This window comes from Triturus cristatus, chromosome 7 (genome assembly GCF_964204655.1).
Source record: "Triturus cristatus chromosome 7, aTriCri1.1, whole genome shotgun sequence".
Classification (NCBI taxonomy): Eukaryota; Metazoa; Chordata; class Amphibia; order Caudata; family Salamandridae; genus Triturus; species Triturus cristatus.
Window position 1 is genome coordinate 505422810 of NC_140590.1, and position 72089 is coordinate 505494898.

Genomic DNA, 72089 nt, shown 5'->3' on the forward strand with positions numbered 1-72089 from the left:
ACCCTACTCACATTAGAGGGCGGAGGAAAACATCAGCAAGTTTGGACAGGGGCTCTAATATAGAGCCTATGCCATAGACTATCGTGCGGCCTGGTGGTTGTACCAGGTTCTTGTGTATCTTGGGGATGGTGTAGAAATACGGGGTCCTAGGTGATTTTTGGATCAAAAACTCGGCCTCCTTGTTAGACACCCAGTTGTGTGTCAGAGCTACTTCCACCATCCCCGTGATCTGGATCCATAAGGATTCCGTTGGGTCTTCCTGTAAGATTTCATAATTGTTCCTGTCTCCCAATAATCTCCTGCATTCGTTGTCATACACCGTTGATGTCTGAATCACTATTGCCCCACCTTTGTCGGCTGGTTTGATGGTGATCTCTTTGTTGTTTGATAATTGTTGTATGGCTTCCTTCTCCATTCTGGTGGTGTTCTGAAAAGAAGTCTGGCCGTCTGCGGTCATTTGTCCTAGGTCTTCCATCACTGCCTTCACAAACGTCAGTAGTTCGACGGGTAGTGTGGAGTCCGGTGGGGTGAAGGTTGATTTTAGCCGTAAGCCAGTGTCAGATGGTTCAGTTGTGGTGGTATCCTTCTCTGTGAAGAAAGCCCGTAGCTTCAGTTTCCTTATGAATTCTTGCATTTCTGCATGGATCTTAAATTTGTCCAACCTGTTTGTAGGTACAAAACGCAAACCTTTTTCTAGGACCTTTCTCTGAATTTCTGTGAGCTCGTATTCTGTTATATTTACCACTAGTTGCCCCTCTTGCTGGTGGACGCCTGGTTGTTAAGTGAGCCCGTCATGCTCCTCATCGAGACACGTGGGTCTTCTTCTTCTTCCATTGTCCAGTGCACATTGTTGTCTTTCCTGTTCCTGCCCCGTCGGGGTCCTGGGCATGATCCTAAAAAAGTACCTCCCATCGGTGGTGGTCCGTATGGGTATTGTTGGTAAACAGGGGGGCCTTGGTAGTTGCCCCATCCTCTCCCTCTAGGATTATACGGTCTTTGGTATTGTTGACCTCCTCACCGGTTCCTGTAAGAATTTCTCTTGCTTGAACTGGAACCGTTGGAACTCATGTCTATGGTATCGCTGTCTAGGTCACTGTTGAAGTCCTTCGGTACATAGTCATTCCTTGTGTACGGGTAGGCTCTCTCATGGCTGAAGCATTCCTTATCCTTCTTAAGTTTATTAAACTTACTTTGTTTGAGAGTGATCTCAAACTCTGTCATTTGTTGATTCAGTTCTTCCAGGCTTTTCTTCAACACGGCATGAGATAGATAGGTCTTGAGTTGTACCTCCAATTTTTGGATGTCTATTTTCAGTTCTTGCGCTATACGAGTAGCGTTCTTTATAATTAAAACTAACCAGTCTCTGTTACAGTGCCACGATATAAGCGACCAGTCTTTTTGAATGTCTTGTCGTTCTGAAAAATGAAAGATTCATTGTGGACAATCAGGCCCTGAGGTGCCGCATTTGCCCTCAAGTACTCTGTCATAAAAAGGCCATGCAGCGCTGTTTTGATTTGGGTTCTTCTCAGGTTGGTTACCTCCCGGCTTCACACTAACCACAGAGCCGCGAAGGGAACGATCAAGCGAGGTAGTATCCTGACTTACGTAAGTACGGCAAAGCCGCTTCTGCGAGGCCACTCCTGCTCTCACCGAGTGAGACTCCATACGCATTCCTAATGTGGCAATTTTCCCTACAGAGTGCAAATAGCACAGGGTCCCCACCGTTTTCAAGGCTCATGCCGCCATTGGCTTCTGGACAGCAAGTATGCAATCGGTTTCTTTTGTTGACTACCTTTTCTCTTTTGAATGAACCCCACAGTCACAACTAAGAAACTGACCCCTCTAGAGTGTGTGTTTTATGTTACATGTTTGTGTGTCTTGTATTTGTTCTTTTTTTACAGAACACTGCACCAACACCTATTCTAAAGGCTATCAAAAGACACTGGATATATCAGTTTTGCAGGTCACGAATTTCGCGTACGGAGAAATTCTGCTTACCTGATGTTTTTTTCTGTACATTTGTGTTTCTTTTTCAGATTGATATAAAGGAATTACCTTTTCGCAGTACATATTTGACCATAATGGCCTATTTTGCAACATTTATTCATTAAATCTACACATAGTATTTCTTGTGTACAGACGGTATCATACTGTCCATGTGAGTAGGGTAGAAATCTGTGTACCGGTCCTGAAGAAGAAGCAGCATGCTTCGAAACATGTTGACACACACAGGATGTTTTGTACATTAATACAACACACCTCCACCTCACCTTTTTAACAATATCGACACCGAGGCCAATTAAAATTCTTTTTACTCCTCAGGTGCTAGTTATTTTTTAACACTCACTCATTATCCACTCCTGACCCTACCAATCACCCCCTCTCACACTACACATAGTGGTAACATCAGTGCTCCCGCTGGTTAGTATCACACCGCGTTCCGTAGAGGGGTGCGAAGACCCCTATGATGAAGCATGACACCAAGGGCCCTTTTGGTGTGTGAGGGGTAATTAAGAAACACAATGTGCTTCCCACCCATGTAGGAAACACATCTGACCCATGACCATCCTTCATTCATCACCAATCTCGTGTGGGTGGATTCCTTTTGTTTATTAATAATTGTTAGGGGAGGTCGAAGTCACTTCAGGTGTTCGTTAGGACACTCCCTCTCCACTCCTTCCTTTGGTATTTGTAATATAATACAGCATGTCACAAATGCTTTGAATTAGAGTAATGACATATTGGTCTTTGAAGCCACATGAAAAGATTATGATAAAGCTCATACATAAGTGTGTCAATTACTTGCTGATGCCAGTCTAGCCTTGAATGCAGAGAAGCATGATTTCTTCAAAACAAAACTTAAATAATTCTTGAGTCATATTTACTGTAATGGGGAAATTACTACTGATCTGGCTAAAGTACAGGCTTTGTCAGCCACCCTTTCCCCACAGGACGTTGCCATGGTACATTCTTTTCAGGACATGGTCATTTACTGTTCTAGGTACATACGTGACTTTGCCACAGTAAGTGCTCCCTTAAGAGACTTAACTAAACAAAATGCTTCATTTCACTGGTCACATGAATGTGAACAAAGCTTCAAGAAAATCGAACACACGCAATTGAGAACGCTACTGAAGTGGCCTACTTTGATCAGAAGCTTCACACAGCGGCTGTTGATGATGCAAGCTCAGCCCAGTTGGGCGTGATCCTAGCCCAACACAATGTACACCCAAATGTATATTGTGGCAAATGCTAGCCAAAGTTTATCACAAACTGAACGTACCTATTTACAACCTGAAAAAGAAAGGTTAGCAGTGGAGGGGGTTTGTGAAAATTTCCACTTATTTTTATATGGAAATCATTTCACTTTTGTCACAGATCATCAAGCATTGCTTACCACCTTTGGCAATCTTAAAGTCAAGATGTCTCCTCATATTGAACGTTCAGGTTTATGACTACAGGAATATGACTACACCGCTGTGCACTGACCAAGGAAAGATCAAAACCCTGCTAACCATTTTTCACAAGGGCCAGTACAGTGTCATGGTACCAGTTCCAAAGCAGCTGAAGCATACATTAACTCAATTATAAAGTCCAGTACAACTGCTGCTATTTCATTGGAACAAATCATTACTGTAACTAACACAAACAATGACATGCTGATACTTTAAGACATTATTGCACATCAATCCTGGAAACATCACACTCGACCTCTTACGAATGACAGTGAATATCAGAAATTCTAAAATATGAAAGACGAACTGTCTATTAATCAGGAAGGTATTGTCCTACGAGGTTTGAGAATTGTCATACTGGAGAGTCTACGACAACATGTAATTGAAGTGGCACATGAAGGACATTATGGAATTGTCGTCACTAAACAAGCTCTGCGAGTCCAAGACTAGTTTCCTCATCTTCACAAAAGAGTTGAAAGTGAATTAAAGCCCTGTCATTTGTGCAAATGCTTATCTCCCAAAACAACCCAGCATCCATTGAACATGTCCGATATTCCATAGCATGGAGGATCACTGTTGACTTCTTTGGAGCCCTTGACAATGGACATAACCTGATGGTGGTCATTATTGATTTCTCTTCTTTTCCTTTGGTAGAAGACCTCTCATCGATCACTCAGGAAAGGGTTATTGAGAAATAGATGGCATTTTTGCAAACTGGGGTGTTCCTACAATTCTAAAGTCTGACAATGGCCTATTTTTCAACAATCGAAAATTCTGAGACTTTCTTAATCATTTCAATGTTAAGCATCAGAAAAGCACAGCTTTTTGGCCACAAGCAAATAGCATTGTTGAACGTTTTATGAGCGCACTCAAGAAGACCTTTCAGCGTGCTGCACTGGAGAAACTTGATCTTAAGTCAGCTCTTCATTCTGCTCATTGTGCCTAAAAGTCAACTCCTCATTCAATGACAGGTGACATTCCTGCCACCCTGATATTTGTGTGAGCCATGATGACCACGTTGTCACAATGGACCAATGAAAGATCAACAAGTGATGGTGACCATCATCAAACAGATTTGTGTAACAAGCACAAGGTCAAAATCTACTCAGACAAATGCTGATGTGCTGAGAACACTGTGTTTACAGAAGGGGAATGAGTCCAAGAAAGACAAAAGGGAAAACACAAGTCTGATACTCCATTTTATGCTGAGCCATTTAAAGTTGTGACTAGTAAAGGACACATGGTGACCGCCACCATCCTAGAAAGTCCATTACGCAAAATTCTTCGCATTTGAAGCATCTGCCTCATCATTCACTAACTCCAGATGTCAGACATGAGACTGTTTCTGTTGAAACTTCTGAGAGCCCATTGACTGCACCTGTCTTTGTATCACCAGTGCCAGTTATGTACACTTCTTCTATCTCTTTGCAGCCTGAAAGGACATGATCTGAGCGTTTGATTTGAGCTCCACAATGACCTATGGAAGAGATGTGATGTATATATGTAATAGTTGTACTTTTTATTTAGCAAAGGGGGAGATATAGTGTCTAGTGAGTTAGAGATGATGTGACCCTTTTGGTTCATGACGGACTGCGTAGAACTGCGACTTAAATGTTTAGGTGTGGTAAATAGAATTCATGGTTTATAATGTTAAGTTCCCAATTTTACTCTGAGAAATAAAGACTAAGCTCCATGAGTGGTGTAATCATTTACATGCACAGGGCTGTAGATGACGCTACACTACTCAGAGACCTAAGTGTAGGTGGCAGCTGTATTCAATAAAACCCTGTGGAATGGAGAATCCTCTGTGGTTTTACGACTGGCAAAATAGGCCCCATACAGCAATTCCCCATTCCATGAGGTTTTACTCGTAATTGTATGTTACCGTTGCAAAATTTACTGCACTATACCATTTCCCCAAGCATCCTGCAACTTATAATAAGCACTTAAGCCAGTTTATAGCTTTAGTTACTGCAATACTTCCGAGGAGAAGGTGCATTCCCTCTGCTGCACCATCACCTGCTGAACTGCCCTCAGGCTGATGCATGGGGACAATATTGTTTGCTCTTCTGTATCTTAGTCAAGCCTCTCAGAGGCTTTGTAACTGTGTGTTCGAGCCTCGTTCATCATACTTCGCCGGGAGACACCTTCAGTGAAAAATGCAATCCAAATATAAATAAAAGTCAATAGATCAGTAGATGAGAGAGGGGCTGGGAATTCAATCTGAGTCATTGGAAACAGATTCTAAAAAGAAAACTGGCACATCAGCATCAAGCCGAAGCTATAACAAAGGACAGCTCTCAGGGGGAAAGAGGATTTTCAAACAGAAGTGACTGAAAAACCTGTTCCAGTGAATTTTTACAGAACAGTATAAAGGAATAAAATGGCACAGCGCAATGTGGTGTCCTAGCCAACTCTGCTGAGGTAGCGCTTTCATTGTTATACTGTCTCCATTTAATTAGGCGCCTGTGTCGATATAGGTATGCTTTGAGCTGATGAAACTGTGAAAAAGACTTTGTGCTTCACTATCTTAAAAAGACAATGCAGGCCGAAGCTCTGGAATGAAAAACTATTTGAAGGCATGCTAGCGGATTTGTATAGCACACTTTCCTCCATTGCTATGAAGGTTTTCGGGTCTGAATCAGCTAGTCATGATCCTGCCAGGGAATATGTCGTTGCTCTGGCATACGACTTTATCAGAATCAGTGACCTCAATCTTTGTGTCTCATTGAAGGTTTTGCCAAGCTGCACACATATCTCCTACAATAGTAGACATGTCCATTTTGCCATGCACACGGACAAATGTGAAACCATTGTCAAACTATCAATTGTCAAACTATGAGCCTGAGCTGCAAAGTTGGATTTTTGTGGCCACAAAATCTGTGATTTGCAAAATCTACTCTTTGTAACTGCAAACGCCAGTCTCAAATTAAAAATTGCCATTTTGCAGTTTTTTAAGTTCAGAAAGTTTTTATTGGGATTAAAATCAGGGTGTCAGCACAAAATATATACTGTAAACCGTAAAACATCATGTTCCATGGATAATACATAGAGAGAAAATAAAAAGAGAAAACAAGAATTGGACTAAGAATGCAAAGTAAGATACAACATAAAAGAAAAGACAAAGTAAATGAAACGCATATGTATAAAGGTACCTAAAGAAACTTGTGGAATTATTAGGGAAGTCAGGGAGGTTTGGGAACTTCCTGTTGAGAGGCCTTTGGTAAAGAATATCGTCTATCGCTGACATCAATAAAAAGGGTAACAGGTGACCACAAATCCGCACGCTTAATAGCCATATGAGGGGGAAATACAAAAGCATTGTCTAATCTGTGATTACGGCAAACAGTATACCAGCAAGTCTTGTATGAAATTTTTGAAAAATCCTTCCAATTAACAGTAATTTGTTGAAAGGCGACTGCCAATAATAAATCAATAATCTTGACATTGAGTGAGGTCTCATCCCAGACAGAAGAAAGACTGCCCATAAATATATGAATGTAAGAGAAAGGAAAATTGGTGCCGTTAATGAGGTTAATTTGAAACCATACTTGTTTCCAAAAGCTAAGCACCTGTAGACAGGTGAACAACATGTGGAATAAGTTCGCATTGGGGGAGGGACAGGACCAGCATGTATCCGGAACGCTTGAAAAATGTTTACTTAAAGTGGCTGGCGTAAATAAGAGTCTGTTATAAACAAAAAATAAAGTTTGCGTGGTATTTGCTGCTCTAGAAACTTTACGTAGTTTGGACCAAATACTCTTCCAGAATGATATTGACCAACATACTGCAAAATCTTGCTCCCATGCCTCTTCCGTTTTTGTTTTCTGTCGATCAAGATCATTGTCTTGCAGGTGACTATAAATAATAGAAGCCTTGGGCGTGGTCAATAACAAAGCACAAAGTCGTGAAGAGGGAGTTAGGCTATTGGGAGTGTCGGTTATGGTGTGGAAGTGAGAATAAGTTTCCAGCACTGCGCTTTTGAGTAAGTTATATTTATGAATAAAGGAGGTCGGTAGATTGAACGTCCGCATGAGTGTATCAAAACATTCTAGGTTTCTTATTGTTCCACAAGAATGTGGATAAAATTAAATTAACTTTTTTAAATAATTTGGAAGAGATGGGGACCGGAATATTTGAAATAGTATATAAAACTATGGGAGATACCATAATTATTATGGTATATAGACGGGCCCACCAAGACAAGTAAAGAGGATGCCATTTAGAGGTTAAATCCGTAATCTTCTGAAGATATTTACTCATACATAGTGTTACCGTATCTGAAATTAAAGGGGTAAAATGCAGACCCAAATATTTAATGTGATTTGGGATCCATTTGAAGTGAGAAGCCTGGAACAGTGAGCTGAAAGTATATTTTGTTAAAGGTAAAATTTCGCATTTATCATTATTTAGTTTATAACCTGAAATGAGAGAGTAAGATTTTACCTCTGCTAGAAAACCCGGAATTGATTTGTCTGGTTTGGACATAAAAAGTAAAATATCATCCCCATAGGCTGCAAGTTTGATGTGGATGTTTGGTATTTGAAACCCATATATACTAGAGTTTTGTTGTATTTGGATAAAAAAGGTTCTAAAGCTAGGTTAAAAAGAAAAGGAGAGAGAGGAAAACCTTGAAGCACTCCTCTGCCCAAGTCAAAAAATGGGGAAATTAAGCCGTTAGCACAAACTGCAGCACGCGGATTGGAGTAAAGGAGAGATAATACATTTATAAAATTGGGACCAAATCCAAACCATTTGAGGGTTTAAAATAGATATCCCCACTCAACCCTGTCAAAAGCCTTTTCGGCATCCAATGCAATTGCTGCTAGAGGATGGTTGAGATGTGAAGATTTGGATAAGACATCGAAAAAGAGTCTAGCATTATCCGCGACGACTCGCCCTTTGACAAAGCCAGATTGTTCTTTTCCTAATAAGTTTGGTAAGTAAGAATCAAGACGTATAGCTAAAGCTTTAGAAAAAAATGTATAATCAATATTAACCAGTGAGATAGGTCTATAGATGTTACAGTACTTAGAGTCTTTGCCTTCTTTCGGAATAAGGCAAATATGAGCGTCAGAGAAAGGAGAAAGGTCCAAAGGATCATGTTGGGGCCTATGAATATCCGAAAAGAATTACGATGGTAAATGGTCCGTAGGTTGGGTCTCTGACGAATATAATGATTTATAAAAGAGAGAAAATTCATTTAAAATCTCAGTATCTTTGAATTTTAGAACTGAGTGTTCGTCAAATATAGAGTCAATGTTTAACTTATTTTTGCGGATCTTCAAGTAATTAGCCAGAATTTTTCCTTCTTTATTTTTACCTCCATAAAATGTTGCACTGGATTTTAATAGATAAAATGAGGCATCTTCTGTTGAGTGTTTATTAAATTTCAGTTTAGCATTGATGAGAGTTCTGAGAAAATCCTCTGAGTGGGATGTGTAGTATAAGTGTTCCAGTGTTTTAATGTCTTGAAGGAGGTCCTTCGTAACCTTACGTGCCGAACTTCGCTTCTTAGCTACAAAGCCTAGTATAAAACCCCTTGCTGATGCCTTAAAGGTATCCCAGACGGTTGCGGGAGAAAGATGATCCGTGTGATTTCTCTCAAAGTAGTCCATAGAAAAAACAGTAAAGGCAGCAGTGAATTTGGGATCCAAGAGGAGTGCATTGTTAAAACGCCATCTTCTGGGAGCAGTATTTTTAGGCAGTATGTCAAAGCCTATAGAGACAGGCGCATGATCCGAAAGGAGCATAGGGCCAATTTCTGCATGGGTGAGAGACTGCGAGATGTTATGTGAGACAAAAACATAGTCAATTCTGGATTGGGTGTGATGGGTTGGGGAATAGAAAGAATATTCTCTAGAGGTTGGGTTGCAAAGGCGCCAGGCATCAAGCAATTTATGTTGATGGATAGCATAAGTGAAAGATTTATGCATCTTATTAAGGGTAAATGGCACCTTAGAATTTCTGTCCAAAAACAGGTCACACACCTGGTTACAATCCCCAGCCAAAATAAAATTGTCCTCAATACAGAGGGATATGTGCCTGGCTAAAGCTGGCCAAAAGGAGGTATCACTACCCGTGGGAGCATAAACATTAAGAAGTGAAACTGGGACCCCCTTTAGTGACAATTTGACAATGAGCCATCTCCCATCGACATCTGATTCTTGTGACAACAACGTAATTGGTAGAGACTTAAGGCACGATATCGCAACTCCATTTCGCTTACCATCCCCTGCGGAGAAATAAACCTCACCCAACCAACCTCTTTTCAATTTGAGAGATTCAGTATCCGTAAGATGAGTTTCCTGTAAAAAAACAATATCAGCATTTAACTTGAACAGGTGTGACAAAACCCTCTGTCTTTTGATAGGGGAGTTTAGACCCCTAATATTCCAGGAAACTAATTTAAGTGGCATGAAACATTAAAATAAGTTAAAAAAAACAATAGATGTTAACAATCTTTTCAATAAGATGAAGATCATACAAATAAAATAACCTAAGCATAAAAAACAAAGTCCATTTCATTGCAAAAACAATGTAGAGCAACAAAAAAGATAGAAGAGGTAGGAAAAAAGAAGAAGAATTCAGAACATGGAAGAAGATAAGAAGTATAAAGGCAAAAACAGGAGCAACAAGGAAAGATATAGAAAATAAATAAGTAAAAATGAGAGGGGAGTGAGAAAATAGTCTGATGAAAAAAAAATTGTGCAAAATAGCGATAATAAGGAAAAGAAGTAAAGGAAAACATTACAAAGCACGGACCAGAGGATAGAAAGAGTAACAAACCTATAGGGATAGTATGTAGAGAAGAAGAAACCAAAAAAATAAAACTATGAAATAAAGATTCAGTACTTTAAGGGTATAAAAGATTATAAGAGAGGAAAAAAGATAAGAGTAGGAGATCGAGCAAAGAAGGAAGAGAAAAACACATGGTCGAAGCCAGAGATATAATCCATACAAAAAGTTACAAATATAGCTAAAAAAAATACAAGAGTAATGAAAAGGCAGGGAGGTAGTAAAATTTAGAAATGCAGTGTAGGAAAAAAGGATGAACATGAGAATACAGGAGGAAAAGAAAATATTAGAGACACCAGGAAAACAAAACAACAGGGAATGCAGGAGAAACAAAATGACAAAGGGTAAAACACAAAACATACCTACAAAAAGGGATGTAGAGGTAGGGGTAGGCGGAGCCAAAAGGAACAAGCGAACATCTGGGGATAACCGGACCGGACCAGGGGGAATCACATCACAACGAAGATGTAGCTGTGGAAGCGAGGGAGAACATAATTAATCATGAATAAGAAAATGAGCGAAAACAGCGAAACGATGAAACCCAATAACATCAAACTATCATTAACACTAATAACCATGGTAATGTAGACCTGTGAATAAGGAATAAGCAGTACAAAGAGAAAATAGTAAAACATCTCGCAGTCTATAAGCTCAAAAAATTAGAGACAATGTAAATGTAAAATAAAGAAAAGTCAGGGAGCACTGGAGGACGAGGGACCCGAGACCACCATACTATCCATATCATGCGAGTTGATGAAGCTTTGCAAGCGGATTGGATCTTCGTACGATGTTGTTCTGTTGTTGTAGGTAACCTTGAAAAGACATGGGTGGAATAAGCCATATCTAGCCTGCATGGAACGAAGAACTGGTCTCATGTCCAAGAAGGCTTTCCGTCTAGCTGCAATGGCTTTAGAGTAGAACCAGACCAGGAGATCCGATTTATGACCTTAGCAGCCGCTAAAACTCTCAGCAGATCTGTGTATTCTAGAAAATAAAGGATAACACCTCGTGGCCTTTGTGATGTTGAAGAATTTGTAGGAACGCGGCCCAATCTGTGGGCGCATTGTATGTTCAACAGAGTGTCCTCTGGCATATGAAGAATCTTGGACAAGAAGGATTTGAAAAATGCAAGCGTGTCTGATCCTTCGGCCCCTTCAACCAGACCGTAAATGCGTAAATTGTTCCTTCTGTTGCGGTTTTCGAGGTCTTCGACCTGCTTTTGAAGTGTTGAAACCTGAGACTGCAAAGAACTAACACTTTTGGTAGCATCCTATAAGGAAGAAATATTTTGCTCAACCACTGTAAGTCTTGTATCCAGTTGAAGCCAATTGTCCGAAAGAACTTGCAGTTTGGAATTGGTCTCCTCAACAAAAGGTCTAAGGGCCCTAATTTCCTGTAATAGTAACTCCATTGAAATCGATTTGATTTAGGTGGTGAAAGGGGATCCTTTTTCAAACGTTTCACGTTGAATTTCCCCGGTAGCACTGGAGCGGGATCCATTATCGTATCTGTATTTTCCGGTGCGATTAAGCTGGGGTCTTCCAGCTTGGAAAATTCCCAAAAAAGTTTTGAGTTCTTGACGAAGGAGCGCCTTGGTTTGAATGTAACAAGGAAGGAACCTTTTGTTCTACCCATTAAGTTGTAGAATGAGTGGAAGAGGGTTCGTATGCACTACCTTGCGGAGCGCAAGAGGCATGTGCACTAGAAGAGAAACAATTCTGGCCAAGAGGTAACAGTTATGTCATCAGGGTGAGAATTCGAACCAAAAATGCTGTATAAACCAGTTGAGGAGCATAAGTAGCAAAAAAATAAAATAATTCACTAACAGCAGCAACATTGATGACAAGGAGCTTCCCAATACACCACACCGCTCACAATGGCTGCAGAGCATCTAATTAGGGAAAAGTACCAGAACGTAGTAGAGAATTATGCACAAAGACTGCACAGGACGATATACAGAATCATGTCTGTGAACCCAGCATGAGCAACAATAAGGCTGGAAGAAGATTACACAAAATGGCGGCCTCAGCTCCTCTCTCTCATAAGGTGTGGAAAAAGAAAAAGAAAAACAGGCTTCCATGCTATGCAGAGTCATTGTGAAGCATAACCAGCAGGGTTTCATGTGTTAAATAGGGTTAGGCATTTGAGAAATTAAGGCATGTTCGCCACCGTGAGGAAAAAAACGAACGCAACGCACTTCCGAAATCCAAAATGGCGGCCGCGATATTGCGGCCGCGAATGCGGGCAAATACCTTGTAATTATGGCCCAAATGCGCAAATTAGTGTCCTTTTGAAGATTTCTTCCTGACTAGCAGCATTTCAGACAAGCTCGCCACCAAACAGCTTCAGTTGGGAAGTCCGCCAAACGCGATTCCGCCGCGTCAATCCGGAGAGCCCTACATAGACGCTGCCGTATCCACTGGGCGCCAAGCCCCTCCCATTTTGCAGTTTTTAAATGCAGAGTTGGATGCCTGCTGCATTCCCAGACCGTTCAGTGGGATTTACAAACTGAATCCTGCCTCATAAATATACATGGGGATAGGTTCCTTGCAACCTACTGTAGTCTAATTTTTTGTAGTTAATGAATCTGTACATCCATCACAGTTCAAAATACGTCTTGGGTCAAAACCAAGTTGCTGTCCAAAAGCAACAAGCAATTTAAGACCTTAGGCTTTGCACATTATACCGTCCATGGCATTTCTATGCAGTCTTAGGGGTGTGTGTGTGTGTGCGATGGTTGTGTCAGATTTGTGCAGTTAAATAACCTGCATTGGACTGTGCCACCATCTTGTTGGATTTATTTTGTGAGCACAGTGATGTCCAAATATACAGGATTGTATGGTGGCATTTATATAACGCTTACTACCCCTCTGTGGGGTAGTAAAGTGCATGCCTACATGAGTAGTATGTTACACCTTGTAGGGTGTGTGTTTGGAAGGAAGGTATTTTATTTTGGTGAGAAGTGTTCTGTTACATGCCTGACGATCACCGAGGTGGAGTTATCATTTTATGGGACTCAGCGAGTAGCAGAGGGTTGGATAATGAAGTATATTAGACCGACACGCAGTTTTATGATTTACAGCATGCAGGTAGTTTTGAAACAGCTCTGCATGTTCCTTTGTGGTATTTCAGTTGCTAGAGTGTGTTTATCTGGTTACTGCATTGGGTGCCCAATCTGAGTTTTTGTGTACAGTTGTGCTCCTGAGCTGGAATGCATGGGGGAGACAGAATTGGAGAGAGCTGTTGGGATGGACATTTTTATTATCATCCCATATCTGAGAATCTACGACAGATGTGTATAAGCGGTCAATTTGTGTACCAATCAATCAATCAATCAATCAATCTTCATTTTAAAATAGATTATAGTTAAAAATCATACAAGTATATATGTAAAGAAACACTGTGTCAAATAAACATACACAAGTTCAAATACAGCAGTTATTAATTTGAATTTACAAACAGACAGGAGCACTTAGAATTATCAATTACCAAACAGGTCAATAAATAAAATAACCATAGTAAGATAACTAATACCTAAAAACACATTATTAGCCTCTTGCATAAAGAACGCCAGACAGAAGACAGGAAACAAAAAATCACAGCGTAGGGGCAGCTAAAAGTTGTAGGTAGAGGTATGCAGGTCTGGCCTGTCTAAAAAGCATAACTGCTTTAGTAAGGCAGTATTCTCCTATTCGGCTGCCGCCATCTGGGAGAAAGCTTGCTTGACCCAAGCAAGATCCTTTTTCACTATGCCCCTGGGGTTGATAAATAAACCTGGTCTCCCTAATTCATTGAAGGAGTTCCTAATGCATTGGAGCCACAGTATCTGTGCTACATTGTCTAATGACAATCAGCCTTGCCGTTTTAGTCTATTTAAATGTAAATCCTGTTTATACCATACAGAACACCACATAATATAGATAAGATATGTAATAAAAGACATGCCCAATTCTTCATGACTAATTTAACCAGGAATTCCATGTCACATTGCCAGTAAACTCCTCAAAACTTGTTTTCGGTCACCTGCACATGATCGATAGGTGCATATCCCCAAATCTCACAGATAAAGGTGGCAATCAGAATACATTAGGCATTATATATATCTAGCATTAGTTTTGGGGGCTTATGCCCAATATGGCTGGTAAAGTCATGTAGCCCAGAAATGATCCTTTGTAGAACCGCCACATCCTTCTTAATTAAAGGTTTCCAGCTAAGATCCAAGTTAAATCCCAAGGAAGAAAAAATGTCCACTTTCATTAAAACCGGTCCCTGGGCAAACAGACTACAGAATTTTGTGTTCTTAGGGCCTATCACCATAAAATATGATTTTGTTTAAATTTTAGATAAATCTAGACTATTCATAAAAGCAAAAAATGAGTCAGGAGGCCGGTCAGGGCGGATATTTGATAACACCCTCTCAAATCAATGTACATACATAATAAATAAAAAGGCACAAGAATACAACCCTGTCAAATGCCTCTTTGTAAATCAAACAGCTAAGTACATTTACTGTTGGGTCTGTATCTGACCACCCCTTTCAGGCCATTGTGGAGGTCTCTCATGAAAGTGATAAGTGTCTGATCCAGTCCCATCAGCTTCTATAGATATCTGAGGCATGCATTGAATGGACTATATTAAAATCCTCTAAAAATGTCTAGTAATGTGTTACAGATCTCTTCAGTTATTCCATCCTTTCATTTGGTGATGTTTGGCTGTGCAGTGCTGGTGATGGACAACCCTCATAGCAGATATGTCTTATGTGAATTTAATAGCTATAAGTTGTAATTTGTTGCTGACCAAGGCATATTGTCGTTTTAGTATTATTTGGTTTCTCATTTATATGGGAGTACATAACTATATAATACCACGGAGAATCATAGGTCAGCCCTTTTTTGGCTTACTTGCTTACTAAAGCAGTTTGCTTATTGAGCTGTTTGCAATTTGTGTGTTGTAAGCTGAGAGTTGTGCTTGATGGTGTGACTGTTTTCCGGACTGTGTTACCGCTAGGGGTGGAACTTGTGGAATTTGACTTAGCGGAATTCTACAGAGTTGCAAAAAAACTCCATGGAGTTCAGCCAATGGGCAGAAATCGGTATGTTGCACTGCTTGCACTGTCAATTTAGCATGAATGGCAACCTGTGACATGCCAGGGGGCACTGCTACTCTAGTTGATTTTGCTGCCCCTCGAGTAAATTTTCGAATCGAGCATCAGCCTTCTGACCACGAATGGTTGCGACCGTCCACTTTGGAAAAATCTCACCAGATGTCCTTCTAGCAAGCAAAAATCTTGCTAAGGTAAGCCAAATCTCACTTGTGATCACCAACTTACCATTTGGTGCACGCATGAGAAAAGTCACTACGTGACAATTGGCAGAATTTGACCAGAACTAGTCTTGTAACGAGGAGTCGCCAAAATTCCACAAATTTTGTGGGCGGGACAGAATATTTTGCCCACCCCTAGTTATGAGGATATTGGTGGTGAAATAATCTAGGAAATAGCCATATTTTTAACTGTTTTCAGAAGTGTATATCATCTTGGGCACTTTGAAAACTTGATGGTAGTGAGTTCCAGTGCTTCTTATGGATTTCCTATTATAAGGTGGTATGATACGATGTGCAAGTCTGGAGCGCAGTGTTCTGTCTGGTTTGTATTGCTTTAATTTACTTTGTAGGTATGGCATTTCTCTTCTTTGGTAGGCTCTGTGGACAATGCAGAGTGCCTTGAACATTGATCTTCTAGCTGTAGGTAGCCATTGGAGTGTTTGCAGGACTGGACTTGTACACTTGCTTGGATGAGGTTAGAGAAGCTGCTTTGCAGGGACATTTTGAATGAGCTGTATTGTGCATATAATGGATGTGGTAGACCAAGTTATAGGCGGGTGGCATAGTCTAGCTTGGAGATTATGAGCATGAAGATGGCTTACAGTATATGCTGGTATGGGGAGATGTGAAGTAGTGTTTACATTGTGAAGAGGCACACTTTATGACATTGTCAGCATGCAGTATCAAGGATACATCTGAACCCATGATTACTCCAATGTTTCAAACTACTCTTGAAGATGTTAGAGGGGATTCAAGTTCCTTAGGCCAAAAGGCGGTAGCCTGGTAGTTTTACCATAGTCCCCATGTCATCATTTCTGTCTCTGTGGTATTGAGCTTCAGGTGGTTTTTCATCATCCATGTGTTTATGGCACGAAAGCAGTCATCAAGTTTTGAATTGTAAGATCTTCGGGGGCTATCCATTTTTTAAATAATTTGGGTGTCGTCTGATAGTTGTAACAGGTAAAGATCTACTATTTAATCAGATTCATTAAGGGGGTAGGTAGATTTTGAATAATTGAGGGGATATTATAGACCCCTGAGGAATGCCACAGTGTTGTGGGTGTGGAGGAGACTACACTTTGTCTCTCAGATAAGAAGCAACCCATTTAAATTGTGAAGTTTTTGCAGTGGCATGTGGTGGTGGGCAGTGTCAAGGGAAGCTGTTGATCCAGAAGTAATAAAGCAGCTACTGTTTTTGCCCACTGTGAGTTTTAGATCAACCCAGATGGATTTGATGGCTGACTCTGTGCCCCTGGCTGGTCTAAGACCAGACTGTTGCTCTGAAAGTAAGCCATAATATGTGGTAAATTTAGAGAGTTGAGTAAACACTGCTTTCTCAAAATCTTTTCTTAAGAACTTTCCACTTGAAATGGCATTGTCGTTTGCTGAATCAGATGGGTCGAGGGTTTTTTGTTTTTGAGGAAAGATATGGTGCAGGATGTTTTAAGCTCAAGTGAGAATGAGCCTTTTCCCAGGAACTTGGTGAGTAGGCATCTGGCTACCTCTCCTGCATAAGTTGAGAAAAGGATATTTTCAAATATTCTTGGCTGTACTGGGTCTGATGGCGATCTTGATGGTCTGGTGGCAATGATAATATCGAAATCTTTTTGTGACACAGTATTGTAGGTATGTATTAAAAGATGGTTATGGGTGTTTCTTTGTGTAACGACTAGACCATGCATTGTTGTGGTATTGTCTGTGTTCTCCTTCAAGTGATTTTCAGTAATTGGAGATTATGTCACAGAATTCTTGTACTTGTGGTGTTTCTGTGTTCCCGCTCTCAGGTATTTTGGAAGAGCAGTCTGCTTCAGTTAGGCAAATGGAGTATTGTGACTTTTTGTGATTTTTATGGCAGCTCTGTTATTTTCTCCTTTTGCTTTGTAGTATGTTGAGTTGTGTTTGCATTCTTTTGATGTTGGCATTAACCCATGTAGTGTTCTTTTTTTAGTCAACTCTGTATGTGATGTTTGTTAGTATCTGTTTGTCCAGTGCAGTTCCAGCTGTAGAAGGTGTGTATGGGGCTCATCTGTTCTCTATTGCAGATGTGTGCTATCTAGCATATACTGTTGAGTATTTGCATTAGGAATCCATTAGAGACCAATAGATGTGTGAGCACTAGAGGTGAGCAAAGGAGTGAGTGAGTGTTATGTGCCTGACAGAGCTGAAAACATTAAAGGTATAAAGATCTGTGCATGTACTCAGATTGAGAGGAAAAAAAAGCCATAAGAGATCCTACTGCAGTGGAATTAGGAATTGCAGTGGAGCAGTACAGCAGCACCACAAATCCAAATATAGTAAAAACACACACACAAAGGAAACAAGAGTCATATTACATAGAAACAATATTGACACGGTAAAGTGATATGATACTATATAGAGCAGCGTGAACTCTGGGAATAAAGCCTATGCACTGAAAAGCCCACAGAGGTATGACCCATACGTTACTACTCATTTTCAGCCATGCATGGTGAGGATAATAAAGGAGTCTCATCATCTGTGTTCTAACCTCTCAGATTCTTCTTGGGCAGCCCTCCCCAACCAGGCACAAGCTCATGTCCTAACTGCTTCTGAATCAAGTCATTACCATTCCATATCGGGCCGGGGTCTTGTGATTTATAGTGGTGGGAGGAATTTGCGTTGTCTCGATACGCAACACTCTGCAAAACGGTAAAAAATCTCCGCGAGCACACAGAGTTCCGCGAACGCACTGAATTGCTTGTTCCGCCCGTTCGCAATGCTTTTTTCTTGTTCGCGAATGCTGTTTGCGTGCTCGGGGGAAATATCTTGCGAACACGCATTTTGAAAGCGCGAACAAGCAAAAAATTCATATAATATTAAATATATATGACAAATACCTACAAATATTATAAGAAATAAAATAAAAAATAATTTTCAAACAAATAAATATTTATAATTAGAAAATATCTAGAAATAAAAAACTTAAATATTAAATACATTTGTTTTTTTCATTTCCTACCCTATAAAATCACACAATTCACAACCCACATCTAAATTTAGAAAAAAATGTACTTCCATAATTAACATTATAAATTACCAATTGAAGAATTATTATTAACTAAAAAACTAATTATAACTCATAAATATTAATTAACTTCCCACACGTTACCCCTTTAATGCCCACAAGCCACACCAAAATTTAAACTGTAAAAAAAATAATTACACAATTAAAACTTATTTTCACTTTAAAAAACTAATAGTATTTAACAATTAATTAGAAAGTACGTAAAATTAATGGACTCCCCACCCTTTACTTTACAAAATAAACAAGTACTCTAATTACAATCTCAAGCCATTAATTAATACTAATGATCAACTAATTATCAATTAATTAAACTTAAATTACTGCCCACCCTTTACCCCTGTAAACCCCACAACCTGCACCTAAAATTAATTACACAATTTCCATAATTAATTTTCAATCAATTAATTATTATCAATTAACAACTAATTATTACTTAATCAAAAATAAATTACTTCTCGACCATTACCCCTATAAACCCCACAACCTGCACCTAAAATTAAATACACAATTTCCATATTTAACTTTCAAAAAAATAATTAATATAAATAACCAACTTATTATTAATTAATTAAAAACAAATTACTTACCACCCTTTACCACTATAAGCCCCACAACAGCACCTAAAAAAATTACACAATTACCATAATTAATTACCAATAATTAATTGATATTAACTAACAACTAATTGATAATTAATTGATAGTAAATCACTTCCCACAATTAACACTATAAATTCTCAATAAAATGAATATTATCAAATAAAAAATGATCATTAATTTATTATAATTAAATTACTTCCCACCCTATTCCCCTATAAACCACAACCCATAACAGAACAAAAAAACGCAAAATTTGATTAAAATAAAATTGATCACTTCTAAAAATGTAACACATATATTAAAAAAAATAATCAATTCTTATACAAAAAAATACATCACATACATTTACAATATAAACTAAAATACATAACACTAATTAAAAAATCAATATTTGAACAACTATATTTTTGGAAATTATATTAATGCCTTCTATGGGGCCGATTCACAGAACTAATCTGAGATAGAATCCAAAACATACTACTTTTGGTATTCACAGAAGGCATTTAGTAGTAGTAAAGTTAGGACTCCTAACTTTACTACTACTAAACATAGCTAAATCCTAACCTTACTACTTGAAAGATTACAGGGATGTTAAAGTTAGGAAACAGAATTAAAACAACTGAAACTCACTGAAAAAAACAATGATTACAGGGACGCTATAGTTAGGCTCAACTTTCACTCGTACAAAACCATAGAAATTCAACAGTTATAGTTATCCAAGCTAACTATAACATGTGCCCTCAATGCACTGCTTATGACCTCACATATTTCATCACTTATGACATGGTCAGTGACATTTCTTATGACAACATTAATGACATCACTAATGACACCTGCGCCCCTCCGCGGCAGTCCAGGGCTAGCCATTATGCCCAAATTTTAAACTATACCCCATTTGATTTAAAATCATTACACTCTACATACTACCCTCTGGATCCCTTGCTAGGCCCTAGATTGACTAGGGTAGGGATCATTGAAACTAGGTATTCCTTCCCAAAATTTGAACACACTTCCTATGCCGCAGGTAGCACCCAGAGATGTGATAACTATGAAACACAGACACAAACAATCACAATTACATACCCGCTCTTTGGCAAAACACAAAATAGATCTGTTCCACTTACTGGACTCTTCTAAACCAGACATCTTTTTGCTAACAGAAACCTGCCTCTCACAGGAGTCTGCCCCCGATATTTTGCCTGTCCTCCCCAACAACTACTACATACTCCAGGCAAACCGACTAGTCAGGAAAATTAGTGGAGAAGTTGGCGCCATAATACGTCTAGAATTTAAATGTACAAAACACACTATGCTCAGCATTACTTCAGTGGAAAATCTAGTTATCAAATTGGACTCAGCACAGGTACCTCTAATCTGTGTACTACTATATATGCCCCCTCAGGCCCCTTTTCCCCGAAACATTGATGAGCAGATGGCTCATCTAACAATCAACTATGCCAAAATTCTGCTGATCGGCAACTTTAACTATTGGACCAATGATGCGATGGACACTATGCAGAACTGACCAATCTACTTAGTGGGATGAGCCACCCTCAATCTGTAACATTGCCCACATTCATCAAAGGACACATATTAGATCAAATGTGGACATCCAATCTTACGGTGTCCTCATTGACAGTGTACCCTTGCACTTGGTCTGATCCCTTTCCAATAAAGTTTGTGATCAACAATATATCTACAGATAACCCTCCAGTTAAAGAAGGGTTCAAGGAAAGGGACTGGAACAGCATCAACATCAACGCCTTTTACAACACACTGGCAAACATAATTGTATTAATCAGTTATCCATCAACCTAAATGAGGAAAACATCACTGCGTGTCTGACAGCAGCCAGCAACAAACATGCCCCCCAGGACAATTAAAATAGCCAGGCATCATGAGGCCCAGAAACGGTTCTCTGAACATTTAAAGTCCCAAGAACTTGCACTGGGCCATACTAAAAGGAAATGAAGACAGAACTACTCCCTCGATAAAAAAGAGATTTACTTAGCTCAACTTAAGGAACATAAAAAATCCATTCAATCCACCAAGGCCTCTCACTTCTTTTCAAAGACCCTGAGTGCTACAAATAAACCAAAAGAAATATTCTCAATTGTCAATGAGTTGTTTAATCCTGATAGAGTCACAATAAAACCCACACCCTGAACACCTTTAACATTGACGAAATCTCCTCAATTAAAGCAAGCATCGCTGCTAGCCGTATTTATGCACGAATCCCAATGGCATGGAGAAATCCCTGCTCCCTCCATCATTTCACATAAATCAGTAGAGAAGCTCCTTTGGAACTCTTGACCAAATTCAAATCTGGATCCCCTACTGATAGCTGTCCACCACATATTTTTTTTTTTTTTAAATTATTTTTGGTCCTCATCTCACCCATAAACACCTGTGGATCTTATGAAGCCGCTTAAACGATCTGTGGGGAAGGCACCGCCCGGCTTACCACATATGTTTCCAATGGTCGACCAGTCCCATGTTTAGTGTAGGTATCTGGCGTAATCATTGGACCTAAATATTTAGCCGTAGGTTATGGCCCCAGCTCATAAAAGGATACCAAAGATTGGTAGATTTTTCCTCTACTCCGCCATATTCCAGACTAGCCATAGCAAAGGTAGCCTTAAGCCAATCTTCTCTGTTAGGAGGTTGAGGGTCCTTCCATCTCTTACATATTTCTCTGCGTGCAAGCAGAACCAAATATAACAATAGACCTCTTTGTTGTTGTAAAGCCCTTGTGCAAAATGAGCCATCATCTCCAAAGAAAATCAATGACATATTAACCTCGATGTTAGACTTAAACACATCTTTGAGGATGACTCCAATTTCCTTCCAGAAGGTCTTTATTTCTGGGCACTCAAAAAATATGTGGAGGTCGTTAGCTAGAGGAAACGTACACCTTGGACAGTTCGGGGTTGGCGCTGGGGCAAATTTCGCAATTCTTGCTGGGGTGTAGTAGAGCCTATTGATGACAAAGAAGTGGTTCTTTTTTAAAGCCGCAGGTTTAATGTATTTATACAACAGCTTCAGTGATGGCTCAAACAATACTTCTATTGTGGGCTCAAAAGGGGACTGCTCCCAAATTTTGGTCGCTGGGGAGGTCTTTGGATCTACAGCTTCTAGGGCTAGGTTGTACCACACCGATATCTCTTTTCTTATAACCAGGGTAGAGTGACATAACCTTTCTATCTCCCAATTTCCTTTCAATTGCTCTTTCTCAGCCTCAAACCACGAAGCTAGCTGTAGGAATTTAAACCTAGAGAAACCGGTGCCAATCCTAGACCTCAAAACCTCCCTCTGAGTCTGCCAATTCCGACCAGATTGTAATTCCAGCCCTCTTAATAGATAGAGCCAAGCCATCCTTTAAACAGTGAGGTGTCCCGGGGGAATCCCATATGGGGGCATAGTGTGAATAATACCCTATCCCCCATGTTGTTCTGACTTTATACCAAAGAACCAAGGCTGCCCTTAAAACCTTTAGGCGAACTTTCTTGAAGAACTTTGGAGCACCAAACTTGTACAAAAAGGCCTCTTCGCTTCCTCCCCCCGCCTCCGCTCTCGCCATCTCTCCCAGGAGTCTCCCCCAAGCCGAATTCTCGGGTCTCATCAGTAACATGCGGAAAGCTTTAAACTGGAAAGCTACTGCGTACCAGCTTATGTCCGGGAGAGCCAAACCCCCCTTGACAAGCCTACGCCTCAGCTTTTTCCAGGATAATCTGGTGCCCTTATCCCCCCAGATGAAACTCCCAATCTTACTCTGGATTTTACTTATTAAATTTTGGGGAAAGGAAAGAGGGATAGCAGAAAAGACGTAGGAAAGCTTAGGGAGAATGATCATCTTCACCAGATTAACTTTCCCGTATATGGTCAAAGGGAGGTTCCTCCATCTAGAGAAGAGGCGATCAATTTCCTTGGTAACTCTGGACAAGTTCACAAGGGGGACTCTTGCCAGATCTTTGACTATATAGATACCCAAGTATCTTAATTCCAAAGAATCGGCTCCTCCCCAATGATCGACATTCCAGCTCATCACCTCTGTCTTGGATTTATTTACCAGGTAGCCTGACAGAGCCCCAAATCCCTCCGTAATTGACTCTAGACGAGAAAGAGCCTCCGCAGGATTGCTTGTATATACTGTCAAGTCATCAGCATATAGAGCTAACTTACAGCTATAAAGCTGAGACTTGAAAGGATGGATATCATTATCTAATCTGATGGCTTGCGCTAATGGTTCAATATACATATTGAACAAGAGTGGAAAAATTGGGCAGCCCTGCCGGGTCCCTCTCTGGATGTTAAAACTTGAGGTAAGTTTCCCATTCAATAGAATACGGGCAGATGCGCCTTGGTAGCAATTTCTCAGGGTATGAATAAAAATTGGGCCAAACCCTAGTGCTGCCAAAACCTCCCATAGATATACCCAGCAAACCCTATCAAATGCTTTGGCCGCATCCAAGGCTATTATAGCCAAAGGATCAGATCTTGTAATGGCCAAATCGATGTTGCCAATCATTAACTGAGTTTGCTCTTGGATCTGCCTGCCTTCTACAAATCCCTTTTGGTCTGAATGGGCCAGCTTAGGAACCACCTTCGCCAATCTCCCTGCCAATATGCCCATAAAGATCTTATAATCGGCATTTAGCAGGGAGATTGGTCGATATGAGTCAGCCCTTAGAGGAACTTTACCGGGTTTAGGAATCAAGACTATGGTTGCCTCTTTCCAGGATTCCGGGACCTTACCAGCAGGGCTATAAACAGAGTTAAACAGAGAAGCCAGGGCAGGAGTCAGTTCTTCAGCCAGAAGTTTGTATACTTCGTTTGGAAGTGAATCCATACCGGCAGACTTTTTATTCTTGCATTTGTTAATTTGCATACTTATCTCTTCCATGGTGAACGGGGCCTCCAATTTATTTCTGCATGCCTCTGTAATAGAGGGAAGAGACAAAGTACTTAACCAGGCTTGAACTAAGCTGAGAGAGGGCTCCAGATCTTCTTTGTATAGATCAGAAAAAAGGGAGAGTAGGCAACGTTGCATATCTTCAAATTTACTAGATGTTGCCCCCGTGGAGTTTATTATCAGCCTATTAATATTATTTTTTGCTCTATCTATCCTGGATTTCCAAGCAAGGAGAGCCCCTGCTTTCTCCCCATACTCAAAATTCTGCATATTCCTTGCTTGCCACTGTTCTCTGCACTTCGCTTCTAGATTACCTCTGTACTCCCGTCTTACTTCTTCTAGGTCTTTTAGGACTTGTGGTATATGTTCTAAGTCCCCTGGAGGTAGTCTGTTCCTCTCCCTCTCCAACTGACTTATTCTCTCCTCAATGGATTTTAAGACACTAGCCTCAGATCTATTTTTAAAACAGATGAGGCTATGCAGACTGCCTCTCAAATTGGCCTTATAGGCGTCCCATATAAAGTCCATTGACGTAGACCCCATATTTAATTAAAAAAAGTCCGTAGTGGAAAGCTTTACCGCCTCAATAATCTCAAGGTCAGACAACTTAGCTCTATTTAATGTCCACCTTGACTGAGGAGCTGACCCCTTGGCTCTATAGACAAACTGAATTGGCGCATGGTCTGAAAGATGACTAGGCTTGACTGAGATGTCCTCGATGTCATTAAGGGATGGTGTATCTGTCAGAACATAATCGATCCGGGAGGAGTGACCGTACTTTTTACTGTAAAAGGTAAATTCCTGTAAATCTCCTTTCTTAGCCCTCCAGACATCTGCCAAGTCTAAATCCTGTAGCATATTAATAAATGCTCGGCGAGATTTTGGAGTGCCAATGTAATAGCTCGTGTTAGATCTGTCCCTAACCGGGTCAAGAAGGAGGTTAAAGTCCCCTCCGATAACAAACGGAGGAGTTGCCAATGTTAAAATAGACTGGAGTTTACTGATATATGTAGGGTCATCTATATTTGGACCATAGTATGATACACAGGTTAAATAGATATTATCTATCATCAAATTTGCTGCTACCCACCTCCCAGATGTATCTGTTAGGCAATTTTTTATCGAGCAGTATAAGCCTTTTTTTACCAGAATTGCCACCCCTCTGTTATGGGATGACTGTTGGGAAGTACAAAAACAGTCTATCCAAGGGACCCTAGAAAAAAGGAGGGAACTTTCTGTTTGACTCAGATGGGTCTCTTGTAAAATGCAGACTTGAGATGAAGAGAGTTCAAGGTATTTTAAAATCAGCCTTTGTCTGCGGGGACATCTTAAACCATTGACGTTCCAGGAGGTGAAGATGATCCTTCTACCCCCCATGTTGTAGTTTAAGGGCATTACACTGTACCCATCCCCTCGACCGAAAGCTCCTAAAACTTGTATTTAATGTGAGAAGAGGTTCATTTTTTTTTCTTTTTTCCCACTGCTCCCCACCCGTGCCCACCCTGCCACCCTTTCCCCACCCTCCCCTGTGCCCCCCTTTACTGTGAGGAACCCACCCTTCCAACAGGCAAGCCTTTTGACCCCTACCCCCCCCCTGGACTAATAAATCAAAAACATAGATCAGCTAAATGATTCTAACTTGAAATCACTTGAAGCAGACTATTGGCTTTCGTGCACTGCTCCTTCTAGGATTATTCTGCAAAAAAAAAAAAAAAAAGAAAAAAAAAACTCTAAACCTATTTCCCTTTGCTATTTTTAATCCTCTCTATTAGGGTATCTGCTTCTTCTCCAGTCTTTATTTGATACATTTGATTATTCCACATTACTCGGAGAAGAGCGGGAAACTTCAACTGGACCTTAGCTCCAATACTTTTTAGTTCCTCCATTCTTTTCCCCAACTCCCATTGTCTCGAAGCAGTCATATGAGAGTTATCAGATCTAATCTGGAAGGAAAAAGGAGAAGGTCCCCCAAAGTTAATAGAGCCCTCTTTGAGGGCAGAGGAAAGGATCAGTTCTTTTACTGAGTAGGTTAAGAAATTCACCAATATTTTCCTCGGCTTTGATTTAGCCGGATTTCTCCTAAAGGGATCTCGATGGACTCTCTGTATGTCGTGAACGAGATCAATCTCTGGAGCACCTATCAAGACAGATTCCTTTAAGAGGGTGATAATAAATCCCTTTAAATCTGTGCCCTCCAGGGATTCTGGAACATTCAAGAATCTTAAATTGTTCCGGCGTGAATAATTTTCCAAGCGCTCTACGTCGTCCCTGAGGTCCTTATTCTGAGCTGATAACTTAGAAAGCTCCCCGACCGTAGATTTAATGGAGTCCTTAATTGTTGGGATCTCTGCCTCTATTGCATCAGTCCTTAAAGAGACCTCGTCCAGCCTACAAGAGAGGGCCTCGCAGGAAGCTTGAATAACTGCCTGATTAGACTCGGAGATGGTAAATCTTTTTGATAACTCCGCTTGATTCAGCTCTGACACCTTAAACCTATTAGACAATTCCTCTTTGATTCCAAGCAAAATGTCGGCCAAGGAATGTGGCTCCATACCTAATGTTGCCGGGTGTGTGGCTGATTCGGCAGTTACAATTGCTGAGTCAATGGTCATAGCTATACCTAAGCCATTTTGATTATTTGATGATGCTTTCACACCTATCGAGGTGGCAATGCTGATATCTCTGGTTTGGAAAGTCTCTTCACCTTCTGTCCGAGCTCCAAGTAGGGCTAAAGGAGAAAATCTATTGGCAAGAGGTATGGCGGAGCATGCCTCCACCAGCCCTGAAATTTGCTCGTGGACAGGTATGCCATTCTCCTTCCCTATAGGTGACTGAATGACCGGCGCAGGTTTGACCACTTTGGGGCGAGTACTGACCAAGGTGGCAGGAGCAAGAGCAGGGGGTACGGAAACGGGTACAGAGGTACTTGTAGAAGACATTACCTTGTAATAAGTTTTGAGAGAGGGGGTGATTTTAACCCTTGGGGGGGGGGGAGCGCTCTTTTTACCTTTCACGCCTCTCCTACTGTTGTCCGTTTTTTTGCTTTTAATCTCAGCGCCCCCCTCTATAGTGCCCCTTCGTTTTGCTTCAGATACTACTAGGGGGGAGCGGGCGGGATACCCGGGCTTTTCAATACCTGAAGCACAAATTGCTCTCGTCCGAAGGGTATACCTGTTTGCTTTAGGTACCTCGCTTTTCCTCTCCTCCAACTTAATTTGACCTGCGCCTAACTCTGACTTCAGCCCTGCTTCCATACAAACATCAAAGGAGTCTTGGGTTTTAAAAAAAAAAAATAGACTTACTTTGGCAATAATCTGGTGGACTAATATCCGTTTTGTCCACTTTGTCCACTGTATCAAAAAACTCTCCGAGCTTGGCACAGACCTTACCTCGTACAGAAAAGAGGGAAAAACGCCGACTCCCTACCTGTAGAGAGGATTTTGGTCTATACCCCCCACCAGCTCGTAGATCAAAGGCAGCCTGCGAAAGAACGAAGACGCTGCTACTTGGACTGCAGCTTCCTCTGTCTCTGCCTCCTACAACCCGGAACTGGAAGCTGACGAGGTCCTGACACGATCGAGCAGCCTCCTCCCAACGCCAGCGCTGTGTTCCAGATCCTGCCGTCCGTTCCAGCTCCCGAGAGAAGTCTGCATGTGCACTCGGCACAAGTCCAAGGAGCTTCACGTCTCGAAGCCAATTGTAATCCGGGGGCATCTTCCAAAGGTACGATTAAGCTAAATAAGAAGTTATTTTGCACTAAGCGCTGAACGCAATTTAGCGTGACTGAAATATAACCATTATAGCCGATCAGCACATCTTACGCCATCCGAGGGGGATAAGAAGCCGCGGCCGTTTAGCTAGCGGCCGCATATTTTAAAAGAAGTCTTTTTTACAAATCTGGAGCCTGCCCTCTCTCTGTTGAATGAGCCATTAATACAAGGCTATGTCCCCAGAGCCTTCAAAAAAACTATTATAGTTCCCCTGTTAAAAAAATCCTGGGGCAGACCCCTCGATTTCGATCAACTACTGCCCTATATCCTTGCTTTCCTTCCAGGCCAAGGTTTTGGAATCTCATTTAGCACACTGTCTCTGTTCATTTCTTGAAAAATCTCATCAGATTGATTCCCACCGAGCCGGGTTCCAACCCTACTATTTAACTGAGATAGTAATACTGACAGTGTTGGACAAGCTACGAAGGATGCCGACAAGGGCACTTTTCAAGCTCTAGTGTTGTTGGATCTATCAGCAGCAGTTGACACGGTGGACCATTGCATTTTAGTGAACCGTGTCAAGGATGAAGGACTCCAAGGACCGGCTCCTAGCTGGATTATATCTTTCCTGGAGGACCAATCCCAGTCTGTTTGCCTCTCCCACTTTAAGCCACTTAACCTGAAGTCGATGTGCAGAGTAACTCAGGGATCTTCATTATCCCCACACCTGTTCAACTTGGATCTACTCCCTCTGATCTTCTCCATAAGAGAAAGAAATGTGAGTACATTCACTTATGCAGATGACCTACAACTGATATTCACTAGGCCTGGGCGGTAAATTCCGTTCCGCTCGCGGAATTTGGGTAATTTGGGTAATTTCGTATTCCGCGGAGAACGCGGAATTGCCAAAAATTCCGGCTTGTTCATGCTTTCAAAATGCGTGTTCACAAGATATTTCTCCCCGAGCACACAAAAAGCATTCTCAAAGAGTAAAAAAGCATCATGAATGGGCGGAACACGCAATTCCGCGTGTTCACGGAACTTTTATGTGCTTGCGGAGATATTTTACCGTTTCGCGGAGCTTTGCGTAGCTTTGCGTAGCGCGACTATGCAAATTCCGCCCACCTCATTGACTTCATGGATGACAATGTCTGAATTTCAGGCCACCATGCTGCACATTCACAACTGGATGAACAACAACCACTTAGAGCTAAACTGAGACAAAACCGAGCTGATCCCAACAGGAGGTGCTCAAAATCCATGGAGCTCACTCATCTGGCCAGCAGAGTTGGGCTCTTCCCCAACCCCATCCTCCTGAGCTAAGAGCCTCCAGGTCACAATCAACTGTGATCTATCTAGTACGTCCCAGATCAGAACAACAGTCTCTACTTGCTTCATTCAGCTGCGGAAGATAAAGAAAATCAGCAGATTTCTTACTAGGTAGGCACTGGTGCAGGCAGTCTTAGCTCTGGTCATTTCCCATATAGACTGCGCTAACTCACTGTACTTCAGTCTGCTGTTATAGCTAGTCAAAAGAATGCAACTTGTCCAGAACCAGGCAGCACGACTGATATATCATCAGCCAAGATGGCAACATGCTTCCCCTCTTATGAGGAAGCAACACTGGCTCTCCATATCACAATGCTGTGCCTTTAAAATCCGCTGCCTTCTTTTCAAATCCTCACATTGCACTTGCCCAGAATTTATTTCTAAAATCATTCAGAGACATATACACACCCGTAAACTGTGCTCAGTCCACATAAACCTTTTGGTCATACCATCTTACAAATCAAAGCAGCTAGGCAGCTGCAGATTTGTGATATTGGCTCTCCGTTTCTATAACACCCTGCCCCTTGACAGCAGATCCTGTACAGACCTTCTGAGATTCAAGAAACTCCTTTAAAACATGGCTTTTCATCCAGGCATATGATGGCATATTATTAACTCACTAGGACTCCTATACATATTGCCATCCAACCAATCGGTGACAGTGTCCTCTACAAATAATTTTAACATTTAACATAACATAACATCACTGATGATCTCACTGATGACATCATTCACAGAAGCACTCATACCCCTATATAACCTCTCATACACCCACTTACACATCCACATAACCAGTCACACTTCCATACAGCCACTCACACAGGCACATACACACCCACGCAGCTACTCACACACCTATTTATTCACCTATGCAGCCACTCACACACTCAGTCGCTCACTCAATTACCCATACAGACTCTCTACATCTACTCACATACCAACTCACTTTACCAAACACTCACTCAAATATCCAGTCACTCACCCACACAGCCACTAAAACACGCAGTCATTCACTCACCCATTTACTCATTCATACAGCCATTCATACGACCACTCACTCTCCTATACAATCACTCACAGAACCATAAAGCCACTAACACAGCCACTCACTCTCACCATTACAGCCACTCAAAAAGCCTCCCACTTACCCACACAGACACTCACACACCCACCTATACACTCATATAGCTACTCACACACCCATACAGCCACTGAAATACTCACTGAGACATAGATATACAGTCACACAGCCACTTACATAATCCATGTTAAAATTATTATTATGCATTAGTAGTATAGCCAACATACTAATTTCAGTTTTGTAGTAGAATTTCTATGATTTTGTATGAGTGAAATCTAGGCTAGCCATAACACCCCTCTAACCTTTGTCAGTGAATATATATATATATATATATATATATATATATATATATATATATATATATATATATAGAGAGAGAGAGAGAGAGAGATATATCAAAAACACCCGTCCCGATAAAGACGAAGGCTGTCTGCTGGGCGGTCCGTGTGGGGGTAATCGGCAACCCCAATTATGCAACACCATACACTTCTCCTCCAGGAAGTATACACGGACACCAAGGATATTTGCAGTTATCAAATTGGTTTAATGGACTGCACAAACAACGCGTTTCGGCTTTCGCCTTGTTCACGTTACAATGACGTTTTTTTGTATAAAGTTAAATACAGTTCCTGAGCACAAAAATAAACAAAATAGACAACAGACTCTTAGCACCAGAGAATGTGTAGAGTGGCAAATTGGTAAACTTGGCGGCCATCTTAGCCTAGTGCAGAAGATCAAACAAAGGGTATCAATTACCCAGTAGCATTTCGAAAATTACACTTCGTGCTTAAAAGTTAGTACCCAAATTTGTATCAATATACACAATAAATGAACATATCCACTGCCGAATTACATCGCGATTGAAAACGCATTGTCATGTTATGAATATAACATAAAGACGTGTATTCAGCCCTAGTGGGCGTACTTTCATAAATGTTTTCTAATGAAATAATAAGCAATCACAAAATTATATAATTTCGTAAAGGATATGCCAACAATCTCGCCCCAGTGGGCATACTGAAAGAGTAAATTGATGCTTGAGATATACATCGAAGTTCTGCAGTACCACAGCATAATTCAATACCATTCTCTGAAAACGAAATAAAATAAAATTTAGTACATTACAAAAAGGAAAACCACAGTAAATACATGATCGCAACTCCATATTCTATTTGTGTAAGTGTACAGAGAGTTCTTTGCTTGAATTCAATCCTCTAGGGAACATTGTATCGAAATCTACGATGTATCTAGATTCCAATTGTCTCAAATGGAGCAATCTATTGCCCCCACGTACAGTGTCAGTCACAGCATCAATCACCACCATTTTTAACAACGCTTCATTCTGTGCATGTTGTTCAAAAAAATGTCGGGCAACAGGATATTGTTTGTTGTTGTGGCGTAAAGCCCTTATGTGTTCTAACACTCTCTTTTTGGCGCGATGAATGGTGCTGCCAATATATGCCTTGTTGCATGGACAGGTTAATGCGTAAACACAGTACATTGTGTTGCAGGTTAAAGCTTTTTTGATAATGAACTTGCTATTCATGCTGGAAAATTGTACCTCCATACAATCCACGCTGTTTTTGCAAGCCTTGCAGTTTTTGCAACAACGGAATCCTGGTCTACCAACAATCTTCGAAGATGTTAAACTCGATATTACATTGGGACTTAGCTCATCTCTAAGAGAATTGCTTCTCTTAAATGTAATTTGTGGATGGCTGGTCAGATGTTTTTTGAGATTGTTGTCCGTTAATAAGACATGCCAGTGTTTATCTAGAACACGGCGTACCTCATGCGCTCGTCCTGAGTATGTGGTAATGAAGCGAAGACTCTCTGTTTCTGATGTCCGTGGCCTAGGATGCAGCAAATCATTGCGTGCAACTTTATCCACTTTGTTACATGCTTCATTGATAGTGTTGGAATTATAACCCCTCTCTTTGAAGCGTTGTATCATCATATTTTTCTCGCTCTCATAACCACTGTCAGTGCTACAGTTGCGCTTAGCACGCAGTAATTCCCCATATGGAATACTGTGTACTAGCTTGCGGGGGTGTGAGCTGGAGGCACTTAAAATGCTATTACCAGCAGTCTTTTTACGGTACAGCTGTGTGTGCATAGATTGATCCCTAATCTCCACTGTGACGTCGAGAAATTCTACAGAAGTTCTACTGACGTGTTCGGTGAACACTAGGTTATATGGATTGTCATTCAATGTGTTCACGAATGCTGTAGCAGAGTTTAAATCACCATTCCAAATTAAAAAGATGTCGTCTATGTACCGGAGCCACAGGACACAGCTGGAGAAATCATCCAACTGTGTGGCCACCTGCTCCTCCCACCAGCCCATGACAAGATTGGCATAGCTGGGGGCGAAGCAGGTGCCCATCGCTGTGCCCTGCGACTGCCGATACACGACATCATCAAACAGAAAAAAATTGTTAGTCAGACAATATTCGATCATGGCCATGATCATTTCTGAGTGACGCAAGTAGGAAATAGAGCGGGTCTTTAGAAAATGTTGTACAGCCTGCAAACCTAACTGATGTTGTATGCTGGTATACAGGCTGCCAACATCCAGGGTAACCAAGGTGTAATCCGGCTCCCAGTGTATCCCATCAATGATCGTTAAAAAGTGGGTAGTGTCGCGAAGATAAGCTGGTAAGGCAACAACATAAGGACGTAGGTAATGATCGATGTACCTGGAAGTGTTTTCCAAGAGAGACCCAATTGACGACACTATAGGCCTACCAGGGGGGTTCACTGGGTCCTTGTGCAATTTGGGAAGTAAGTATAGCACAGGTATCCGAGGGTGAGGACATCTAAGGTAGTTATATTCCTCCCACTCTAGCAACCCCTTTTCCCTCCATTCTACTAAAAGTTCCCAGTATTTTACATTAGAAGCTGATATGGTCTTTCTGTCTGACAATGCATAACATGTCTGGTCACTCAATTGTCTCATACCCTCTTGCAAGTAAGATGTTTTGTCCAAAATCACAACATTGCCACCTTTATCCGATTGACGGATAACGATGGCATTGTCAGTCTTTAAATCTTGTAATGCTTGGATTTGAGACCACTTAAGATTTTTCTCACAAGTTGGAATTTTGCCGTGTCTCATTTTCTTGAGATCATTAAGGACACCCCTCTCAAACACTTCGATGGCATCACAATCAATATTAGGCAAGAATACAGATTTGGGTTTGAAATGACTGCCTGGATTGACATTCATATCAATTGCAAAATCATCTAGATTGGAACATTGGTCAGAAACATAGTCTTCCATATTGGATATTGCATAAAGAACCTCAATATCGTCAACATTGAGATTACTCAGGGGCATACTGACAGGTGTTGACACAGTTTTGTTGTGTTTGGTTTCGAACCATTTTTTCAATTTGAACTTGTGTGAGAAGTAAAACAAATCAATTCGTGCTTGAACATAATTAAAATTAGAGGTAGGACAGAAGGACAAACCTAGGCCAAGGAGGTCTCTCTCATCTTCAGATAAAGAGCGTCTTGAGAGGTTGATGACAGTCATGGTTGAACTTTCTTGCCCCTTGTCGTCATTCCCATCGGGCTTCCTGCATCTTTTCTTCCTCCTCTGTTTTGCCTGTTTGTTCCTCTGGTTTTTCCTCTGCCGCCTCGCCCTCTGCCTCTCTGACCAGTTTGGTCTTGATATAGCTCTGTCCGTCCCTGGTTTAACATTTGGAACTGGGCTAAAAAATTCGACTTTTTTGGAAGATCTTGACTGGCCAGACTTGCAGCTACTGACAGAGGAATGTCCGATAAACTGCCATCTGACACATCACTCTCTATGATATCCACCGTTGCAGAAGTAGTCGGCAATGGCATAGATACTGCTCCACTAGTATCAAATAGGTGGTCATACTTTTTGTGGAAAGTCAGAGTCCGGCCTGACTGGTAATCTTTGAAGTCTCTTAGAAACTTCCGCTGTTTTTTAGCCGTGATCTCCTCCTCTAGCTTATCCATTCGTAGTAGTAGGGATTTGATAAAAGTCTCCAAAGTTTCTTTCGCCACCATTTTTTCAAGTTGGGCAGTCACCTGTTCTATTTCTGCCAGTAATTTGCAGCGATCTTTTAATGCAAATTTGACTAGGATGCGCATCATTGTTAGAGAGCAAGCAGCAGAGTTGTTGGACCATTCCTCCAACATTTCTGGATCCGGGTCCTCATATGTCGGAATGGTGAAAATTCGTAGTCCCCGAGGCACTCGGGCTACGTCTATATATCTCTGTAGAGACTCTGCTTCCCACCATTTGGAAAGTTCCTTTTTGTAAAGTTTTTCCAGTTGAGCATAAAGTTGCTGGACTTTGATTTCTTCCGTAATGGCAGTGGCTGGACTGGTCGTATCACCACTGACATCGCTTTGTGCAAAGAAGAGTCTGTTTGCCGTTACTTTGCGTTTGGCTTCTAAGGCAGCCGCCATATCACCAATTTGCACTTACTCCAAATATCCCCCGCTGCCAAAATGAAAACACGTACGTTCCAATTATCAGGTCAGCTCCCTTCTCGTCAACACCTCGATGCGTAATAAACGCAGTAATCCCAACAACCAAGATGAATCAGAGACTCCTGCCACGAAGCTGTTCGTAAACGAACAGCGCCTCGGTAGCAGTGAGAAACCAATGCCAAGGTAAGATGAGACCACTCGAACTCTCAGAATAGACGAAAGAGTTGTATACAATGCCGTGCTTACTCACCACGCATACAGTCCAAAGCGCGGCGTTCCGGAGACAAAACCAATGTCCTCCTACAATGACAAGATCCACGTAGATCAGCACAAGTGGCAAAGTAGATGGACGAGGTCAGCCTTCCTTCTTGTTTAATCAAAAACACCCGTCCCGATAAAGACGAAGGCTGTCTGCTGGGCGGTCCGTGTGGGGGTAATCGGCAACCCCAATTATGCAACACCATACACTTCTCCTCCAGGAAGTATACACGGACACCAAGGATATTTGCAGTTATCAAATTGGTTTAATGGACTGCACAAACAACGCGTTTCGGCTTTCGCCTTGTTCACGTTACAATGACGTTTTTTTTGTATAAAGTTAAATACAGTTACTGAGCACAAAAATAAACAAAATAGACAACAGACTCTTAGCACCAGAGAATGTGTAGAGTGGCAAATTGGTAAACTTGGCGGCCATCTTAGCCTAGTGCAGAAGATCAAACAAAGGGTATCAATTACCCAGTAGCATTTCGAAAATTACACTTCGTGCTTAAAAGTTAGTACCCAAATTTGTATCAATATACACAATAAATGAACATATCCACTGCCGAATTACATCGCGATTGAAAACGCATTGTCATGTTATGAATATAACATAAAGACGTGTATTCAGCCCTAGTGGGCGTACTTTCATAAATGTTTTCTAATGAAATAATAAGCAATCACAAAATTATATAATTTCGTAAAGGATATGCCAACAATAATATAGAGATATATATAGATATATATATATGTATATATTCACTGAAAAAACCATAGGTTTCACACAAGTTATAGTTAGCTGTACATTTCAAGCGACCGCAATCCTCTGCTGATGCTAATACTGTATTTAGACACTTATTTGCCCAGGTCTTCTTCCATTAAATTTTAGCTATACATATATTACAAATATTTTTTTTTCATAAAGACACATATGTCATCAGCAGAGGATTGCGGTCGCGTGAGTTATAGTTGCCTGCACTAACTATAACGTGGAATTTCATTGGTTTTTTACGAGTGAAATGTACAGCTAACTATAACTTGTGTGAAACCTATGGTTTTTTCAGTGAATTTGCAAGGTTTTTTAAATGCTAATTCCTAACTATAACGTGTGTGAAACCTATGGTTTTTTCAGTGAATTTGTACGGTTTTTTAAATGCTAAGTTACTTTACGCCGTTCGTGCCGTGCGCGCCCACTTTACGCAGTTAGTGCCGTGCACGCACGGTGGGCACGCGGTGCGCTATGCGCACCGCGTGCCCACGTTACGCTGGATGGGCCATGTACGCACGATGCGCTTCGCGCACCGTCCGCACACGGAGGACATATTATGCGCATCGATGTGAAAGGGTAGCTATTACATGTTCTTCAATTGCAGCATATGCCATTCACAAAAGGTGCCCTGCGGGCAGCTTTTGTACACGGGGGGGGATAAATGTGGAATTTGTTTTTTTTTATTTATTTTTTACCGTACGCGTACGGTAAGCGTATTCGGCGTTTTAAAAAAAAAAAAAAAAAATTATTTTTGGCCTGGGGGGTCCTTCTGGGACACCTTGACCAAAGCTAGGGGGTCAGGAGCTGTCTAGTCTGCCCCGTTTCATTTTTATCCAACTTAGTTTTTCCTCCCCACCCTCAGAGTGCGAGAGAGAAAATGGCGGCCGACACTTCCTGGTTTCGACCGATTCGAATGTTTACTAAGATCTAACAGCCAATCAGAATCGCGCTCGCGCACGGCACCGTACGCGTACGGTAAGATTACGGTGCGCGCTCGGAGCGCGCTTACAGATATATATATATTGATTTAAATGCTATTTTCTCAGGAAATACTGAACAGATTTACACCAGACCTACAAAAGGCACTTCCTTGACCTGAGGACTACCTCTCTGCCCAATTTCAAGTAATTCTGTTCAGCCGTTCGGGCTGTAGCTGTGTCTAAAGGTCCTATGGAAAAATGCATTGGGAAAACGCGTTTTTTCTCAGCCCCCGCTTGACGAATCCCCCCGAGACTTTCAGGGTAGGAGCGGAGCGTAGTGCCCCATTAGTTTTGAAAATTTCGCGAGGATTCGTCTACCGGCGCCAAAGTTATTCCAAATAGAATGTTGTGGTTTTCCTATGGAAAGAGGGTCCTAACTATAACTACCTACTGGCAACCGCCAGTAGGTAATATATATATAGATATATATATTTCTTTTATTTTCTTTTTTAATTACAGCTTCCCTCTTTCAAGGACTTACCAAAGAACAAGCCAAGAAACAAAATTATCCCAACTTGTGAAATCCTTGCAAAATCAGCATGCAGCCGAGTGCTGAAACTAAGCATCACTGGCGATCCTGCTGCTCAAAGGGAAACACACCCAAGAAAAAAGGACTAAACTTTTGTCCCACCTCCCATCTTGATATTGCTCAAACAAGAATTGACTTGTACAAATACACGAGAAAACTTAAATTAGTAAAAATGTATGCAGAAAAAACAACCAATGAACAACAAAACATCGTCATGAGAGTGACAAGCTCCCTCCAAGTTGAAGACAGTAAAGGTCTAGAGACATTATTGACAATGGGCACAACAACTGCCTCCCAGGAAAATGAAGCATTAATGGAACTACAAGAACTCCAGCGAATGGAAGGAGCAGGTGAGAGTGGCCTAAAACTGAAATCAAAATACTATCCGAACTTACCACCAGGTAAGAAGATAGATATTTTTCATGAAGCGATAATAGAAGAGCTCTATACAATTAAGAACAGTAATGACAAGAACAATCTATCTAAAAGTCAAACAGATGCTCTTAAAACTTTACAAGAAGACAAAACAATTGAAATAAAGCCCGCTGATAAAGGCGGGAATATTGTCATCATTGACAAACAGAACTATATAGCAGAAGCAAGAAGACAACTGATGGATCCTGAATGCTATCAACAATTAATGAAGGACCCCACAAAAGAAATACAAGACAAATTGATGACCCATTTACAGCAGTGGCTTCAAAATGGATTGATCAGCGAAGATGAACATGGATACTTGAATAACAAATATCGAACTTTAGCCACCTTTAATTGTCTTCCAAAAACAGAGAGAATCCTCCAGGAAGACCAATAGTGTCTGCTAACAACTCACTATTGGAACCTATCTCAGATTACGTTGACCACTTTTTAGCACCCTTAGTAAAAAATCTTAGCTCATATCTAAGAGATACAACAGATTTTCTAAACAAACTGGAAAAGATCACCTGGCAGTCAAATTATAAGCTGGTAACAATGGATGTAATTTCATTATATACTAATATTGAACACCCCATTGGAACCCAAGCTTGTAAATTTTTCTTGGGAAAGAGAAATATAAAATACAAGGAACACAATACCATGTTGAATGAAATGATCTCCCTGTGCCTGAATAACAACATTTTTTTATTCAATAAACAAATCTTTAAACAAATAAAAGGATGTGCCATGGGCTTTTCATTCTCTCCTAACTATGCGAATCTAACAATGGGATGGTTTGAGCAAAAAGTGGCATGGAACACAGAAAACTATGAATTTCATCAAAAGATCATTCTATGGCTCCGATTCATAGACGATCTTTTAATTATTTGGGATGGCACCGAAACTGAATTTAACATCTGTTTTGACAAATTAAACAACAGTTCAATGAATTTGAAATTCACCTATGAAATTAGTTCTAAGAGAGTAGTATTCCTAGATACAGAAATCTATGTAGTAAATAACTCCCTACAAACAACTTTACATAGAAAGGCAACAGCGACGAATGCAACATTACATGGTGAATGCTTCCACAGTGAATCTCTAAAATGGAGCATCCCATATGGAGAGTTTTTAAGACTCAGAAGAAACTTCTCAGATGAAACAGAATTCTTCAGACATAGCCAACAAGCAGGAAATCGTTTTTTGAAGTGGAGATATCCGAAAAAAGTCATTGAAAAGAGTCTACAAAGAGTAATGAACTGTGATCGAAAGGATGTCCTACAAAAATCTAAAAAGAAAGATGAATCAGATGAAACAACGATAAGATTGATAACAACCCACAGTGCAGAGAATAAGAAATTAACCAAAATAATTAAAAAGCATTGGGGTATTTTGAAACTGGATCCAACTTTATCAAAACTCATAGGTGATCATCCCAACATAACTTACCGTCGAGCAAAGAACATAGGAGACAAAATTGTTCATAGTCATTTTCAGGAAGCACCTATAATGACCTGGCTTCAAAGAGAAGGCTTTTGGCCTTGTAAACATTGCAAAATTTGCAAAATTGCAACACCAACAAAAGAAATTGACATCAAAAAGGGAAAAAATACAAGATCAGACAACACTTAACGTGCAAAAGTACCCATGTAGTTTATATGGTAGAATGCCCATGCCATATGCGCTACATTGGAAGCACAATATTTGAAGTGAAAGAAAGAATCCTGGAACATGTTTGGGCCACAATACATAAAGATCGATCGAATGCCATCACAAAGCATATGGAGAAATACCATGAAGGCAAATGGGAGTCATTGAGATACTGTGCCCTGGAACAAATCCCACAAACTGAAAGAGGAGGAGATCGTGTAAAGGTCCTGAGGCAAAAAGAATCACAGCAAATTATAATGTTTAGAACTCTTGATCCTAGAGGGCTTAATCAAAATGAAGAACTCTATGTACATCTGTAATCAAAATGAAAGAACACACCAACAGAAAATAGAGTCAAATAAAGAATATAAATAACGGAAAACCCTCTAAAGATCAGACATGAGATAATAGTGAGATAAAGATTGATACCCTAAATCAAAGAGAATATAATCTAAACATTCTGTGATTCATGAACATGGACTTGAATGCTCACTGGAGAGCGCGATTTAAAGGAGACATAAAATGGAACATAAAGTTAACATCGAAAAAATAGTAATCTCAATGTGGAGAGATTACAATTCTAACAACTTGAAAATTGTGGACAAAGACTTGAATGCTCACTAGAGAGCACGATTAGCATAAATAAATTGGGACAATGAGCATCCGCGGCCAAACTAAATAATTAATTTAAATATTTAGAAACACAAGCACTTTAAATGTATTTGTAAATTCACATGTTTGTTTTTTGTAAAAGCTACCTACATTAACCACAATGCATCACACTTAAAACAGGAAGTAACTGGTGATCATTCGAAATAAAAGATGTCTGTTTCTAATACGTAATATCCCGTGATCAAGCCTTAAGCAAAGGTGAAAAGCGTTGGGTACAACGATTATCTGAAATAAAGCCTCCTTGAACTTCTGAACACACGAGTGAGTGCGTTTCTCTAAAAGAAATCTATCTGTCGTGAGGCAGGAGACTCGATATTGTTTTTTTTTATATATATATTACCTACTGGCGGTCGCCAGTAGGTAGTTATAGTTAGGACCTAGTTTTCATAGGAAAAGCGTTTATTGATTTGCCAATATCTTTGGTGCCATTTGACGAATCTTTTCAAAACTAATGGGGCGCTCCAGTCAGCTACTGTTTCGGGGTGATTGATCAAGCAGGGGCCAATAAAAAAGGGGGTTCCCAAAACATGTTTTCTCCATTTTAATTTCCATAGAAAAACTTTGTTGTGGCTACAGCCCGAACTGCTGAACGAAATTACACCAAATTTAGCAGAGAGTTAGCTTTTGGTCCAGAGTGCACCCTTTCGTTCAAATGGTGTAAATCCGTTCAGCAGTTCCTGAGAAATGTAAAAATAAATAATATGTATATATGGTGACTGCGATGGATCCATGAACCCTCCATATCACAGGCTTCATTCTGATTGGCTTTCAACTTTTCCAATCAAGAAGTGTTGGCAGCCATCTTGGGACTCAGTAAAACCGAGTCTCAAGAAAATAGCTTAAAAATGAACAAAAGGGGCAAGGTAGAAACACCTTGACCCCCTAGGCCTGGTCAGGGGGTCCAACAGCAACCCCCACGGCCTAAAAAAACGTTAAAAAAAAAGAATTGTTCTGTAGTCGCGCTGGGTTCTCGAATCCCGCTGAACATTTTAGACGAAAACAGAGCGTGGTGTGCTGTGCTTTGTTTCCCTTAAGCCCCCTGGTGGTCCAGTTCCTGGGGGCAATCCTAATTTATGTAGCAGCCCCAGGGACTGCCGCCTCCCCAGGGCTTCTTTAAAAAAACTGCATGGGGGCTCCTGCCCCCCCATGCTGCCCCAGTGACCACCACCTCCCCAGGGCTTTCCTTGTTATGGGGTGGGCGGTCCTTGCGGGCCCTCCCAAGCCTCAGGGACCATCACCTTCCCAGGGCGTTTTTAAAATGTTCAATGTGTGGGGGGCTCCTGCCCCTCCACACACTGCCCCAGGGACCACCACCTCCCTGGGGCACACTTTATTAGAATATGGGGGTCCATTGCAGACTTCCAGCCCCAGGGACCACCACCTCCCCAGGGCTATTTATATGCTGGAGCCCTCCTTGGCCCTGGGGACTGCCACCCCCCAGAGCCGGCTCCAGCAATGTCCTGGGGTGCCCAAATCCAGGACATTGCAGTTTGAAATGACAGGGCGGGACGTCATTGCAAACACTGCTTTGCTTCATGGAAGCGAGAGCAGAAAAACTGCTATCCTTCCAAGAAGCATAACAAATTGCTTTTGTACAAGGAGAGCGGCATGTCAGCAGCTCCTCTTGTCCAAAAGCAATGCCGGCTCCAGTAGGAGGCGGTATTGGGACTGTGGGAGCATTGGGGCTTTCCCTGCAGTCCACAACAGTGAGGCCAGGCCCTGGGGGATGGGGTCCCCAGGGCCAATAGTGGCCCAGTGAAAGGGGGCCACGCAGCCCCTCCTGCAAATATAATTATAAAACAAAACGAGGCAATGCCCAGGTGGATGGGGTCCCCAAGCTGAAAAAGGCCTCAGGAAGGGGTCCACATGGCACCCTCCTTTGAAAAATAAAATAAATATATGGCCATGCCCCAGGGAATGGGGTCCCCAGGGCCAAAAGTGGCCCAGGCAAGGGGAGCCATGCAGCCCCCCTCCCATATAAATTTTTAAAAAATACACAAGGCCATTCCCTGGGGGATGTGTTCCCCGGGGCCAAAATTGGCCTCAGGAGGTGACCCCTTTCTGTTTTGTTTAATTTTTTTAACAAAAAGGGTCACGCCCTGCAAGATGGGGTCCCCAAGGCCCAAAAAATAGTAAGAGAAGGGGAGCCACACAGTCCCTCTTCTAAAAATATCAAAACAAACTAAAAGACAGCACGTCGACGGAGGCCCCACCCCCTCCCTGCACCACTCTTCACACGCACCTCCTGGCACGTTCTGGGATAGGATATTAAGTCCCCTTGAATGCTAAGGGTCCTTAGGGGCCAACTAGCCCACCAGGTACCTCCAGTAAGCCCCACACAGTGGGGTTGCTGAGAGGTAGTCTAAGGCCATGCCCTTTTTACACCACTCTGCAAACGTGCCTCTTGGCGCATTGCTGGTGGGGCATAGAGGTCCTCTTGTGTCCTGAGGACCTCAGGACTAAAGTGGACTTGATCCCCTGAGCAGCAGTGCACCATGAGGCATGTTTGCAGAGTAGTGTAAAAAAGGGGGCGTGGCCTCGGACCATTCTCAGCAATCCAGCAGTGTGGGGCTCACTGGAGGTACCTGATGGGCTTGTTGGCCCCCAGAGACCCTCAGGATTCAATGGAACTTACTCCCCCAACCAAAAACGTGCCAGGAAGCACATTTGCAGAGTGGGGGAGGAAGGGGGTGTGGCCTGTGTACACCTGTAAGAAATCCCACTATCTGGGGCATACTGGAGGTATCAGGTATGCTAGTTGGCCCTTAAGGACCCCCAGCAGCAAATAGGACCTTAATCCTCATCCAAGAGTGTGCTAGACAGTGCGTTTTCAGAGTGGTGGGGAAAGGGGGAGTGGCCTGCTATGACAATTTAGAAATCAAGCTGTGTGGGACTTACTGGAGTTTATAGGAGCGGTAGTTGGCACCCAAGGTTGACCTTGGGGGCCAACTACCCCTCCTGTTACCTCCAGTAAGTCCCACACAGTGCAATTGCTAAGAGGTTTTTGCAGGCCATGCTCACCTTTCTCCACCACTCTGCAAATGCGCCTCCTGGCACAGTACAGTATGGGGGATGAAGTCCACTTTACTCCTGAGGGACTTTGGTGGCCAAGTAGCCCTCCTGGTACCACCTGTAAGTCCTGCACTGTCGAATTCCTGAGCGCAGCTCAGAGGCCCAGAACCCTGTCTGCACCACTCTGCAAACACGACTACTACCTTATAGTTAGAAATTAGCATTTAAAAAACCTTAGAAATTCCCCGAAAAAACATAGGTTTCAGGGACGTTATAGTTAGAAATTAGCATTTAAAAAAACCTTAAAAATTCACTACAAAAAACATAGGTTTCATGGACGTTATAGTTAGAAATTAGCATTTAAAAAACCTTGTAAATTCACTGAAAAAAACACAGGTTTCATGGACGTTGTAGTTAGTTGGAGATTTTATTTGTACAAAACCAGAGAAGTTTGTCCGTTAGAGTTAGTTGAGCTAACTATACCTCACGCCCCCACAATGCACTGCTGATGACGTCACATATTACATCACTTATGACATGGTCAGTGACATGACTCATGACATCGCTGATGACATCTCAAATGACATCACTGATGACATCATCCACATAATATCTGATGCACCTTCTCACATCCTAATATAACCTTTGATACACCCACTCTAAAATACAGACTAGCATTCTTGGAACCAGAGACACATCAATACCAGTTAGTACATAACCACTCACTGGTTCATAGGTCTACTCACACATCCACTCACTAACTCATACAGTCACTCATACAAGCAACCACTCATCAATACAGCCACTGATATATGTACTCATACACCCATACAGACAACCACACACTGCCATTCACCCACAGATTTACTCAAACACCTAGTCAATCAACCAAATAATCAATAACACTGCCATTTAGTCAAGTATACAGTTATACACACACCACCTCACTTATTCATGCAGATTGTAACACATAGGTATTCCCTTCTACAATCACAGACACAAGCACACACTCATCCATACAACCACTCTCACAATCACTCACTCTCACATATGGGGGCATATCAGCAAGTGCCTGGGATAATTATCGCTCAGCGCTCTTAGCGCTGTTGTAAATTGGCTGCGATTGGATTAGCATTAGCGGAATCCATCTAGTATTTAGAGGCTATCATGTCAATTTTGTGGAATCCATTTTGTATTTCTGGCAGCCATTTTGTCTGCCATGTGCTCACCAAGGGCTGTTTCCTTCTTCACTGTTGTTTACCCTTGTGCTCTGTTTAAAGGGCTGGCTATACTTAGACTTTGCTACTCTGCACATGTGCAGAAGAATCTAACTGTCCATACATCTGTTTTTAACCTGTAGCTGTCATGTTGTTTCTACCAGAGTCAGCAACTGCTAGCTCCTCCTTTACTGTTGACTGTGCATTTCTGTATGACCATCTATGTATGTAATTCTCCTATGTGTGCTTGTACCACCCTCTTTTTTGAGCCCCTGTGGGGGTATAAAAGACCCATGGTTCTTCTACTCTGTGTGCTACATTCATTCAGCACCACAGGGTGCTGTATGAATGTGATTCCACCTCATGAGGTTTATTAAACGTTGTATTTTATATTCCAGTTTCTGTGCCAACTTCTTCCTATTGGTCTGAGGACTCTGTGCAGAGAAGGGTGAACCCCTTGCACTGGTAGGCCTAGCTGAGGTCACCATCAACAGCGCGAGGATAATTATTGCAGGCTAACGCTGGATTCTATTGTGGAGATAGCGTGCTATTAGCAACGCTTATCTCCCAAGCGATAGAAACCCATGCGTTAGCCACAAATCAGTGCGATTATCACTGGAAATCCAGCGATAATCGCACTGCGACCGGCGATACCTTGCTGATAGGGCAGGGTGGATTTAGCCATGTAATCCACCTCCCGTTGGATTAAATGGCTAAGTCAGAATAAAAGCAGGTGTAACGAAAGTAGTGATAACTGCGGTTAGCACTACTTTTCTTATCGCTCTGCATGTTAGCGTACACCTTGATAATAGGAGAAAAGTTGGTTAGCGACATTTCTCCAGTTATTTTGTGGAGGAAAGCCCACTTTGCATCTCATTAGAGATACAAAGCTGGGCGTTCAGGAAACAGGCGCTAAGGCATAGATTCATACGTTAGCGTATCCATGCTGATAGGGTGATAAAATTATCGCTGCTTTTCATCCGAAAATGGACGCTAAAGCGGCGATAATTTTATCGCATCACCTTGTTGATATGCCCCTTAGTTACTTAAATACACCAACACTCACCTATACTGCCTTTCACATACGTAGTTACTTATACATATACCACAGAGACATCCATTCACTCGCCATATGCAGTCAGTCACCCATACAGCGCCTTACAGATGCACTCATGAACCCATACACCCAGAGAATCACCTACTTACTCATCCATGCAGGGAGTTACATGCCCCCTCACCCACCCACACAGACACTCAGGCACCCATACAGGTACTCAGAGAACTAATCAATAACCCATTTACACAGTCATGTAGCTACTCACTAACCCATGAAGCCAATTACACACCAACTGACAGACTGACAGATATTCACATAGATTAGTCATTCACCCATGCATTCACTAAGATAAATGTAATCACTCACTTAAACAATCAGTCACACACCCACTAATTCATCCGTTCAGACACTCATACACCCACTCATTCTTCAATACACCATGGAATATATACACATAACATTCATCAACCTTTTAGAAACACTCATAGTCACTGGATGATGCCATCAGTGATGTCATTCGAAATGTCATCAGTGATGTCACTGGCCATGTCATGAGTGATGTAATATGTGACGTGGTCAACAGTGCATTGCGGGGGCATGAGTTATAGTTAGCTCAACTAACTATAACAGACACATTTCTCTGGTTTTGTACAAATAAAATGTCCAACTAACTATAATGTACCTGAAACCTGTGGTTTTTTCAGTGAATTTACAAGGTTTTTTAAATGCTAATTTCTAACTATAACGTCCATGAAACCTATGTTTTTTTCAGTGAATATATATGGGGGATAGGGATTGGGCATCTGAGCGAGCATTTTTGCATGCCCTGGAACTGGAAACTGGCAGAGGAAGCCATAGTAATTTCAAACCCAAGTCCAGTTTTAATCCAAATACCCCCCATGAAAACATTGACTCCTTCCATGAAGCAGTGGTATGGGACATGCTTAGACTTAAAACCGGAAGTAACAATGGGGACATGAACAACTTAACCAGATGCCAAAAAGCAGCACTGGAGTCCCTAAAGCAGGGCACCACCTTTGTCATTAAGCCTTCTGACAAGTGGGGGAATGGGGTGCTTTGGAATGTAAACAAATACATGGCCAAAGCCAAGAGACAGCTAGATTTCTCTGGCAGCTACACTAAAGCCAATTTTGGCCAATATGTCTCCACTATTGATTCTTTTCACAATATGCTTTCCAAATGGCACCTCCTTGGGCTTTTGAATAATGATGAATTATTGTTTTTAACTGTGAGAAAACCTGACTCCCCCTGCTTTTATTTGTTGCCAAAGGTCCACAAACACAGCACAAATCCACCAGGTAGGCCTATCATCTCGGCCAATGACAGCCTCCTTGAGAACACTTCTATTTTTTCAGATCACTTTTTGTTCCCCTATGTGTAGAACCTGCCCTCGTATTGTCGTGACAGCATGGACTTCATATCCAAGGTCACAGACATACCATGGCAATCTAGTTACATCATGGCTACAGTGGATGTGGTATCATTGTATACTTGTATCTACCATGACCTCGGCATCACGGCATGCAGGCATTTCTTTAGGGATAAACCTATAGCCACCTATGACCACACCAACATGTTGCTCGAGATGCTCCAGTTGTGTCTGGAAACAACTATTTCTTACATGGCATGCAGTGGTACAGGCAATTGTCCAGGACTGCCAAGGGCAGTTGCTTTGCGCCGAGCTACGCTTGTATTTTCATGGGTTAGTGGGAATCTGAGTATGTCTGGGCTGATAACTTTGCAGAATACACCAAATATCTGGTCCTTTGGACCAGATATATTGATGACATCTTTTTAATATGGGATGGCCCACAGTCTGTTTTCAATGATGTTTTGTTAGCTATCTCTGACAATGACCTATACCTGAAGTTCACCAGTGTCATCAGCAAGGACAGAGTGGATTTTCTTGATGTCACAGCGGAAGCACTCAATGACACAATACATACAAGATTGCACAGGAAGGAGACAGAGGGCAACATCATCCACAACGCCGCAAGCCACCATCCACCATAGCTTAGGAACAGTCTTCCCTACGGGGAACTTCTGAGAGCGAGGAGAAACTGCAGTACACCCGAAGCTTACACACTAGAGGTGTATATTATGGTAGCAAGATTACTGCAAAGAGGGTACACATGGAAAGTAGTGGAAGAAGCCAGATGGAAAGTGAGTGGGTTGAGAAGGGAAACCTTGCTTAAACCCAGGACAAGAAAGGACACTAAACCAGAGATCAAACTCATTAGCACATACAACTCAGATTGTACTAACGTTCAGGCATTCATCAGAAAAGATTGGCATTTGGTCAAACTGGACCCCATCATTGGCAAACTAGTGACACCCAGTGCCAAGATCACATACCGCAGTAGCAACTCACTGAGGGACATGTTGGTCCATAGCCTTATGGAACTCACCCAGACACGCAGCAGCACTTGGTTGAGGAAACTCCCAGGATTCCACAAGTGTGGGAAATGCAAGGCGTGCACCTTTAGCACCAATGTCAGGACAGTCCCCTTACCCAATGGCAGACAACACAAAATCAGGCCGTTCATTAATTGCAACACTGACTTTATTATCTATGTTTTGGTGTGTGTGTGTGGTCTAAAGTATGTCGGTAGCACGGTCTTCTCGGTGAAAAATTTGCGTTCTAGAGCATCTTAGAGCCATAAGGAAAAATGATTTGGCATACCCCATGGCAAGGAACTGCAACAATCTACATGGCTCTACAAGAACTGAGGATTTAAAAATCAATTTTTTTTACATTGACAGGATTTCCGTGATGAACCGGGGTGGAGACCGGGAATGGGCTCTAAGGAGACTTGAATCAAGGTATATAATCAGCCCTAACAGCAAACACCCGAGAGGTCTGAACCAGGACTAGGAACTCCACGTTCATATAGGATAACATCATTGGTCCCCCGGCCACCATCATTTTCACCTGTCTACATTCACTTACATCTCAAATCTGCCACCTGGCCTTTTTAACCCTATTCCTATGTCCTCTGACTTTTGAGCCACTGTGGACTCAGAGTAACCTTGGCATATAGACAACACACACACACACATATAAAATATATGTGTATTTGTATATTCTCAAACATGGGCTCGTCTGAATTGCGACATCCTTCCCTCCTTGTTCTTCCCTGTGTTCCCTGTGTCCTCTCCTTTCCCCTCCCTGAGTCCTTTTGGGTAATTGCCTCTTTTTGCCATACTATGGTCACTGGACCAATATTCTGCAGCATGATTGCACAAAGAAGAACATAAATGTAATTTCTCTCTCTGGGCAATGGAAGAGAGTATGTAGTAGATGCCCCTACTCACACTTGCGCTTGTCTTTCTATATCAAATTCTGCCTTTTTTACCTTGTTTATATTAATCATGGTATATATATATTTTGTTTCTTGTTACGGATGAGACACCCTTTATTTTAATTTATTCATGGGATAAAAACATATTTTTTCCTGTGACTGATGAAGTTGCATTTTTTTAATGCTTAAAGTCTTTTTCCTATGTTAATTCAATCTGTAACTGTGTCTCACTGTATGCTATAAATACACTGCAACAATGTGTCTTCCCTAGCTTTGCCAAAGACCTCCTGGTCGAAACACGTCAGCTACAAAAATAAAACCATTATTGGACTTACCTGGAGTGCGGGCCTTTCGTGTGGCGCGGCGCAGCGGCGTCAGCATGGATCTTCAAGCATATATACATATATATATATAAAATTGATATATATTCACTGAAAACACCATAGGTTTCAGGGACGTTCGCCTGTTATAGTTAGTTGAGCTAACTATAACTCATGCGCGCAATGCACTGGTGATGACGTCACATATTACATCACTCATGACATGGTCAGTGACATCACTCATGACATCACTGATTACATCTCAAATTACATGACTCATGACATCACTGATGACATCATACAGTGAATGTGTGTTTCTGTAAAGTTTAAATATTTTTCATATATATGTATGCCAAGGTCTATTGAAGAATGAGTGGATGTAGAAGTGCCTGAATGGATTATTTAGTAGATGCATGACTGACTGTATAAGTCACTGATTGAACGTGTGTTACTGAATGCATAGGTTAGTGACTTAACTGTGTGAATGTCTACATTAGTCTCTCAGTTGGTGTGTAAGCAGGTGCATGGGTTGGTGAATAGCTACATCAGTGTATATATGTGTTATTGATTGTATGAGTATCTGTATGGGTGTCTGAGTGTCTATGTGGGTGGGTGGGGGGTGTCTGACTCTGTGCATACATGTCTGAATAGCTGATTCACTGGTTGTATGCATTCAAAAGTGCATCTAGGAAGGGCTGTATGGGAAGCTGACTGTGTGTACAGGTGTGTTGATTAGTGAACGTATGTCTCAGTTGTATATATGTGACTAACTAGACATGTTTTTAGACAGTATATGTGAGTGTTGGGGTGTATAGTTGACTATACGTGAGAGAGAGTGATTGCAAGAGTGTCTACATACATGAATGTGTACTTGTATTAGTTATTGTATAAGAGAGTAAGTATGTGTTAGTATCTATCTAAATAAGGAAGGTGGTGTGTGTATAAATAAGTCAGGTGGTGTGTACATATTTGCATAGGTGAGTACATGGGCGTGATTGATTTTTGGCATGACTGAGTAGATGTGTGAGTAACTGTATTGATCAGTAGCACTGTGTGAATGTATTTATAGGTGTATGAGTGGCTATTATACTGATGCGCTATATACTGATGTAATGATGAGTGACAGCATGTATGAGTGACTCTTTGAGTGTATGTCTAGCTTACAATATATAGATAGGAATCAGTGGATGGGTATCTAGTATCTGGTATTGGTGTGTATATGGTTTTGAAAATGGTAGTCTGTATTTTACAGTATGTGTATCAAAGGTTATATTTGAGTGTGAAGAGGTGTGTCACACGATCACATGGATGATGTCATCAGTGATGTCATCAGTGATGTCATTTGCAATGTCATCATTGATGTCATGAGTGATGTCACTGACCATGTCATGAGTGATCACCAGTGCATTGCGTGAGCGAGTTATAATTAGCTCATCTAACTATAACGGGAAAATTTCTCTGGTTTTATATGAGTCAAATGTCCAACTAACTATAACGTCCCTGAAACCTATGGTTTTTTCAGTGAATTTCTAAAGTTTTTTAAATGCTAATTCCTAACTATAACGTCCCTGAAACGTATGGTTGTCTCAGTGAATTTCTAAGGTTTTTTAAATGCTAATTTCTAACTATAACGTCTGTAAAACCTATGGTTTTTTCAATGAATTTCAAAAGCTTTTTAAATATCGAACTACTATTGTGCTATTTGTCATTAGTACTCTTTTTTCTAACTTTTCAACTACATAAAATAATCTGCAAAACTACTATGTAATATAATATATTTCACAAATTACAGTAAGTTTTTAAATACAAAATATTTAACATTTAGAAAACAATTTTTCTCCCTTTTTTTGCTGTCATCAGCTTCTACTTAACTTCACTATTCACAGTGATGTCAGTGTAGATTCATCATAAACAGCAGGAAAGAAAAACAATCAACTAGATTGTTAAAAAAAAACAAATCCCTAATTCTTGCACTTATAATACAAAATCAACACAAATAACACATCCAATACTATTTCCAATCTTCAAATCTTACCTTTACTTTGTAGTTTCTGTTCACATTTTGCAATACGCCAAATAATGTATCAAAAATTTTGCTTTGAAATCATCCAGCATGATTTCCTTAAAGTATCTTACACCTTCCCACTAGGCCGAATGATGTATCTAAAATCTTTGTTTCAGAAATATCAAGTATGAGTTGGGTAATTCATAAGGCAATATTGGTTTCATTTCCAAGTGTGTATCATTGCAGTGACTCCAACATGGAAAACAATAGCAACTGTTGCAAAAGTTCTTCCAGAAATAGAGACTTGACTAGCAACAACATTTTTAATTTTGCTTTCAACTTTTCTTCCATTTGGTCTACAGCAGTCAAAGTCTCCGAGTAATTCACTTTCGCTACGTCATGGTTTAAAGTGTTGGAGAAGTGCTAAATAGTAAAATTCTCGCTTATCTGGAGTTTCACAACTGAGTTTCTTGTGGTTTATAAGATTACTCTTTGCATGTTTTACTAGACAACCATGACATCCAACAACTGCAGATTTTCCTTCTTTTAAATTCTGTTTAACATTTCTTTTGAAGCTGTAATTTTGAAGTACTTCATACAGACATAGCTGTTCCAGATGTCGACTCCTTTTCGGATAGTATGTGTCCAACATATTAGTTTTAAGAATGTCTGTACTGTCTGGTTCATTTGCTGCTAAGTATTCAATTTCTTCTAATGATTTCAACACTCTATTCCGTAAGCAGGCAAGACCTAAACTTACCGAAATGATTCCTCGTGACTTTGAATATAAACTTGAAGAGCACAAGCGGTCTGAACATTCATAGGATCCAGTTTCTCGGTGGGAAAGCATTTTCAAAGTAAAGCTGTACAATGTTTTACTAAGGCTTTTCTCTTGTGCAATTTCTTCCCACATTTGTTTCATCTCTGTTTTTTCTGATTTTGTTATGTACGATGTAACATAATGTGCAAAAGCAATTGAGTTATCTGCAACATACTGGATGTCCATGTTCTCATTCCACATTTATAAAATGACTGGATTGTAGTCATTGATATACTTTGACACTTCTTGTCTTTTGTAGGTATTCTTTGGAGATTTCCGAGTTATTTTGTGCCTTACAGAAGAAAAAAAAGAAATTACTCTTCCTTTACAAATGACTGGACGTGGAATACCAAACCGACATTTGGTATAAAATGTTCCTTTAGACTTGTATTTTCTTCTGCAGTACTTTCCACAATGGTGACGTTGGAAACGTAAAACTTGCTGTCTCAAGCTTCTATCTCCTTCTTCTCTCGGAATCTCACATGTCACATACTGTTCGATGAAAGACAATACTGTTTCATCAGAATCAGTTCCAAATTTAGGTGCATCCTTCACCTATAGTAGCATATGTATATGAGGTGCACCGCTGGCTTGGTACTCCTTTCTCCAAAAGAAATCGGTAACTTCTCCAAGAGGTGGATTCTTTTTATTGCAGATAAAAGACATCATAGCTTGAAGCCTATGATTAAAATATCTGCACACATTTACAAGATCCAATGAACAGTTCACCAGGAGTCTTTATTTCAACATTTTTTATATTGGAATTCACATCTCTTAGAAACTCAAGCAAATCATCCCATGCATACTCTGCACAGCTAAGTATGACAAACCATGTTGGTGTACCTAAGTTCTGTAACATACACTTGAGTTCTCCATAACAACGATACCAATACTCATTTGTTCCATGTTGACATGCCACCAAATTAATTAACTGTGCTTCTAAATTTTCATCTGTTTCTTGAACTTTCTCCACAAATTCTTTCGCAGAAAGAAGTGATTGATGAACTCCAGTTTTAAGTATGTGGTTCAATATATTAAAATAATAACATACAATTACATAAGTTCTACTGACAGCTTCCAGAGGCAGTGCTGTAACGTGATGGAGCAGGGCAGGGGAGCAGTAGGATGACAGGTAGTGCCATAGAACATATAGCAAGTATTTATTTAACTATTTACATACACCTTTACAATTTACATGTAACTGCACTACCTCATACTTTTCACCTCTCCACCGCACCCCACCACCCCACAGCACTCCCTCTGCAACCCACCATAAACAACTTTATAGATGGTATTTTTAAAAATTGTAATCTATGTACTTCGGATGGTATTATCAACCAAACGGCACACAGAAAAATTACCAATATTAGCCTAACAATTTTATCTACAACTTCGCAAACATAACACTGCACCCAAAGCTTTAAGTGGGGTGGGTCTGTGGGGGTCTGAGCACCGGCAGTTTATTTTTGGGGGCCTCAAAACGGATCTCTATAGGGCTCTATTTTCGGGCCTCGCAAAGGTGGTAAGTTTTTTTATTTTTTATTGTACTGTAGTGAGACAGTGAGAGCATGCACATTGCTCACTACTGAGAAGTGGAGACATCATGCCAGGTGAGTAGCGTTGTAGGAGAAAAGAAATCCTTTAAAGAGAGCCATTTTCTCTCACGATTTCCCTTCTCTTTTTGCAGTGCAGGAGCAACATCATCGTGGCGTGATAAGCAGAGAGACCACCAGGCGCGCAATGCCCATTGCCCCGGACTCCCCGACACAGCTTCCCAATCACACACACAGAGCCGCACCCGAGTACTTCACATGTCTTCAAAAGACCATTTGCTTGTAAATGAGGATCTGTTCTTTTTCACCCCTTTTTAGAGCCCCTACATCCCCACTCTGCCTATTGCTGAAAGAATTAGCCTCCCCTGAAATATTGCCCTGGTTGCGCCTTTGGAGACGACCACATGCAGCCAACTCACGCACAACCCTGCTCTCACCTTTCACAGTGTCTTGTGGTAGTGCTACGAAAACACACGCATTGCCTGGCTCACTTAGGGGCATATTATCAAGAACGGCATTAAAATTATCGCCGCTTTAGCGGCAGGAAACTGCCACTAAAGCAACGATAATGAGCTTGGTAAAAGGCCCTTGTGAATTCCCATAGAAGCCCAGCTTCACACTAGAACCTGGGCTGCTATGGGAACTCACAAGGGCATATTATCAAGCCCATTATCGCCGCTTTAGCGGCAGTTTCCTGCCGCTAAAGCGGCAATAATTTTAACGACGGTCTTGATAATATGCCCCGTTATGTTTCTAAATTAACGTCTTACACTGAAAAGCAGCTTTACATTTCTTTCGCTGGATCAACCTTTGTTTAAAACACCACCAGGGAAGGGTGGTGAACTATGCTCCACAAAGAGCAACTCAAAGCTTTCTTGTTCTTAATCAGAAACATCTGCCTGTCAATAATTATCGCAAGCCTTTTCGGCCCCTTATGAGGCTGGGTGGATGAGTATAATACGCGGTATTTAGGATCGTGTGGAGGGTGCGCGGAAATAAGGACGGATAGTTGAATAAAGTGCGAGTGGATGGGTGTCCAGATGGATGAATGGATAGCTAGATGTATGGATGTATGGATGTATGAATGGATGGAAGGATGAATGGATGGATGCAAGGACCTGTACTTAGGATAGACGGGTGGGCTGATAGATGTGTAGGATTGGTTCTGGCACAGATGTATGTATGGATATACGGGCGTATGACTGGATGTATGGCACAGTGCTTACCATAGGCGAGTGGGCTGATAGATGCTTACGATAAGTGCAGGGACAGATGTATGCATGTATGTAGGTACGAATGTATGGATGAATTGAAAGATGGTTGGATGGCGCTTTGCTTAGGATGGATGGATGCAGGGCTTTAAGTGGGCAGGGTTTGAGCACCAGCAGTTATTTTTAGGAGGCCTCTATCGGGCTCTATTTTCGTAGTCAGTTTTCTTTTTTTTTAATTGGGCTGCAGTGAGAGCATGCACATCGATGTGCGCATGCTCATTTTGCTCACTACTGAGAAGTGGAGACATCATGCTAGCTGAGCCACGTTGTAGGAGGAATGGAAATCTTTAAAGAGCGTGTTTTCCGAACGTAGGATAATTGGAGGGGATTTTCTTACGCACACAATGCTAGTTTGCTTGATTTCGACCACGCCCCTACTCGGATAGCCCACACCCCTTTAACAGATTTGCACCGCCCCTTTTAGAGCACCACCAGTTTTTTTTCCCCACTTAAAGCCCTGACTGCACCATAGTAACAAACAAATGGTCCAATCTTCCATTTAAATGTACAATGCCACGAACTTTCATAATTTGCCATCAATGCTGGCAGCCTTCTACCACAGTGCAAGAGTGTCTATCAGCACGAAGATTTGTTATCCACAGAAATGTTGTGTGATATGCGTAGCTGTATGCTGGAACACTCATCACCAAAAGGTATTAAAACATGCAAATTTGCGAGTAAAACATATACCTCACCATAATGCGGTTCATAAATGGGCCCAGTGCCACTACACCACCCTCATCCCCATTCTTGCTTAACCTTAAGAAATCAAAGAAAGAGCCCCAGAAAACCTAGTAGAGCCACTATACCAATACAGGGACTTAATGTCAACAAGTGTCTGCCTGAACGCTCAGCAACAAAAGGTTTTAAAACATGCAAATTTCCGGGTAAAACATATACCATGCCATAGAGAGCTTTATAAATGGACCCAGTGGCACTACATCACCTTTACTAGCTACACATGTGCCTGTTACAAATATCCATGTTATAATCAGCAACATACCCACCTCTCCCACCCCCACCCCTGCCCTTGATTAACCTTACGAAATCAAACAACGAGCACCAGCACTCCTGTTAGCGTCACTATAGCCATACATGCACTTCATTTCAACAGGTGTCTGTCGGAACGCTCATCAGCAAAAGGTATTGAAATCTGCAATTTTGCAGGTGAAACATACACCATACCATAAGGCGGTTTGTAAATAGTCCCAGTACCACTACACCACCTCCACACCTGCCCTTGCTTAACTTTACACAATAAAACAAAGAGCCCCAGCAAACCTGGAAGCGCCACTATAGCCATACAGAGGCTTAATTTCAACAGATGTCTCCTGAAACACTCATCAGCAAACCGTATTAAAACATGAAAATTTGCGGGTAAAACATATACCATGCCATAGTGCGCTTTATAAATGGTCCCAGTGGTACTACATCACCTACAGTAGCTAAACATCTGCACATTACAAAAGTCTGTGTTTTAATCACCAACATACCCACCTACCCCACCCCAACCCCCGCCCTTGCTTAACCGTACGAAGTCAAACAGAAACCCCCACCATTCCTAATAGCGCCACTATACCCATACACGGGCTTAATTTTAACAGGTGTCTTCCGGAACGCTTATCAGCAAAAAGTATTCAGACATGCAAATTGGCGGGTAAAACATAAACCATCACATAGCACGGTTTATAAATGGGCCCAGTGGCACTACACCACCTTTACTAGCTAGACATCTGTATGTTATTAAAGTCCTTTAAACACTCTGTAGAGTGTATAGCAGAGGATGGGGAGAGTAAACATTGGGGCATATTAACAAGGCGGCGATATGAAATTATCGCCGCTTTTGCGTCCGTTTTCGGGCTATCGTGTGTCTTGCTGACTTAGCGCCCGTTTGCAGCATGCCTCTGATCGCATCTCTAATGAGATGCAAAGGAGGCGTGCCTGACAAGACTTCCTTGGGAAAATATCGCGAAGGCAGCTTCGCGATATTAACAAGGGAGGGTAGCGATTTTTAAAATCGCGTTAAGTATGCCTTAACGCAGGAATTTAACGTCTGTTAAATTCCTGACTAAGGCATACTTAACATGGGGGGTGGATTTTGTGGCTAAGACCACAGGCCCTATCATCTAGGATATCGCTGTTTTCCACCATGGAAAACGGCAATATCCCACTATCTCTGGAATTTTTATCGCCTCGGCGATGCACGTTGTTAATAACGCGCAAACCGGGCGATAAATTCTAGAGACAGCCGGCGATAAATATGCAAGCGCTAAGCGCGCTTTGCGATATTTATTGCCGGCCCTTGTTAATATGCCCCAAAGTTCTAATTCCCAAACTTTTGATATACCGTCCCTTTACTGTATGCAGGGCCGGAGTGGGAACCAAAACCGGCCCTGACAAAGTGCTCGGCCGGCCCCGCCGGGAGGTTGGTGGTGCGGCTGAGCTCTTTGCCAGGGCCGTTTTTCGGCTGATTATGTTACAGGGCCGATTTTGCAGCTATGGCAGATTGCCCGGAGCCCGCTACTGCCAGTCTGGCCCTGACTGTATGTATATTAAGGACATTAAATGGAATGAAAAAATTGACGAGTGTCTCAAAAGGGATAGTGAAGCTGAGCACCGGTAAAACCCGGACCACTTAAACACCTACGTATATTGAGCACAGGGACACAGCCTGACAATTAGTGTCACTTATAATCACATGTAGTTTACTTATGTCAAGAAAGTCATACAGAAAATATACCGAACATTTTCATTTCTTTTTGATCTCTCACACATTTATAAAACATCTCTTCTAAAGAAATACTCCCCAACCACTTCTATTTCATAAGAACACACAATCATTAATACGTTTACTACCATATATTTTAGTATATCTACCTTTTTATTATTCCCTACTCACAAACTAATAAAATTATTAACTATACGCAAATGCAAACCAGAAACCATGTACATATTATATCTCAACCTATGATCAAATGATTAAAACTATGCGTACATATAAAAGGAACGTATCACTTTTACTATCTTCATCTCTTCTCCATGTATTCTCCAAACACTGTAGACGGCCTCACAGTACAACAACCTACCTAGACTTATATTCAAATCTACCTCTCACTGTCAAAAATGAGACTACAACCTGTCTACATAACATTTTTTGGGTTTGGGTTTATCGCTTTTAACTTAATAACACATACATCTCCTACCCCCCCTTCCCCACTACTTCCACATAAAGTATAATTTGCAAACGTGGGGCATTTTGTTCATCTCGCCTGAATACATTAGCAAACCCAAATTAACGCTGTACCTCATTTTCAAAACCATACAGTCCTTTAAAGATGACAAACTACATTTCTTCTTTGTGAAAAGTTCCTAAACATATATAAAGTACTTATTTAACAACAGGTCAAATGTTATGCATATTTTATAACCAATATGAAACACCACACTTTACTAACAGTATATTATTTTGAAATAAAAATACTTTCAAACTTGAAAATATCACCTCAAATACTTAATCAATACTACAGAACACATAACACACCTTGTTCATTTCTACCTCACCTTTGTAGTTGGTATGCAGATTTCAAATGTCACACACGCATGCAATTCTTTCTTTGTCACACAGTACATGTGATGCACGTAAAGAAAAAATCAGAATACGTAATTCCTTCATCAACATTCCAAAACTTATCTCCATTTGTTATTTTTGAATTTTCCATCTGAAAAGCTACCTAATGTTCCGCGCCACATACAGGTCAGAAGTTTACCTATTTTATCACCACACTTTCTGAAACATTCTACCACACCTGCAGGTTAAAAGTTCATGATTTTTTTAAACGTAACGTTTTTTTTCCCAGCATATTCTCGAACATTTAACAGCACCTGTGGGTTAAAAGTTCACCATTGTTTTAAGTTCCAAATGTACCTTCCAAATGCAAGTAGCACGTCTGGTTGAGCTGAGCACATTTCATCCTATCGTATGGACTCCACATTTAGACTTCTCTTTATTAACCAATGACAAACATGCTTTTTCACCCAACTAATATGCACCCTCTTCTAATCAATTACCGTTTTCTGTGGAAAAAAAAATGATTTTTCCCCATCTTTAAACATATCTCTTACTGTACGAAGGAACTGCATGAGCTACAGACATGTTTCCATACCTTCCAGCCATACCTACAAAATGCTAGTGTGGATCGTAGGACATAGCTATGTTTTCTGGTGCAAGAGGTATGCAGAACAGAGACGTATTGACTTAGACCTAGGTTTACAAAATGTGGACATTAAATGGTTTGCACAGAGAGGATTGAAGTGGCACCAATTGTAGCCTTTGGTTAACACCTGTTTGCATCTCTAACACCCTGACCTCATGATTGTGCATTGTGGTGGAAAAGGCCTAGGCACATTGACTGGGGTAGGTTTGGAAATGCTAATGAAGGACACCTTTCGACAATTGATGTTGCTTTTGCCTCAAACTGTCTTTGTATATTCCAATATATGCCAAAGACAGAAGTGGAAATGGTCAAACCAATTTTGTCCTCAGATTGAAAAATCTAGGAAGAATGTCAACAAAGCTGTGTCTGCATACCTTAGAGACCATAGAATGGGGTCGATCTACAACAGCAACATACGTTTTGATATGGCTGATATCTACAGAAGTGATAGAGTATACTTCCCAGATCAGGGAAATCGAGTTTTTTTTTAATAACCTGAAGCTGTGCATCCGCACTTATATGTAGCTCCAACTAATAAACACAAGGGCTCTTTTTAGACCCGTCTTATAACTGACAACTTAGGTCCGCTATTTTAGGGCCAGGTAACAGCAACTCCTGCACCCTCGCCAAAATATATTCTCCACACAGCTGTGGCGCAGCGGCCACACCATCTGACTTTGGAGCACAGAGCTCTCGCTTTGTTCACCGACTCTAGCAACAGCTCAGGATAGCACCATGTGACTCTGAGCAATAGCTCACTTAATTTCCACGCCGGCCCCCAGCGCCTCCAGACCCGTACGAGTGAGTAGTTTGCACTTTATAAATACTGCATTGATTGGAAACGGCAGAATTGAACTTCACACTCTCTCTGTAGCACCCCCAATCACCCTACAGACATCACACTGTTTAAAACAAAACTTCCTCCTAGTACGTATGCACACATGCTAACACTACTTAGACAGGTGTGCCGCTGCGGCCAGAAAACATGAGTTCAGAGCACAGACCTCACAGTTCAATCCCCTGCTCCGGCAGCAGCTCAGCTCAGCACCATGTGACTCTGGGCAATAGCTCACTTAATAACTCACTAAGGGCCATATAATCAAGACGGGGCGATCAAGTTATCGCCGCTTTATCGGCAGAAAACTGCCGCTAAAGTGGCGATAAGGGGCTTGATAATATGCTCTATAGAATTCCAATAGAAACCCAGGTTAGACGTCTAACCTGGGCTTCTATGGGAATTCTCTAGAGCATATTAACAAGCCCATTATCGCCGCTTTAGCGGCAGTTTTCTGCCGAGAAAGCGGCGATAATTTTATCGCCGTGCTTGATAATATGCCCCATAATTTCCACGCCGGCCTCCAGGGCCTTCAAACCCATAGCGGTGAGTAGTTTGCGCTTTACAAACACGGTATTGATTTACCTTCGCACTGTCTGTATAACACCACCTAAGCACCATATACAAATTACCATGTTCCAAACCAAACTTCCTCCTACTATGTATAAAATATTACTGACACTACTTGCACAGATGTGGCACAGTGGCCAGAGCACACGACTTCACAGCATATGACACACAGTTTGGACTCACACTTTCATCCCCGAGTCCGGCAGCAGCTCAGCTTATCAGCATGAGACTCTAGACAATACCTCACATATTTTCTGTACCCCAGCACTTTCAGAGCAGTAGGGGTCAGTAGTTTGTTCTAGTAGGTATAAACACATGCTGACACTACTTCCACAGGTGTGGTGCAACAGAGAGGGCACCTGACTTCACAACATAAGACACACAGTTTGGGCTCTTGCTTTAATCCCCGAGTCCCGCACCAGCTCACTTTAGCAGCATCAGACTACACAATACCACACTTAATTTACGTACCCAGCACTTTCAGACCGGCAGGGATGAGTATTTCGCTTCGCACCCCCTCTATAGCACACCCTAAACACCCCACAGAGGTTACAGTGCTCCTACCCTCCTCTTTCCTACTTTTTTTGCCCTTTTTTTCCCTTACTTCAACAGAATCACAAAATGGCAGCCAACTCTTCCTAGTTGCAACCGCTTGCAGCGCACCCAACCAATAAGCAGCAAGCTCGTGCTAGTAACGCCTCAGCCAATCAGATGGCAGAATTCCCAAATATCGATATCTGTACATTTCGATATTTCTCAAAAACTACTGAACGGATTTACACCAAATAAACAAAAGTGTGCTTTTTAGACCAAGACCCTTCTCCCTGCCACATTTGGGGTAATTCCGTTCACCCGTTCGACCTGTAGCCTTGTCTAAAGTTTCCTATGGAAATAAACACATTTTGGGACCCCCCTTTTTTCTCGGCCCCCCCTTGACAAATCACCCCCAAACTTTCAACGTGGGAGCTGATATGAACAAAGAATTTGTATGGAAATTTCATGAAGATTCATCAAACGATAAGCAAAACAAAAAATGCTCTTCCTATGGAAACTTGGTACTTACTATAACTACTATATGGACACACATTTACAAGGTCACATTCACATACCATTATCTATGGCAGGAACACTCCACCCTCTGTCTCTGTCCTGTGCTGTGTGTGTTTCTTATGTGGGACGAATGGCACTCGTGCTAGTCACCTGACCACTCGTCGCTTAAAATGTGCACCCCGGTATTTTCCTTGTGAGTGCACACGATCACTTGTCTGTTTCAGTGGGATAGATGTAGTGATCACGGGTGAATGTAAGCCCGATGTAGTGTTTGAGTTTTGTAACTCACAACTGAGCACGGTTATACCAATTCAATGTAGTTGGTTAAACAGTATGATTGAATAGTTAGTCACTAGCAACCATGTTTTAATAATATGGGTTGACGACTGAGAGGAGCCTGAAACGACTGTTGCTTACAGAACCGATTATGTTTTGTATATATTGTTTCCTTCTTTTTTTCCACAGGTACATTTACTTAAGAAATTCAAGTAAGGATTACCCCACTGTAAGTACATGAGGGGTTTTTATTCTAAACAAGGGTAGGGTACACCTTAGCGTGTGTAGACCGCCCTGGTTTTGAACATCGGTCCTGATGAAAACCTGGATATTTTTCCCTAAAGGTTGAAACATGTAGACCTACTTCACTTTTTACTTCACCTCACTTTTTATCGATACCTCAGGTCAATTTAACCTCACACAGTATCTCCTAATTTTTTTTTCCTTTTTTTTTTTTAATAGTGTTCAGGTGCTCCAGGATTAAATAATTTTTGTTAGAGAGTTAAATCTGACCAATTTTTAATTCTCTTCCTGCACTTGCACAAAAAAGACAAAATACCAGCTCCACTGTAATCAGGTGTCGTAGCACACCCGGATGGCACTCGGCTATCTGGGTGAGACCCCGATGATGAAGCATGTCACCAACTAGGTTGGTGAGTGAGGGGTCTTTTATAAAAAAGGATCAATCTATTCTTTTAGTGCACCTCTCCTTATCTCTGAGGTATTGAGTTACCTTTGAGGGTGTACTCCTTCTACTCTTTGTTTAATGTCTACAACTACGTCAAACACTGATGACTTAACGGCAATAACTAAGTTCAAGCCACGTTCAGTATATGTGCCAATCATGCCAAGGGATGCTATAGATGTATACCATGAACAAGTGATAATGGGACTTAAGGATTTAAATGCCAAAGTAAAAAAAAATGAATAAAGATACCCACAGGACAAAGAAGAACTAACAGAGTATAAAATATCAACAACTAATGAAAATATTGTCTAGCAACAATGACATAATTATAAGAAATGCTGACAAGGGCGGCAACTTAGTAATTTGGTCAAAGGAAGACTACAATAAAGAAACATTAAGCCAACTCACAGACCTACAATGCTATCGGAGAAGCGATCCATTGAGGTTAAAAGCAACATACGATAGCTATCACAGCAAACTTATGGCCTAGAGGAGTCTGGGATTAATCAACAAGGATGAATATGGCTTTTTAAGGAATAATACACCCACTACCCCGGTAATTTACTTCATACCCAAATTGCACAAGAACTCTATCAAACCCTCTGGATGCCCAATTATCTCTGCGAAAAATAGCCTGACAGAAAGTACGTCACAATATATAGACTATTTTCTTCAGGAGTTCGTACAAGTTTTGCCCTCATATTTAAGAGACACTGTGGATTTTTTAACAAAAATACATGACTTTAAGTGGCAACAAGGCTACCTATTGATAACTATGGACATCACAGCTGTATATACGAGCATTAATCACAACGACGGCCTGAAAGCAGTGAAACGCTATCTTAGAAAATGGGCTGCTATCTGTAAACCACACAACAAAATGCTCATTGACATGATTGATTTTTGTCTTCATAACAACTTGTTTTTATTCCAGAACACTGTCTACCAACAGTTATGGGGAGTAGCTATGGGGGCCAGTGTTTCCCCCAGTTACGCCTGTCTCCATATGGGGTGGTGGGAGGAACTGGTCTTACATAGAAACTTTTCAGACACCTTCAAGAAAAAGTAAAATGTTGGTGGCGCTATATAGATGATCTGTTTTTGATATGGCATGGTTCTGAGACAGAGGCCAAAATATTCATTGATGAATTAAATATAAACAAGATTAATTTGCACTTTACATCTGAGATCAGTGCTGAAAAGGTTACGTTTTTAGATGTTGAAGTCTACATAGAAAGTGGGAACATTGAGACTAAAATCCATAGAAAGCCCACAGCGGTAAATTCAGTGCTACATGCTACCAGCCTCCACCCCAAGCACCTTATACAAAGTATCCCATATGGAGAGATGATCCGGCTAAAAAGAATCTGTAGTACTGAAAGTGAACTACTGAAGGCCTAACAAAATAGCCGCATGAGATTTCTCCAACGGGGATACACCAAAAGTGGTAGACAGGGACACTCTTCTCAAAATTAAGACAACTGGGCCAACCAGTGAGATACCCGTATTATCATCCAAATCTAAAAAAACACCTAACGATGACTTTCGGATGATATTATGATACAATAAACAAAGTAGGGAAATCAATCGGACTGTTCAGAGAAATTGGCCTTTGATAAAGAATGACCCTATCTTAGGACCTACCTTATCATCTAAACTCTCCATCACCAACAGAAGAGCGCCCAATATGTGGGATAGGTTGGTACAGAATAATCCGGTAGGCAAACCAAAAGGAAATTGGTTAAGTCAGAGAAAGGGCATTTTTAAATGCAGGAGGTGCAAAGCGTGTCAATGCGGCATTAATACATTAACATACAGAACTGCATTTAGTGAACAAGAACAAACTATTAATAGAGCCCTCTCCTGCAAAACAGAATATGTTGTGTTTGTTCTCGTGTGCCCCTGCGGACTTAGATACGTGGGAAGTATCAAACTGCAGGGGCACAAAAGGATTCTTCAACATATCAGAGCAATCACTAACCAAGACCCCATGTATCCTGTAGCCCGACATTTTATGGAACATCATCAATCAGATCCCAAATATCTCAAATACTTTATAATAGACTGTGTGCCATTCAACAAACATGGAGGCAACAGAGAAAGAACCTTAAGACAATTAGAAACTCGTTTTATTTTAGAACTAGATTCTAAAAGTCCTAATGGCCTCAATGCCACAGAGGATTTGTACACATATCTATAAACAAGTCAAGAATGTAAATTCGCCTAACACTACGATCCTCCGCCGCTATTCTGAAACTTTTCAATGATCATTGGTTTGATATACAACTGTTTACACAAAAAAAGATATTCTTTTTTGTTTTAAATCAATCTAATATATTCTAGTGGCACAAACCAACATGATGCAGCAACTAAGAGCCTCAGTTTATACAGAAGTCCCCCCAAGATATGGGTTTTAACTTTGTTTTTTACATATTCATGTTTTTTTAGTTATTTAATAACTATTGACAAAGGCTTTTGTCAAAAAGATTTAAGTGATCTGTACACAAATTGCACATTTTGCACAGTAGACTTGTAGGTTAAGGTTGCTAAAAGTGTTACATTGATATAATACATGAGGGAGAAAACTATTGTAACAATTCAAATCTCCATTTCCAAATCAGGGATTTTATGGTATTTTATGATCATTGTGATACAGTAACTAATTATATGCGTGGATTATAGCAAAAAACACGCATTGATAGAAAAAGATCGATTCGATATTTAAATCAGAACAATATCTAAAAATGGGGATTACCAGTTTTTATGAATTTTATGAAAGCTAAAAATGGGTTTTTATAAACGTTATAAATGTTATATTTACATATTTATGTATGTATTTATAAAGACTATGGTGCCAATTACGATCCGGTAAAAAAATTCCCCGTGCGACTCGTATCCGGTCTTTTTACCATACGAATCGTACAAGTGCCGTACGAACTGGCAATCACGATTCGCATGGTAAAAAGTCAATACAAACCGCATCGGGAATGATTTCCCACACGTCCTCTGGTCGGAAAATGTGTCCGACACGTCCTCGGACGATTTACCGTACAAATGTGAAAGGTGAAGTCCGACCGAGGAATCACGATCCATCCCGTGCGTCCGATCTTACAACCGTATGGAAAAAACACCGTCCGCACCGAACTCCCATAGCAACCATGGAGACATGTGCCCGCATACGCGCCCAACACTCCCCCCCGCCCCCGTACGTCCGAGACGTACCCCCGTGTATGTACACCCCCACCCGTGTATGTACACCCCAGTACGTTCGAGTCGAACCCCCACCCCTGTACGTGTCGTACCACCGTCTATGTACACCCCAGTACGTTCGATTCGTACCCCCACCCCTGTACGTGTCCGACCCCCATGTATGTACACCCCAGTACGTTCCAGTCGAACCCCCACCCCTGTACGTGTCCGACCCCCATGTATGTACACCCCAGTACGTTCCAGTCGAACCCCCACCCCTGTACGTGTCCGACCCCCATGTATGTACACCCCAGTACGTTCCAGTCGAACCCCCACCCCTGTACGTGTCCGACCCCCATGTATGTACACCCCAGTACGTTCGAGTCGAACCCCCACCCCTGTATGTGTCCGACCCCCATGTATGTACACCCCAGTACGTTCCAGTCGAACCCCCACCCCTGTACGTGTCCGACCACCGTCAATGTACACCCCAGTACGTTCCAGTCGAACCCCCACCCCTGTACGTGTCCGACCCCCATGTATGTACACCCCAGTATGTTCGAGTCGAACCCCCACCCCTGTACGTGTCGTACCACCGTCTATGTACACCCCAGTACGTTCGAGTCGTACCCCCACCCCTGTACGTGTCGTACTACCGTCTATGTACACCCCAGTACGTTCGAGTCCTACCCCCACCCCTGTACGTGTCGTACCACTGTCTATGTACACCCCAGTACGTTCGAGTCGTACCCCCACCCCTGTACGTGTCCGACCCCCATGTATGTACACCCCAGTATGTTCGATTCGTACCCCCACCCCTGTACGTGTCCGACCACCGTCTATGTACACCCCTGTACATTCGAGTCGTACCCCCACCCCTGTACGTGTCGTACCACCGTCTATGTACACCCCAGTACGTTCGATTCGTACCCCCACCCCTGTACGTGTCCGACCACCGTCTATGTACACCCCTGTACGTTCGAGTCGTACCCCCACCCCTGTACGTATCCGACCCCCATGTATGTACACCCCAGTACGTTCGATTCGTACCCCCACCCCTGTACGTGTCCGACCACCGTCTATGTACACCCCTGTACATTCGAGTCGTACCCCCACCCCTGTACGTGTCCGACCCCCATGTATGTACACCCCAGTACGTTCGATTCGTACCCCCACCCCTGTACGTGTCCGACCCCCATGTATGTACACCCCAGTACGTTCGATTCGTACCCCCACCCCTGTACGTGTCCGACCACCGTCTATGTACACCCCTGTACGTTCGAGTCGTACCCCCACCCCTGTACGTGTCGTACCACCGTCTATGTACACCCCTGTACGTTCCCGTCGCATCACCAACACAACCTCCTAAGTACGGAGCGCACCCCAGGCCCCAACATCACAACCGCATGTACGAGTCGTACCAAGCCACACACAAGGACAGCACCGTACAACCAAATGGCCCATGTACACACCGTACACACGCTCAAAACGCACGTACACAACCAGGACAAAACAACACAAGAATACACTATTCGAATGGCACAAAGCCACTAAACATGGCCAACAAACACTAAAAAAACACATTCACTGACCTGCAACTGCCAAAAACAAACAGAGGCCCAAAACACCACCACTCCTTATAACACACCCACCCAAACTTCAAACACAGCCACACCCACCAATGGACCAATAAAAAGGGCCCACACACACAAACCATGAGCCTTTGCAACAGACTCACTGCTGCCAGACACCACAGAACCATACTACAAGCTTCACCACACCTTACACTTGCACACCTTCACACAACCACCTTCACAAACACCCCCTCATCACATTCACACATACCTGCACAACCACACCCACACACCCACAACCATCCACACACCCCCCCCACCATCCACACCCAAACCCCTCACCATGCCCACTAACAAGAATCCAAAGTTCAGTAACCGAGAGTTGGAGGTCCTTGTTGATGAAATCCTCAGAGTCGAGCCACAGCTCTTTGGAACATTGGTCAGACAGACCAGCATTGCAGCAAAAACAGCCATGTGGCAGACCATCGTCGATGCTGTGAATGCTGTTGCGGACACCAGAAGGACCAGGCAGGAATGCCAAGCCAGGTGGTACGATCTGCGGAGGAGGGTCCGAGCCAAGATGCTGGAGGAACACAACCAGGCCAACGCCACTGGAGGAGGGCCCTCCCGCAGACCCGTACACTACCAGCCCTGGGAGGAGAGGGTGATGGCCATACAGCCGGTGGAGGCAGTCGAAGGATTAGGAGGACTCCGAGACCCGGGTGAGTACACGAACAACGCACCTCACATGGGGGGGACCTCATCCACAACCAAAATCACTAACAGGCACGCAACCACCCCAACCTATTGCATGACTCAACCACACTCCATGAACACGCACATGCCACTGCTGCCACCATGCCCCATGCACCCAGCTGGACAATGTCAAGTCACAGGCCACAGAAGACACCAACACATGACACGGTAACCCGGATGGCGGGAGGGTGGGCCCCAAAAATCACATAGTGCAACTCAGAAGCAGACAATAATGCCCTCTGCCCATATGGCCCAGGTCACAGCCAGACAAACAGTGTGTCCCCACACAGGAAAGACTCACCAGCAAATGGCGGACGCCTTGCATCAACACATGGGGGTGAAGGCACTGTTGTGCACATGACAGCAGCTAATGAACAGCCAACACTGTGAAAGAGTGGCAGCACACACAACCACAGCAGCAGTGCACACACAGACACTACACCCAATGGGTGCCTGGAGATCAGAAACAAACTCACAGCAACAAGCCAAGGGCCATTCTAAGGACTGGAAAAAGTGTGTGTCTTGGAAGCTGGGCTGAGGTGACAGAGGGTGACACACAGAGGGAGGGAGAGGGGGACAGAGAGGGAGGGAGAGGGGGACAGAGAGGGAGGGAGAGGGGCACAGAGAGGGAGGGAGACACAGGGACACGGACAGAGGGAGGAGGCTGACACACGGAGGGAGGGAGAGGGGGACAGAGAGGGAGGGAGACACAGGGACACGGACAGAGGGAGGAGGCTGACACACGGAGGGAGGGAGAGGGGGACAGAGAGGGAGGGAGACACAGGAAGATGGACAGAGGGAGGAGGCTGACACACAGAGGGAGGGAGAGGGGGACAGAGAGGGAGGGAGAGGGGGACAGAGAGGGAGGGAGAGGGGGACATAGAGGGAGGGAGACACAGGGAGAGCAAATCAGCCGTGTGGTGTGTGGGAATGTCTGCTCATCAGCAGGTAGACTGCATGCATGTAGCCAAGGGTGGCCAGTGCCAGAACCCCCCCTCTTCACCATGGCAAAACACAGGGCCATGTCACAACCTGTTCACGAGCACAACGACAGCTACCTGCATTATATAAGTGTGTGGATCCACTCCATGTGCACATGTACAGTGCTACACGGAAGGCGCCAATGCATGGCTCGCCACACCTGCCCACTCCACTGCTGACTGCAGTCACACTTGACGCAGCAAGTAAGACTGTGTCACACATAGTTAAAGGGGCCAAAGTGGTGCCCAAGGGACACACCCATGCACAAGTGCACTGTGAGTGGAATGCAAGACAGATCCTAATTCCAAGAGGAAAAGTGCCAACTTTGAAACTGATAAAACATGGATGTTGCATGGACCAAAATTAACATTGTCTCTCTCACACACAGGTCAACGTCGTGGTTCACCCCCCAACACTGGGGGGGAAGACTCACAGGACCCGGATCTGCGGGAGCCCGATCCCACCGGCAGCGACGACTCTCACCACTCTGTGGACGACCCCGACCGACCTGGCCCCTCTGGTGTCCAACCACCTGCAGCACCTGCGTCAGGTACAACTGTGCCAACCACCACCCCCACTCCTGCCACATCCCAGGAGACACCCAGGATCCCTGCCCCACCACCACAATGCAGCCAGGCTGGCCAGGAGGGACACGGTGTCCCAGGCACCCAGGAGGAGGCAGGCGACAACGCCAATGCCACGAATCAGGGGTCCCGGAGACCCGATGTACCCACAAGGGCAGGCCAGCTGCAAGTGGGCAGGGGTGGTGGGAGTGGAGGGCGGCGGAGGCGCGAGCCTGACCAGTTGGCTGGGGAACCGGTATTTGCCCATGTCCGTAACATCATGGACACATACCGGCAGGACTCCACGGGCATGGCCCAGGTTGTGTCCATCCTCGAGGGGATCAAGACCCAGCAGGCCCAGCAACATGCCTGTCTACTGCAACACCAACGGAGGATGGAGGACAGACAGGCTGAGCAACTGACGGTGTTCCAGGGGATTCACGATACACTCCGTCGGATGGCCGACAACATGGGCAACCCTCCCTGTGCCAGACGGCGTAGAACATCACCACCCACAGGGAGGGATCAGGAGGAGGAGGAGACATCCGACGGAGCATCCCAAACATCGTCACAGCCTGCTGCTGAGGGTCCCCGCAGGAGGCCGGGTCGTCCACGGAAAGGACCGTGAGGGTCGGCGCTACATCACCATCTCCCAGGACACCTGGCCTGGCACCTGGCCCACTGGAGCAACAGCATCACAGCATCAAGAGACATTCTCTGCCACATGGCCCTGCTGGTCACTGTCTGACCAATGTTGACAAAGACTGTGGCATGGACTATGAGGATTTCCAATGGCAAGGACACCAACTCCCCTACTGAACTTTGGATTCCAAACTCCCGGAAAGCCCCTCACTTCATCCCCCCCCCCCAAATAAAAATTCACACCATGAAGAGAAGATGCCTGCTGGTTGCATTATTACCTTACATGTGTGTTGTAAAGTCTAAACATGCCTGAGCTCTCTTTTGACTCCAACCATCCACACCCTGGGGCCTGAGTCTGGCACAGGACACACGGGTCACAGTGTATTAGGCAAGACAGACATGGAGCACCATACACACCCGTGATGGGCCCAACCAGCTGAGGGGGTGGCCGCACAACCGTGGTGACAGACACATTGAGTACAGCAACAGTCATGCGCAGAGGTCAGGGATCATGTCCAGTGTTCTGGGGGGCACCCAGGTATGTGTAGACAGGTGGCAGAACCATGTCCTGCAAGCTTGAGTCCGGTGGATGCAGAGAATGGGGGCCTGGCCAACGTTGGATGCATGGGGATGGCACATGTCACAATACCCACACACTCATGGACATCATGCCCAATACACAGTCTCAGCCCACACACACAGCTTGCATCTTGCTACTCGACACATCGACACATAGCCACTATCAGGGAAAACCATGCCAGACATGCTGGATGCACCGTGGCAACACACCAGCATTGACTGAGAAGAGGCACCTTGGAGGCATAGGTACACCTTTATTAGTCATGTGTTCGGGATTGCAGAGGCAACTTGAAGTACACATGAACACATCTTGTGGAGTAACATGTGGGTCCAACACTGGCACCCCCCTTCTGCAGCACAAATGCGTGTTAGCCATGGAACTGGCACACAATTGTCGGCTAACAGCTAAACACCCACAGCTGCTCACGGAGAGACTGCCATAAACCATTGATCCACTGATGTGGAAGTCCCACACCATGTCAAGCCAATGCTAACCGTATGTGTCCGAGGGCAGTGTTACACACATTGATGCCATCATCACAATCCACTATCCCATCACTGATGACTGTCAACCAGGCAGACCATCTATTCAGGTGTACACAGCTGCATGTCGTGTCCCATGGTGATGCCACATGGCTGCAGAGGAACCAAACATCGACAGGGGCAGTGTGCATACATCGTGAACAACTGCCACACCCAATACACCCCTGATGCATCCCTTACCCTATGGAGACTTCCAAACGTGTCCGTGCCTGTAACGCTGAGTCAGCCCACGATGACGTGTCCATGAGGAATAGCAGTGTCACAACAATGCAACCAGCAGACGGCATGCGCAAGTACCTGGGGAAGAGAGACACACAAGAAGTCAGCCACAAAAAGCACAGCCACTTGCATGTGCATTTACTCGACACATGTATGGATGACAACATGCTAGGTCACAATTATGACTGGGGAAATACAACCATCACTGCCACCATCACTCTAGTGACACACCCACACACACCTCTGACTCACGTGACATACATGCAGGTTGAGACACACATCACAACACATGCCACACGGGGACCAATGCGTGCACACTCAGACACTGGTACTCACCACTAAACAAAGAAGTCGCGTATGAGCCGAGTCCGGATGTCCTCTTGCGGCTCCACATCCTCCACATCACTAGCCCCATTGCCAAGCCCTTCGTCCTCCACGGGTGGATGGTCCTCGTCATGTTGATCCAGGATGAGTGGCACAGCTTTCTCAACTGCCATGTTGTGCAGCATGCAGCAGACCATGAAGATTTTGCAGACCTTCGCAGGGGCATATGGGAGCGCGCCGCCGGTCTTGTGGAGGCACCGAAATCGGCTCTTCAGCAGGCCAAACGTCCTCTCTATCACTCGCCTTGTCCGGCCATGGGCGGTGTTGTAGCGGAGCTGGGCCGGCGTGATGGGGTTGCGGAGAGGTGTGATCAGCCATGGCATGTTGGGATAGCCAGCGTCCCCTACATGGGAAGCACATGGACATCGTTAGAAGTGGTGAAGCGGTCGTGCTGGTAGGCTATGCAAAATACAGGACAGATAGACTGTACCCACCAACAACACATGCTCTT